This window comes from Rhinolophus hipposideros, assembly GCF_964194185.1.
Source record: "Rhinolophus hipposideros genome assembly, chromosome: 4".
NCBI lineage: Eukaryota > Metazoa > Chordata > Mammalia > Chiroptera > Rhinolophidae > Rhinolophus > Rhinolophus hipposideros.
The window spans coordinates 42,542,897-42,614,985 of NC_138050.1; the positions used below are offsets into that span (position 1 = coordinate 42,542,897).

Sequence of the window (72,089 nt, forward strand, 5' to 3'; positions counted from 1 at the left end):
CAGAGTAAAAATGGCCAGAGATATAAGGAGAACCAGGAAAGTGTTGTGCCTTGGATGTCAAAAAAATGATATGAAGAGTAGAGTAGAAGCTTATGTTTCAGTAAGTTTAACATATTAGATATTCTGGGAAGGCAGTTTTTTCAAACTCAAAAAAAAGGAGCTTTTATTTAAAAAGATTTTATTGCATAGTTGGGCTCTCATGAAGTAAAAAGATCTTCAAGGGGCAAGGAAAAAAAAGGATATAATATAAGCTGAAATAAAGTTGGTGAACAATGAGCACATTTGAAGAGATTCTCTGTAGGTCTTTTTCAACAACTTGCAAAACTGTCTTCTGTGACCCTGTTTCTCTGAGGACAGGTGAATACATCTTTACTATTGTGGAAAAAAAGTGCTTTGGGAAGGTGATAAAATGAGGGAGTTTACTCAAGACTGCCAGATTTAACCTGTGATATTGGGAATGAACTGGAGCGATCCCAGATTGGTAGAACCTCTGGCTTCTAGGAGAAGCAAAAACAAATAATCTCTGCAGGAATGTGTTCTTACTTTAGACTCCTAGGTTTCCCAAGTTTCGAATCAACCAATATGAGCTCACAAATCATCCTGAGGGAGAGAAACGATAGCTTTAGTTCCTGAAGGATTTCAGATAATGGAACTATTATGTATGGATACAAGATGAGTGTGTATTGGTATTAGTTTTCTATTGCTGCTGTAACATATAACCACAAATTTAGTGAGTTAAAAAAACCCACAAATTTATTCTCCAGCAGTTCTGGACTTCAGAAATCTAAAATCAAGGTGTTGATTAGAACGTGTGCCTTTTAGAGACTTCAGAGGAGAGCATGTTTCTTTGCCTTTTCCAGCTTCTAGAGGCTGCCTACGTTCCTTGGCTCATAACCCCTTCCTTCATCTTCAAAGTGCATCACTCCAACTTCTGTTTCCATTGCCCCATCTCCTTTATCTGACTTTTGCTCTTACTTTCCTCTTTTAAAGATCCTTGTGATTTCATTGGCTCACCCTGTTAATCCAGGATAATTTCTCCATCTCAAGATCCTTATTCATATCTGGAAAGTCCTTTTTGCCATGTAAGTCACAGTTTTGGGAGATTAGAATGAGGCCACATTATGCATAAATGTTTAAGATTTTATTTTATTTTATTTTATTTTTTTAAGGAGGGCACAGCTCACAGTGACCCATGCGGGGATTGAACCGGCAACGTTGGTGTTATCAGCACCACGCTGTAACCAACTGAGTTAACTGGCCAGCCCTGTTTAAGGAATTTTTAAGGAATGGAATCAAGTAAAAGACAAGCATCATGGCAATAGATGAGAATAACCATGTAGATTTGAAAAGAAAAATATTGAAAAGAAAAAAAAAAGCAGATTATATAACAAAAGAAAAAGCGAGAGAGAGAGAGAGAGAGAGAGAGAGAGAGAGAGAGAGAGAGAGAGGGAGAGAGAGGAGGGGGGTGAGGTAAACAGAGAAGTCAGATAAGGTGAAAACCAAATATAATCTCTGAATTTTGTGAAGTAACCACCGATACATTTAAGGAGGACTGCTGAGGGGAAATGATAGGAGCAGATTCCAGATTAGAATGGGTTTACAAGGGAGTAGAAGGTAAGAATGGAGACCTACTGCATGGGCTGGTGTTCTGGGCCCAGATAGCACTGCAATAGTAGATTTCAGATCTTTAGCAGCTATATTTTGACGTGGCTGGGGCAGACATGAATTGACATGATCTAAATATCATGAGGCTTAAGTGTAGATTAGAGTTTAATTTAGGGCTTTATCTAGAGTTGGCTCCATAAACCATATATTGGTATTGCAGGGCTGAAATATTTGGCTTGATTGATTCACCCTAGCTTCTTTAATGTTAAACCTCATAGCCCAACAAAATTATCCTTGGTGATCTACACCACCTGAGTATTTTCCATTCAGTTCCGGTTTTCTATTAATACAGAGATTTAATCTTACACCACAGCAGATGTTTATGCCTCTAAGGGAGTCTAACTTTATTTAATACTTAATTAACAGTGAATAGAATCTGGTTATAGAATTAGATGGCCCAGCCCGTTAAAACAGGCTTTGAGCCTAAGCTCCTGGCTCTAGCTGCTTGTGTTTGGGATCTGAGATTTGACATGAAGGAAAGTTCTGCTCCTACAGGCTGTTTCTGGGAAGTGGCTTTCACCTCAAAGACATTCACAGCACTTCTCCTTGGTGTCATCATATCTTGTGTTGTGTTGAAAGATCTTTGTTTTACAGAACAGCTACAGAGCTACAAGAATGTTTCAGATGAGATTGCAAAGATCATGGCAGGGAGTCTGTTAATGAGGTAACCTCCAAAATTTAGCCAAGGAAAACCTCTCCTCCTGGGGCTAGTATTAAAAATTTTATGAATAATGTATACACATCCTTCAAAATGAAGGTGTTTAGGTTCAGTTAATTAAGTTTAATTCTTTGGATGAAATTTGAGTAAATTATTAGACAATGGAACTTCCCCTGGTACTTAGTGAACAGCCAAGAAGGGAGAGAGGCAAAGCAATTCATGCACATCTCTTGAGGAATACCCTGGGCAGCGAGCCATCCAGGAAGAAGCCTACTTGCTCCTCCACGAGCTCCCCCCATATAGCACTGGATTCCTTGATTCTCTCCGGATTTCTTAGTTTCCTCTTTTCTGGAAAACTGGAGCCTCATTAGCCTGTTTTTCTTAACCTCACGGGTTCTGTTTCTCAATAACAACTTGTTTTACACTCTAGGGTAAGGACACTGGATAAAGATGAGAAGCTGGAACAAGACACCTGCGAATCTCATACCAATCTAAACAAAATCACAATAGTTGGCACAGGGTAACAGGGAGAACATATGAACAGGAAATGTTGTCTCACAGGGAAAATGAATCCACCCTGAAGTGTCTTCTTCACATTCCTCTTGCTCATTCTCTTTCTCATTTTCTTACACAGCAGGAACTATGTGTATCTTGTGTTAAAAAAGGTATCAATTGCTTTTAATAACCCCAGAGTGTATTTCATTTGTTAAGCCTGTCTTCAAGGTCAAGTATGCTCTACAGAACACACAATAAAAAGATTTTTAGAACACATAACAAAAAGGTTTTTGGATTGCCTGTATTCAGACACCTCATCCTTTATATGAAGGGACAATATCCAGTATCTTTGGGCAACTATATGATACTGGCTCATGTGGTAGATTGTTAAGAGTAATGATTTCCAATGAGTCATGACTTCCAGTATCCAAACACTAATATATTCCTCTCCCACATGGACTCTGAACTTGGCCACTGGCTTGCTTTGGCCAATGGGACATCACAGCTGTGACCCAAGTATGCAAGTTGTCAAGCACTTGCATATTGGGTTTTCTTCTTGGAATATTGCCCTGAGCTGTTGCCATGTCAAAGCCCAGAACTAAAGGCCACGGAGAGAGAGAGGCCGAGCCCAGTCACTAGCGGTCCTGCCAGCCAGATGTAGCCATAGGAGTAGTCCCTGGAGAGAGCACTAGAAGAACCACCCAGTCAGTTTAGAGGGTCATGAAAAATAAGGTCACTTTTATTATAAAAGCAGTACATTTTGGAGTGTTTTGTTGCACAACAATAGATAACTAAAACAGGCCAGGGTCTTATATTTTTTTATATTATATTCATTTTCTTGTGTATGTTTGAGGGTAATTATACTTATGGTATTTCACAACAAATTACTATGTATAGACCTACAAATATCCCTGGACATATACATTAAAATATGACTCTATAGGATAGACTAGAATGGTGGTTGCCAGGGGCTAGGGTTGGGGGAAATAGGGAAGATGTTGGTCAAAGGGGACAAACTTCCAGTTTTAAAATGAATAAGTGTTGGGGACCTAATGTACAGCAGGGTGACTATAGGTAACAATACTGCGTTATGTACTTGGAAGTTTCTAAGAGAGGAGTTCTGAAATGTGTTCAACACACACACACATACACACGCACACGAAATTATGTGAAGTGATGAAGGTGTTAACTAACCTTATTGTGGTAATCATTTTGTAATATACATGTGTATTAAATCATCACATTGTACCTTAAATTAACACGGTGTTATGTCAATTACATCTTAGTAAATCTGGAAAATTTTTTTTAAATGACTGTATGGAAATGGGACTGCTTTGTATAATGCATACTCAAAATCTGTCCCATCTTTCAGGACTCTGTGTGCATATATTGTATAATTAAGGTGGTAGGAGATCATAAAGATTGGGTGGAAGAATATGTGCAATTGGGAAACTGGAGAAGACAAATAGGAGTTCACACATGTGAACATTGTATATGTGCATATTCAGAGAGAATGGCAGGGAATAGATGTCAAGGAAATGGTTAGAGGAAGTTAGTTAAATAGAAATGGTTGTTGGTGAGTGGTGATGTACTAAATAGCCCAGGTGGTAGAAACATGTTCACTTTTGAGTTCAAGACCTAATGATTAAAGCAATATGCATGTGGCATCTAAGCATTGGCTCGCAATTAAGTCAGATTAATAAAAAACATTGGTATTCCAGGGATTCATTCCTAGGATTCTTTTTATTTAGTCTTTATATTGCTTGAATTTCTTGGCAAATTAAATGTGTTATGTTGGAGCCACAAAGAAAAAGAGACATTGAAAAAGCAAATAATCTTATTCTGACACCAAATAGCCTACATATACTGTCTTACGGTATTCTGGATTTTTTGGTTTTTAACTACACAGAACACAGAAAGAATAGACTTTTCCCAATGAGTAGGAAAGGACAATATATTGAAAGATATTCACAATTAGAATTATGTTTGTAAAGCAATGCTTAGCTTTATTTAAAACATTTTCTGTACAGTGTGTGTGCACACATATGTGTAGTATGTTTTGCAAAACACATTTTCAGTGGCTGAGAAGTTCTCCAAATCATTGTAGCTTTAGGACTAGTGCAGTCTATGGGCTAGCCTTCTCCTTGTATGAGCAGGTTCTTTCCATGGGTGTACGTAATGCCCATTTGCAATGAAACGAAATGAATCCTCTTGCAATTATGACTTCCCACAGATCTGCAAAGTAGTGAGGAAACTGCATAAATATACACCCAATTACTTTTGATTTATAAAAAAAAACAATTAAAATGTACACACACACACACACACACACACACACAACACATATTAAAAGACCACCACTGCTGTACCCATTTGGGATCTAAATCTCTTGACTGTTCTAACATAGAAACCCATACTCTTGTTAGATAGGAAAAATTGGAAGCAATATTAATCAAATCCTTCTCACTGCTTCCCTAATTGTCTTGCTTTTATAACAGTGATGATTTCTTAGGAAGAAGTCACTTGATGTAAAGCAAAATGTTATTTGACAAATACCCCATCCAGAATCACCAGGTTACAGCTTTCTTCCTCCCCAGAAAGTGATGAAAATACAAATGGAAAGGAAACAGGTGTGGCTGCTGGGCATGCTGTGCCAGATGCTCCTTGGGGGGTAATGATACTTGGCATTGCAGAGGGGGTATGAAGGAGAACTTCAATGGTTTGATTTCTAAACAATTAGATAAGGACTGTTCTTTGTGCTCATAAATAATTTTTAAATTACAATCTTGCTTCTTCCCTCTTCTTGTCACTTACACCACCCACCTCCATCACAGGATTCCACCACTCACAACACATTCTCTGTGAAAATTAAGGAATCAGTAAGCCAGTGTTAATGGTGAGATTGTTCACGTTGACTTTTCAATGAGATTGGGTTAAACGACTATACTGTACTTTGGTTTATAACGCAAAGTTTCTTAAAGTGTGGTCTGGAGACCAGTGCTTCAGCAGAAGGCAATGGCACTCCAGGGGCAATGTAATGTGTTTGCACTTGTTCTCCCAAAGCTGTGCTAGAGTTTTCCTGGAATATAAATAAACATATAGCAAAAAAGGTTTGTACATTCGTAGGAAGACAAATCTAAAGATCAATGAATCTAATTCTCCTACTGGCATCTTCATAGTACCTTAGGATACATGCTACCCACCCATCTCATTCCCTTTATGCTGGAGAACAACTGCTTCAGAATTACTTGTTAAAGTTATATGTGTAAATACAGATCCCTGGTACCCCCTGGAAAGTTCTGGTTTAGTAAGTCTGGGGTTGGAGCAAGGAATCTGTTTGTTGTATAAGCACCTAGAAGTTTTTTATGAATACCAATTTTTGAGGACTCCTGTCAAAGATGAGTGAAAGCTCAGTGATTACTCACACCTTGATACACGGGATTGCTCTTGGATCAAGGTTTTTAATTCACTGAGAATGAGTACTATTTTACAATTGTGAGCTAATGTGTATTATCAAAGTGATGTTTACTTATATTTATATATAAGACATTGGTCTTCAAAATCAGTAGGGAAAGGAAGTTAACATATATCAAGCATCTACTGCCAGTCAGGTACTTTGGCTCCAGTTTTGCTGTTGTGACATCATGTTATATACATGCTGGACAGTATCGCCATCTTAATTTTATAGAGGGGATTAAGAGGCACAGGTGTTAATCATAAACTTTGGGCCCACAATCTTTCATATGTGGTGATAGTGGAGGCTGACAGCTGTCCCCAGTATTGACGTTCCCTTTCTTTCTGTGTGATAAAAATAAAGCTATTTGTAACTGGGCATATGCACCCCAAAACTACAATAATAACTGCATTATCTGGCCTCCCTTGCAGCTACATGTGAGTATGTGATAAAGTGTAGCTCTTGGTATGTAAAGAGAAGCCATGTGCAGCTCCCAGGGAAGGGTATCCTTTGATAGTTTTCATTTTATTTTATTAACTTTTATCTTTTTTTATTGTGGAAAATTTCAAATGCTTACAAAAGTAGAGAGAATAATATGATGGATCTCTATGTACCTATTACCAAGTTTTAAGTTTTAACAGTCATCAACATTTGTTGAAACTTATTCCCCCTTGTCTATCCACCCTCTACACTCGCCGCCCTCCACTGGCCATGAAATGCCACTACAGGAGGAGGCATGCACCTATCTTCATTGCTTATTATTTCCTGCCAGCTGGGATATGTATGTGACGGTGAAACTTGAGTAAATAGCTTGTGCCATAGGTGGAAGCCACAGGAGAAGCCATAGGTGAAGACAGCGGAGAAAAAGAAAGAAGGCTGCGTGGGATCCTGATGTCTTTATGAAATCATCCTTGCATCCTGGACTACATATTGCTAGTTTTTTATGTGTGAGAGCAACAAATTTCTACAAAGTTTAAGCCACTATTCTTTACCTTGTAGCCTAAATTATCTCTAATGTTTACAGTGAGTTAAATAAAAAGACCCTATTGAACTATTCTTACCCAAACAAAGCAACACCAAACCGTTCTTGTCTATATTCCTGCCTCAGTAAATTCAATGTCACACAGAGATTGAATCTTTGATAACTGAAGATGTTCACAGGTTTGGAATCACCAATCTGATCATCAATGAATACTTTACTGTAGACTCGGTGTCCATAGGCTGTCAAGGAAACTGTGTACCAATTATAACATAATCTTGAAAGTTGGGTTTTGGATGAATAATTAACATTAGTTAATAAAAGCTGAGGCAGAGACTACCTATTTATTGTTCCCTTTTATGTTTTCTTTTTTTCCCCTTATATTGGGCCCCAAGTTTGCAACTGAGCACATGACCTTATGGGATAAAGTGTTCATTTCTAGTTTTATTTATACCATGTTTCCCCGAAAATAAGACCTAGCTGGACCATCAACTCTAATGCGTCTTTTGGAGCAAAAATTAATATAAGAACTGGTATTATATTTATATTATATTATATTATATTATATTATATTATATTATATATTATAGATCCAGTCTTATATTAAAATAAGACTGGGTCTTCTATTAATTTTTGCTCCAAAAGATGCATTAAAGCTGATGATCCAGCTAGGTCTTATTTTTGGGGAAACCCGGTAGCTAAAAATCATCAGGTTACTAAGTGCTGAACAATGGAATCTGAGTAGAAAAGAAATACACAGCTTAAAGGAAGTGTCCATAGGGGGCACTATGCTTTTCCTTTATTCCAGCCTCCCCTTCCTACTGCCTGGAGTGCAGATGTAATGACTAGAAATTATAGGCATCTGGGACTATGGTGTAGAAGCCACATGTTTAGAATGGTGAAGCAACCAGTTAGAATGGGCCTAGGTGGAATGGCTGGCCCTGCCCTGAACTGCCTACCTCCAGACTTCATTTATGTGAGACAGAAATAAATTTCTATTGTTTTTAAGTCATGCTATGTTAGATTTTCTATTGCTTGCAGTCACACCTAATCCTAACTGATGAATATTCTCACACTTTTTTTTCTTTTTAAACACTAAGTGTGACTGCTGTTCTGTTTTTTGAATTTTGTTTAGGTTAGCTGGATTTTTGTTTAATTGAGACCTGACATAATATTTTAAACAGATCCTACCTTGGGTGTATAATTTATAATTTATTGATATAAATATGTGTTGAGAAGGCAGTACAAGATATTAATCCTTGGCCTGGGTCTATAAAGAAAGTGGTACCAGTATGAATATACGTACTTGGAATAAATTCCTTCCCATCCATTTCCTATCACTATTAACTAAACACTCTGTTCTCAAATCTTGTTTTGTGATTCTTTTTGGAGTCTCCAATGTAACTGAAGACATTTGGCAAAAATCTCCAGATATTCTTTGAATTGACAGATAGATGAGTGGGTATGTTCTATTTTGCCCTTCCAGGTCCACTCTCTAACTGTTTTCATCCTGCTCTGTGCACTGGAAGACTGTCCTATATGAAATGCATGAATGGGTTCTCTCAGTCTCCAGTTAGATGAAGAGGAGGCACTCACGGTGATCTGAAGGACAGGAAGAGTAAGGTCAGAACACTTATGACTTCCTACCTTGTCACTACACGTTGGCTGCTTTTCTTGACTGAAAAGTTATATCAGTTGCTGCATTAACAAGTTTTCCCCAACTTAGAGACTTAAAAATCATTTATTTAGCTCATGATTCTGTGGGGTGGGAAATTATGTTGGGCTCAGTTGGCTAATTCTGGTCTGAGCCTGACTTGGTCAAGTCATTTTTGAATCTGTAGTCAGTTTTTAGGTTGGCTGGGTAGTAACTGGCCTAGGATAACCTAACTTCAAAATTTGGCAGTTGACTGGCTGTCAGTTGGGACAACACAGGAGATAGCAAGCGAGGTCAAGGTTATTCTCAGGAAAGCTGGGCAGGGTTTCAAGAGAGCAAGTTGAAACACACCACGTGTCTTGAGACCTCATCTTCACTTGAGATGGTCACATCTTCACTTCTGCTACATTCTATTGGCCAATAAACCAGAAAATTAGCCCATTTTCAAGAGGTAGGGGAAATAGACTTTGGCTTTTGGGAAAAAGAACTACAAAACTACAAATGGCATCTCCTGTCCAATAGCTCTCTCCTTGCAGCTTTTTTTCTGGTTTCTAGTAACTTCTGTCTCTTTTTGTTCATTATTCTTAGGGAGTAGTAATGACTCCATGCTGTTAATAGCAGAGTACTAAGCCTCCCTCGTCTGTACCTGACAAGTAGATGCTTCATTAAACTCTCCTCAGTTACCCAGCTTGAATTTGTCTTCTGTTCCCTGCCAAAATCTGCACTGAAATATTGAAGTCTTTCTATTAAATAAGGCAAACCAACCATCTGTTGATACCTCTGGAAATCCCAGTTTTAGGGAGAAAAAAAGGCTTTAAACCCATGTGGATAAAACTAATGTAAGAGATGACATAATTAATCAAACAATATTTTTCAAAGATGGGACACTTTCCATCTTTATAGATGGAAACACAGAAATCTGAATAGATCAGAAAAATCTGAAATTTTAAGTTTGCAGAGAGGTAAGCCTACAAGAAACAGTGCAATTTCTGCTGTAGGACTGCATAGAAAGCTACAGGAAATCTAGGTACCAAGTAGCTAAAAGGTGAAAACAGAAAGACTGACTAAAAGTCTGCATAGGGGCCGTTAGATCCTCACAATGCCTTTTAAACTCTTGTTGAAGACAGAAGTTTTTTTCTAGAGAAAATGAACCTAAGAAGACCTGGGTTTGGAGACAACAGGCATGATAATGAGGAGGAGCAATTTGCCTTAATGGTAACAGAGGGAATGAAAGGGAAGTCCATGTGACTAAACTATCAGAGCCCACAGCTCTTCCTGTCCATCTCCCAACCTTCACAGTTCAAAGAATTCTGTAGCCAGGTATAATACATGCTACCTCTTCCTTTGCAGGGTAGAAGATAGGGGCATTCTTTTCTGCAGAAGTTGGCCAATACTAGAATAAAGATCTGTAGATACTGACATTTGCATATCCCCCAATGTAAACGTCAGGCCCTGACATATGATAGTGGAGCTCACTTATTGACAATTCACCTTCACACACAGAAGTTTCATTTAGCTTCTCTGTGCCTCAATCCTAAATATTCCTTTAAGCCAAGCATCACTGTACATTTGAGAAAAACCCTAAACATGAAAGACAGTGACAAAAATCAACCAAAGGGAATAAAAATAAATTTGAGAATACAGAAACAATGCAGAGAATAAAACAAAAATTACAAATAAAACAAAATACACAAAACAACAAGTATAGCTACAGTCCATACTCTCAGATACATAAAAGCAGATATTTTATCCATAAAACAAAAATAGGATAGCCTTACCAAAAGCAACAACAACAAACCAGATAAAACAACATAAGAGAACTAGGCAGAACTTTTGTAATGTAGGAATATAACAACAGAAATGGAAAACACAAAAAAGAGCTAGAAGATAAAGTTGAAGAAATCTCCCAGAATGTATGAATAGACAAAATGATGGAAAATTGGAAGGTGAATTTGAGACCTTGGACTTCAAATACAGGAGTTTTAGAATGACAGAAAAGAGAAAATGTGGAATGTAGATCAAGGAAATAATTTAATAAAATTTCTCAGAACTGAAAAGTACGATTTTTCATATATGAAGGGCCTACTAAGTACACGTGATTAATGAAAAAAATCTTGCACCAAGGCATTTATTGTGGGTTGAAGAATCATAAAGAGAAGATCCTGCAAGTTCTCCAAGAGATAAAAAACCAGGTCACATGCAGAAGATCAGGAATCAGGCTGGCCCTGGGCTTCCCTAGAGCGGCACAGCAAGGTAAGAAGACAATGTGAAGATGGAGCAGCGGGATAGAGAGAAGGAGATTTGAAGATGTTGGCTGCTGGCTTTGAAGATAGAGAGAGGAAGGGACACACAAGCCAGAGGAAGTATGCGGTTTCTGGCAGCTGGAATGGACAAGGAAACAGATTCTCCACTGGAACTGTTCAAAGGACAGCGGTTCTATAATATTGTACACTTGAAACTGACATAATCTTATTAACCCCCCCCAATGTCACCTCAATAAATTTAATTAAAAAATTTAAAAGAAGAAAGTGGTTCTATTTTGGACTTCTGACCTCCAGAACTCTAAGATAATAAGTTTGTGTTTTAAACCACTATGTTTGTGGTAATTTGTTACAGCAGCAAGAGGAAACCAATATACTCGTCAACTTATTACCAAGTGTTCAGATAAAGTAAAGACATTTTACTGTACCTCAAAATTTTTACCTCCCTTTTCCTTTTGTCAGGAATTTACTAAAGGATGTTAGTGTTCTACCAGCATGAGAAAGTGTAACATGAAGTCCAGGAAACGAGACCAACCAATAGGAGAGGCATTCCTGTGATGAGGGTGAAAGGAAGTCCCAGGAAGACAACTGTGATTAATTTTGAAAAGCAACTGCTCCACAATAGAGCAATGTCAAGCAGGGGTAAGCAAGGTTTGATGGTTGGTTTTTCATTTGCCTGCATCGTGTGAGGGTTAAGAACTCTCTGTCTCATGGGAGCCTTAAGTCAGAGTGCCTGTTTCAACTCAGTTTCATCACTTAGTAACCATGCAGCCAAATTATTTGATTCTGTTTTCTTTTTTACAGAATGGAAATAATAATAGTATTAACACATAGGATTGAGATGAGGATTACATTAATACATGTGGAGTGCTTAAAAAGTTTCTGGTATATAAGTGCTCAGTCATCATTACCTTTTTATAATTGAAAGTACTTTGGAGTTTTGTTGGAACTTTGGGGGAGGAATTACTTTTAGGCACATGGAATATTGAACAAACATGCCTCTCCATGAGACAATTACTAACAGCATTGTGGTACAGATTTCAGTTGCCAAGACTATTTACCGTCATAAATATATAAGCATTAACTATTGAGTTAACCAGCTATTAACTATTGATTAGACCAACATTGTGGTCTAAGGGTTTTTGGGGGGTTGGTAAGAGGTTGTGTTGTGTGTGTGTGCGCATGTGTGTGGTGGGGATGGATGAGTTGGGTGGATGGAACATCAAATGTAAAGTAACAAATTGTAAAATCAAGATATAGCAGTATAAGCATATTATTTAGATACAGCTAAAAGAGTTAATATTGATTGTCTCAAGGGATTGTGATATTGGAGTGGGGCAAAGTAAGACAGGGAACTGTTGATTTTCATTTTAAGCCTTATGGAACTATTTGATTTTTTAAAGTATGTATGTGTATACTTGGTAACGTTATTTAAATGAAAAATTATCATGTTATAGAATACATAAGGCAAGGTAGACACGCCACACAAGGTTCATTACCAATAGAGTTATAATTAAAATTCTTTGACTTTCTGGTTCAAAAATGTGAGCTATAGAACAAAAATAAGCTTCAGAGTTCTGGAAACTGCAAATATTCAGCAACCTGTAGGTCTTGTTTCCAGTGATGTTTCAGAGCCAGTGGTGCTCAACCTGGGCTGCAAATAAAAATCACCTGGGTTAAAACAGAAACAACAAAGAGGGAAAGAAAATCATCAGGGTTATACATTGTAGTCACCGAGGGAGCTTTTAAAGCTCCTAATACCCTAGCTTTACCCCAGACCAATTAAATCAGACTCTCTGAGGGTGGATCCAAGTATCAGTATTTTAAAGCTCCCCAAGTGACTACAATGTGTGATCAAGACTGAAGACAGCTGTGCAAAAACATTTTGAGTGGTGTTTGATAGGATGTTTTTACTCATTGGCTTTGTAGTAAGCAATACTCCACATTCATCAGCTTGGTAGGAACAGATGTGGAACTGGTGGTAGTTTAGAGAAATAAATAAATATGAACTATACATATATATACTTATATATTTTTATGGGTGGGTGTGGGTATGTATTTTTTAAATATTGTGATTAGGATTACGATCATGTTTGAGCACTTCTCTGGTTAATTTTGTCAAACCATATATAGCTTTACACTATCTTTTTGAGTTATTTAATGCAAAAGTCAGATTCCCAAGTCTTAGAGGTTTAAATATGATTGCTATAATTGCAACACACTAATCTGTGTGAATGCAGAGTTTACTAACAAATTAATGAATAATAACTAAATTACACCAAGAAGACCTCATATTAATTACTGTGTAATTCATACTGCAGTTTATAAATTAGATACAAAGTCCAATAATTATAGGACAATTGCTATGTAATTACCTTGAATCCACATAGTAATTACAGGGTGATTTTTTCAACAGTTTACATCATACCCCCATAAAGAGGACTGTTATTGCTTTGCACTCTGAAGTAGAAAATAACTGGCTAGATTATTCCAGCATTGGTTTAGGGAAGAAACAATATATAGTCTTCACTCTAGTTTAGGATACAGAAGTTATCTCAGATTTAGTTTGTAACTTACTCAGTATTTAACATTGTGTTAATTGATATCAGAGATGTTTAACATGTAATGCAATTGGTACAGGAAGGATTTAAGCATTGTTATTTTATAATATCCAACATTTAAATTAAATCCTAAAACTAAGCAGATGAAAGCAGGTATCTTCACTGAAGAATGGACTTTGATTAAGAACAATTAGAACATGATAGAAAGTGCTGCTCTTCTTTTGAAGATATAACCTAGTTTTATTCCAGCTGAATTTGAATTGGCCAAAGGCTTCTTTAGCAAGTGGGTAGACTATTGCTTAGCTCTCTATGGGGAGGTTTTTTTCTCAGATGTTTCAGATTCTTTGGAAGCATGATATGCTTGGGAGCTAAGGAAGACTGATTTAGGAGGAAGAGGAGTGGATAGAATTGCCATGAAATGGGAAAAACACCTAATGCCCTCCTCTATGTGACAAAGGGGATTATAGTCTAAGACCAGTTCTAAAGAAGGACAATTCTACTTTGCCCATGTTCAAGTAGAGCTGAGACTGATGGGAGGTTGAATCTGGAAGAATGATAGGTGGGTGAATTTCCTGTGGTTTAATATGGAGATCATGCATGTGTCAGTAACTGAGGTGAGCCATTTCAGGGATTTCATCAGAGTGACCAAGAAACTGTAACAAAACATAGATGTACTTGCCAGACCTCTACTACCCACACTAAGGATTACTCCTTGACTGTAGCTCCCTGGAGAACAGATAAAGCCCAAATGGGATGGGATCCAGGAAAATGTTCAGAAAAGCCAATCTCTCCATTAGGATCATAGAAGTCCTCGGGCATTGATTTGAAAGGACAGTTCTTTATGAGACTCTAGACTGAAGTTCTAGATATCCTGGATTTGGTACATTTTATTGCAATTGTTTAAAATGGTGAAAGTGACAGCCACAACAATATTGGAATGTTATACAAAGGAAGCTCAATTAAATGATGAAACCCAATCTATTAACTCCCAAAGCTTTTTGGCCAAGTAAGGATGGTCAAATCTCCTTGTTAGCTAAGCTCCTGGATATTTATAATAGGAAACCACAGAAGTGTTTGGATCAACTTTTAACTATACCAAAATAGAATGCAGATTCCTTGATTCCTGTCTACCCAAACATAATGAGGTAATTGTTAGCTAATCGATAAAACAATGAAACTACAAACAGGATGTAAACTCCACTGGGGTAAGACTTTATAAATGAAACGAATAGTTCTATAAATGTAAACTAACCTCCCTGAAGCCTGAAATGCCCATCTAATTAAGAAAAAACAAAACAAAAGAACTCCAAAGTTTGACATTTATTACCCTCCACAAAGTGTTTTAATATTAACTGGAGTCTTTTCTCCCACTGTACATGTTTATGTGTCATACAACTCAGTCATCTAGAAAACTCATTCTTAGGTAAGCAAACCCTGTAATTTCCTGTTACCAAGCTCTTCCCTTTATCTGAAATGACCCATCCATCAGTGTGCCTCCTTCGAACTCTGTCTTTGATAGGTTGTTTGCCTCTATTTTGTTTAATGATTTTTCTGGACTTTTCTCCTGTTTTTTCATTTGGGACACATTTCGTTGTTTCCTCATTTTGGCAAAATGTGTTTATTTCTATGTATTAGATAGATCTACTATGTCTCCCAGTCTTGGCCAGGTGGCCTTATGTAGTAGGTGTCCTGTGGGGCCCAGTGGCACCATGTCCCTGGTCACCTGAACTGGATGCTCCAGGAGTGTCTCTTCTGTGGAATGTGTGTGCTGTCCTGTTATAGTTGAGTCTTGATTGCTGTTGGCACATCAGTGCATAGGATTGATATTTAGGTTGATTTGCTGTGGGGTTTGGCTATGTCCACAGGATATGGGCTGCTGTGTGTGGGGTTTACCACACAAAGCAGGATTCACCCTAGTGGGCTCTGGTGCCTGTTGAAAACATCCATTCTGTTTGCCATGTGTGGGGGTAACTGGGCAGTGCTCTCCTGTGGCATGAAGCCAACTTCCAAGTATGTTGGCTCTGGGACATCTTGGGAGGGGCTCCAGTGCAGGCTCAGATCACCCACTACCTAGGATCAGGCGGGGTCTGCCTGCTAGGAGCTATAAAGCAATCAGCCCATTGTTTGCTGCCTGTGCTAAACCTGGAAGGGTCACACTGTGAACCGCGGTTGGTTGCTATGGTTGCTATGTACCACACCTGGGATAACTCTGCAAAAAGCCAGGACACCTGGAGGCCTGCTGCCATCTGTTGGCTCCCTAACAGATAAAGCCTGCGGCCATATGCGAGTTAGGTGAGTCAGGGTCTAAGGGAGTCACTAGAGTGGGAAGAGTTGTGGTCACCAGGTTAATTAATGTAGATTCTGATTTGGTGCCAGTGCTGAGCCGGGAGCTACTGAGCAAAAGTCAGAGCATATCGAGGCCAGTCACTGCCTGCCTTGGGCCTGTTGGACTCCAGTAGTTTTCCAAGAAAGAATGCAGTGTGGTCGGGGCTGGCTGTTCTTGGAGAAAGTGTGAGTTTGGTGGGGCTGGGTTCCATCTGAGTCATCAGGGTGGAGCAGAGGAGCTCATTGGGCCAATCAGATTCATATTTGGCCTGTGGGGAAGGGCTCAACACAGGCAAGATGGCACTCACCTGCTGACTACACAAAAGGAGGACAGTTCACAGGGAAAATGCTGACTATTCTCGAGTCCTCCTTCTGAGGACACACAGCTTAGTCTGCCCTCCCGTATGTCTCTGAGGCCCCTCCAGTCACCATCCCTCCACTGGAACCCAAGGTGAGTGCCTGCGAGTGAGTGAGTCTGTGTGCTGACCATTTAAGAGGATGTCTGGGTTTCCTGAAGCCTTTTGTCCCAGCCAAATTGTGAGAATCCCCACTGTTTTTCACAGACAGATGTTGTGGGAGCTCCTCTTCCTGGCACTAGTACTCCAGGCTGGGGAGCCAGGTGTAGGGGTTTGGGGTCCCTCGCTCCTCCAGGGGGAGCCTTCATGGCTAAGATATTCCTCCTGATTCTCAGCCTCCACATGGAGGTTTGGGGCCTGTTCCTTGTCTCTGCCCCTTCTGCCATTCTCGATTTGGCTTCTTCTTTAAATTTTTAGTTGTAGAACTTCTGTTCAGATAGACTTCACATGGTTGTCCAGGTTGATTGTTTAATTTAGTTGTAATTTTAATGTATTCATGGAAGGATGCAGACACAATGTTTATCTACTCTGCTATCTTGTGTCTCTTCTCCTCTCCATATTTTTATACACATCTTCTCTATTGGCTTATAAATTTGTGGGAGCAGGTACTGTGATTTACACATCATTGGATTATTCCAAGATATGTATTAAATTTCTCAATGCAATTAAAACTAAAATGAATGTACCCTAGTTATTTCTTTTTTTAAAGTTTAAGCATTTTTAGCCTATGTAAATGACTGGACCCCAGTAGTTCTGATCCAGAAAGTAAATAAATATTTTTAGTTTGAGTGGTTGACCAAAAAAAGACCCATTTTATCTGAAAAATATTTTCTTGTTATTATATTGATGACTATTAACAACTTGCTTTCTGATTACAATTGAAGATTCAGAGTGGGAATTTGAAGATAACCTCTCTGAGTGATGATAACAGGGGATTTGATCTTATGTATTTAGGCATAGGTAACACTTTTTTGGAGGAGTTAAGATATAATTTCATTAAGTCTTTACAAGTAACATCAGGTTTGAAAGTGGGAATAGTGAAAAAGACGTCATGTGTTATGTTGGAAGAGAAGACGTGGGGGTTCAGGAGACTGAGGTCTGCCCATTTTTCTCAATAACTTGTTGTGTTCATCAGGCAGACCAGGGACACCTCTGTAAAATGAGGGATTTAGGTTATGTGAGTTCCAAGACACCTTTTAGCTCTAAGACTTCATGGGTCTTAAGACAAACATGCTGTGAATAAATATCTTAGAAATAAATATTGTAATGGAAAGGAAACAGAAAGCTGTGATGAAACCTCAAACTATTGGAAAAGCTAATTGTGAAGCAATAATGTTTTTTCCCCTTCAGACTTGGTCCTTAGAAAATTATGGCTAGGCACCCCTCTCTTTTTCCCCCCACTTCCCCAATCTGTTATCCTATTTCAATCCCAAGAGTATCACTTTCGGATTTCTCAGCTGATCCCAATGAATATAGAACTGAGGCTTAAGGTATTTCTTCTCCTGCAGAACTCTTTGTAGGAGGCACAAGAGGCCTGGTGGGTTTTCAAGGCCCCAAAAAGAGGTTCTAGTGTTGGAATTTTTAGGTAGTCTCACAGGTGATTAGCCCCTCAAATGTCCCTCATCCCACCCCCATCTCAGGAATGAGTTGAACAATTTGAATAAATCACTAGTTCTAATTATTTGAAAGATATCTATTATGATTCCAGTTATATTGGCACCATCACTTTCAAAATAAACAACTGAAATATTTGAGCTCAAGTTTCCCAGAGCACGTGGAGTTAAAATGTTTCAATAATCAAGTACTGCAGAGCCAGTGATCAGCCAGGGAAGACAGGTACCCAATCTGTTCAGTCCAGTCATCCTTCTATCACAAGCAAGCACAAGGTTCCCTCTGTCACAAAGGGTCAATACCTTAATCTTTCTTGACAATGGAGATTTATTGCAGGGGCATGTATTTTTTCCCACCACCTAACAATGCTTGGCACATAGCTGGATGTTAATATACATTAAGTGAAAAACAATCTTAATTGTTATAGGTAATTAATGAATGTATTGCACAAACATTCTTATCAGCTTACTATGTCCATCTCAGTGTAGTAATTAACAAATAAATCTTGTAAATTATATTAATGAGGATGAATTAGAATCTAATGATTGAGAAAGTTCAGATTTTAAGGAAAATAATTCATGGTCTTATAAGTAATATATTCTTAGAAAATTGTAGGCTAGCAGTTGTACAGGTCATTTCCCTGAAGTGACCCAGTTTTCCTGTATGAGCTAAGTATAAATTCACTTTTTACTTACTATTTCTGACTTTCAACATTGTTGAAAATTCAACTGACTTTCTCTTCTCTTGACCAATACTTACTTGAAACAAAACTAGAGGTGATTTGCAAAACTATGTCTGAATTTAATAAGGTACTGGAATATGGGAATGAAATATATGTTTTACAAAATAAAGAATAGATCTTTTGTGTAGAATGAAATTCTGATTTTAGTTTTTATTTGTAACTTCAGGGAAATTGTAGTGGGTGGTGCTTCTTCATTGGCTTTCAGAAATATTGGATTTAAATAGATCAAGAAAGTGCAGACAATATTTATTTGTCTACTTTAGAGGAAATTAGTTGGTCACTGATTTAAAGCCCTGCCCCAAAGTGAAAGACCACTGAGATGCATGACTCAAAACCCTTTATAAATATGCTAAGCAGTAAAACAAGATTGGATAGTGTCATGATTGATTGTTGTAGAGACACTCGTAATAGAACACTACCATTTTTCTAGGGAGGGTCCTTATCTACAAGCTAAAGTCACTTCTCTTCAAACTACCTAGTAAAGGTACCCAGCAGTAGTGTAGGTGATACCCATAAATAATCCAAAAGTAAACTTTGATGCTCAGATGATTTACCTTCCCAGTTAAGTTTTACATCACTAGATACCCAATAAAATGTTAGCATATTTTTATAGTGTTTAAGGTTGACTTAATAATCTTTTAATTAAAAAAATGAATATTTATAATCCATGAAGTAATTAAGAAAGAAATCTGTCAGATCTTGAAAAAAAAGACCACTGAAACACAGCCCAAGTCTCACAGCTGCTGTAAATGAATTATATAATCTTCTGAAGAGCAATTTGGTAATATGAATTAAAAATCTAGATGGGAGGGGGTTTGGGGGATGGGTGAGAAAGGTGAAGGGATTAGGAGGTACAAATTGGTAGTAAGAAAATAGTCACAGGGGAGTGAAATACAGTATGGGGAATATAGTCAATAATATTGTAAATGCTATGTAGGGTGTCAGATGGGTACTGGACTTATGGAGGGGGGAAATCACTTCATAGATTATATAAATGCCTAACCACTGCACTGTACACCATAAAATAATACTGATTATTAACTATAATTAAACATGTATATAACCGGGGTGCCAAAAAATGTATACACATGACTTGTATTCATCTTTCATTATCAGTATACATTGAATATTACAATTTTAGTACAGTTATTTCCCTTCTTAAAATGTGTATACATTTTTTTGGCACACTCTGTATATAGTCATGGCATGTAAAGTACAGCATAAGATAGTCAGTGGTATTTTAACAGCTATGTATGGTGTCAGAAGGGTAGTAGACTTGTTGGGGTTATCATTTTGTGAGGGGTGTAAATGTCTAATCATGCTGTTTTGTATACCTGAAACTAATAACAAAATCATTAAATGAACATTTTTTAAATACAGTATTTCTAGGAATTTACAATGAAGAAATACTATGTGCATAAAGATGTGTTGAATATACCAAGGATAGTCCCCATAATTTGGCTTATGCTGCCAAAAATTGGCGTCAAATTAAATGTTCAACAACAAAGACTTGGTAGTATAAATGAGCAGTCATTAAAAGTGATGATGCAGATTTATATTTTTTCAGAATATATTGCTAAGTAAAAAAGTAATTTCAAAATAAAATGTATTAGGTATGAAACTATTTTCTAATTAAAAAATATTTTTTTCATCTATAGCAAAAAATCTGGTAGTCTATGAATTAGATCTCAGCTGTGGTTATGTTTAAATGGTGGAATTATGGGTGATTGTTTTTCCCTTTATTTATATGCATTTTTTTCTGTAAGGAAAATGAATTGCTTATGTCATGATTTACCTAGTTATTATCTTTGTAAGAACTTAGAAAATAAGAATTCTACCAATATTTTTTTAGACAATAGAGTTATTATATGGAACATGTCAAAGGCAGAAAGTTTAATTTTTGTATTTAACAAACATTTCTATAGCTACTCTATTACTATATGCCATACACACTTTTCTCACTCAGTCTCCCTATCTATCTGTCTCCTGTCTTTTATATATATTTTTGTCAAGCGAAAATTTACTATTTTTGGTGTACAGGTCTATGAGTTTTGTTAAACATAAGGTAGTGCAACCATCACCATAAAATACAGAACAGTTTCATCATGCTCTCTCTGCACAGATGTCCTTGTTCACCTTTGTAGTAAATCCCTCCACACCTCCAGTCCCTGGAAGCCACTGATCTGTTCTGTGCTCCTGTAGTTTTGCCTTTTCCATAATTTCATAGAGTTGCGCTAATGCAGTATGTAATCTTTAAGTCTGGCTTCTTAGCATAATGCACTTGTGATTCCTGTTGTGGCATGGACCTGTAGCGTGTTCATTTTATTGCTATAGTGTGTTTATTCAATTACAGGGATGTGCTATAGTGTGTTTATCCACTCCGATGAAGAACCTTTGAGTTGTTTACAGTTTTTAGCAATTTTGAATAAAGCAGCTACAAACATTTGCATACTGATTTTTATGTGAACGTAAGTGCTCATTTCTCTTGTGTAAATACCTAGGAATGAGATTGCTCGGTCATATTGCTAATATTAACTCTATAAGAAGCTGCCAAAGTATTTTCCAAAGTTGCTGTACTATTTTGCGTTCCCAAGTATGAGAGTTTCAATCACTCTGCCTCCTGGTCAGCATGGTATTGTCAGTTTTGTTTTAAATTTTAGCAGCTGCTATTTGAAATGTTTATAAATACTAACTCATTTAACTCTATGAAATCAATGCTATCATTTATCTCATGATAAATAATAGTAATACAATTTAATAACAATAATAGTAATAATAATAATTTAACAGTTATTTAATAATAAATAAACATCTCATCAGTTTTACTATACCTGAAAGAGACATCAAGTTACCTTCTCAAGCTTGCACAACCAGTAAGTGGCAGAGCTGCATTGGAACCCAGGCAGTCTAACTCCAGAACACATGCTCTTTATATTATGCTCTGCAATGATTTTCTTTCAATCAATACAGGAAAGAAAGCCTTTTAATACTTCTACTGCTAGTTTTAAAAGTTCATCTATTTCTTATCTTGGAAAGTTGGCTAAAATTTATTGAATTGCAATTTAATTTTCCAAAAATATAGTGTAGTTTAGCATAAGACGTTACTGTCAACTAATTGAAAGATGTCAGTAGGCTGGCTCGTGAAAAGTCTTTCAGAACGCTGTGCACTTGCTGGATTCCTTATGGTCCAGCGTCCTGCTCTCAGCCCTGCAAACCTAGCAATTTGATCTTTTTGGTGTCCTAGAAATGACTGAACTCAGCTGTGCTGGAAGACTCAGGATACAAGTTCATAAGACACTGATATGTTACAAATAATGGCTATTTATTAATTTCCAATGAAAAATACAATGACCAAAGGGAAAACTATTCATTTCCATTTGATAGCATATCTTCTCCTTCTAGAAGAACTGCATGGAGCCAAATTATAATCATAGGTTCCCAGGTGTGCCTACAAACATAAGTAGGAGAGTTCCTGGTTTTTAATAGTGTGAAGCTTTTAAACACCCAATCACAAAACTAAATCCTGGCAGATTGTGTCTAGAATATCCTTGTTTGTTCATTTGCGCAGTTTGCATCAATCTTCCCGAGGGCCGCAGAGAAGGATCAAATACTCTGGATGGGCACGGTCAATTCTTAATCTGTCTTTTCATTGCTCCACTTCTCACCAATCCAAACTTCTCAGTGACAGCTTCTTTCTGTAGACGTGGCTTTTCAATCCAATTATAATCAATTCTTCAACAAGCTAATATTTGTTTATCATCTATTATGTACCAAGACTGTTCTAGAAATAGGGGATATATCTCATGTTAGGAGTCATTCTATACTTTTAAGATTTTGAGATATCTCTTCTTGGATCTATTCTGTGTCACTATAATATACAACCTCTAAGGACAGCTGTATTTATCAGATCTTTGGGTCACCTCACTGTAGTTCCCATGTACTGATTTAGAACAGGTATTCTTTCACTTTGTGTTTTTACTCATTCTTTTTTGTCTTTCTCCACAACTTTTGATTTTTACCACAACCAATGTGTGAATGCTCTTTAAATCTAAATCTGTTGTGCAATACACACATTTTTCTCTTGAATTAAATTCGTGAATTTCCATTGGCAGATGTCACCTCTTGGACATTGTGGTAGCTTCTCAAACTCAATGTGAATCAGGCCAAACTTGTCATTTCCCTCTTACAAACTAGCTCTTATTTTTGACCTGCTTATTGTTTTAATCAATGCACTCAGCATCATCTCAGCCAATCCAGAGTGTCGTCTCCCTGCTCCCATTTTTCCTATACCCAATGAATTGACCAATTGCATGAACAGCCCTTTTTTGCACTTGGTTTAAGTTTTCATCTCTTCTCTTCTGGATACTAAGGGAGCTGGTGAATTGAGATCACTAAATTTACTCTCCTTTTGTTATTTTTTCTCTTGTTTTTTCAATCTGTCCAATGAATGATTGCAATGTCATCAGATACTTTAACTGGAATCTATTATACCATGGTGAAGGCAACAGGCCCTCAGTCACCAGACCCTTCCTTCCTCTTATTGTTGTCTCAGAGTACTTCCCTTGGCCCTTCTGTTTGCCATTTTGAGTCCCGACTATTTTATCCTGCCTACTTGCCACCTTAGAACTTTGGTTTCTTATGCCATTTCTGTCTTTGGCTATTTCCTTTGGATGTAAATGTTTTGGAGCGTCCCATGATTTTTGCGCCTGCCTTTGTCTGAGACACCATTCATCTATGCTTTTATGCATCTTCCTGTTATCCCAAGTTAGCCGTACATCATTATTGTTTTTCCCACCGCTCTCTCCTCTTTTATGTTTTCCTCCTTTTTTCATCATGAATCCAACCCTACCCAACCTCCTTCTCCCCTTATCTCCTTCTCCTTTACTATTTCCTTCCCTTCTGTCTTTCTCCTTCCTTTCTCTTCTGCTTGTGGGAAATTCAGACAATGCCATCACTTTTTTAATCAACATCTTTCAGTATCTCCCAGTGAAATCAAATCCTTTACATTCAGATACATGAGGCACTTCACCATTTTGGTCAGGCCTCTATTTTCAGACTGAACTTATGATTCTCCACAGAAAACCTTGTCCAGGTACAGGAAGGCCCTCCTTCTCTCCTGGTATTCCATGGCCCTGTGATTATCTTTGGAGTTACTAAATTTAGAAAGTCCTGTTATTCCCCTAATCTATAGAAATTCCACTCCCTAAGCAGATTCACTTTTTCTTTTTATGTCTTTCCTATTACCCCAATCAGAAAAATATCCTCTGCTGCCTTTAAATTAAAAAAGGACTTTGTTTTTAGGTTATATTTTACTGTGCGGAAAAATTATTTATATATCTTTCCTCCTCTGCCAGAGTATACATTTACTGAAGGTAGAAACTAAGGCATATTAGCTTTTAGCTTCTCACCCACTTCCTAGACAGTACTTTGCCGCTTATGGACCTTATGACATAAATCTATTAAATGAAGGAATGACAAAAGGAAGAGTCACTACAGCCTTCAACACAATTCCGTTTATTCTTCATTCATTCCATCACCCTACTGTATAATTTTCTTCTCCTTTAACCCCATAATGTAGATGGGCCAACATTTTCAGGCAAAACCCACACTTGGTTCTCTTCCGCCACCTTCCATGCTTCGTTGTTGGACGGCAGCTCTCCGAGTGCCCTCTTTTCTTCAGATTCCTTTTTTTTTTTCGGAATCTAGTTACAAATGTGCAGGCTGCAGCCTTTCCTCCTTCCACGGGCTGTGTGGGAAATTCCTGATATAATGGTCTGACCTGACACGTCACCAAGGCACGTTTGTGCTGGCTCCCGGCCCAATGCAAACGGCAGGGGGAAACGGTAGCGTTCTGCTCAGCACGTCACCCGTGAAGCTGTCATTAGCAGGGAAACACCTGCTACCCAGAGAGTCTTTATATTTCACTTTGCCGCAGACATCTACTCTGGACCTCTCAACTGATTGCTTTGGGGCTAAGTTGGGAAAACCCACATTATCTCCCCATGTAACTATCAAGCAAGGAAGGTAGTTTCCTCCGTATGACTGGATGAGCGCACAAAATAGGCTCATGGAAGGTATAGAAACACATGCAACACTTTAGAAAATGAGAAATACACTATGTCCAGCTGTTCTATGGAAGAATAGAACAGGGGCAGACCATATCATTGAGCACTTAGAATACTGCAACCAGTGGGAATCTCCGCTCCACCACAGCCTTCTGCTACTCCAAAGTTCCTTGTTACAGATTAAAAGATAGCAGCGGAAAACCCTAGGACCGCAATCTTCTGAATTAGTAGTTTAGGAGGTCGGGGGCACAAGGGTTCAAGTCCCAACTCTCCAGCTTCCTGTTTGTTTCACTTTGGGCAGAATAGTTGACTTCTCTGAGACAACTTCTTCAGCAGTATCATGTGCAGGTTAGTGTGAGTGAGCAGAGTTTGCTTATTGAATTCTAATCGTCTAAAACTCCGGGACAAGTTAACGTTTCCCAACTCCTGTTCTTACACTACCTACAGCATCAGTCAGGAGCAACTTACAAGGCACACAATTTTCTCAGGATATATAGTGAAATCTCCCTGGCTGGTACTCACAGAGGGGGCAGTGCAGAGTTTGAATTATGGAATGTTTTTTCAGAAATGCCCTTTTTATTACTTTCAAATGGGCTCTGTAAATATGCTAGGCTACCAAAATGTTGCCAAGACGTTTTGCCAAATATAGATCTTTGTGTGAATGTATCAGAATGCTATGTAATTAACTTTTATTGTTTATACATCAGTGTGAGCTTTTTGAGTGTTTAAAACGTTTGTTCCCTGAAGTGGTTTCACAAGGACCTTTTCACCAGACTTTTATTTCCATGATACCCTATGTGAAGTTCGTTGGTGCAAAGGTAAAACTTAACTCATATTTTTCTCTACTCTCAACACTTAAAAGCAAGTGATACTGATGATGTTTTGAATGATGATGAGTTGGTACTGACAAAATTTTCCTGGATGCATATTTCTCCTCTGTAAGCATCATTACTCAGCCCTGGCAACCTGGAGTCTCTGCAGGATTTGTCTTCATGTTCATGTCATTGATTCAGAGGTTTTGCTTCCTTGTCTGTTTGGAGTATAAGCTTATGTTGAAAACTCAGATTTTGTTTTGGAATTGCATCTCTTTTTCTCAGTGAATCACTGGCCATCCCTCCTGCTCCTGCACCTTTACCCCCCAGGCCCTACGTATCTTAGTATCCACTAGATTCTTAGGCTCTTTATCATCTTGTTGTCCCATACAACTTCTCAAGTCCAGAGCTCCTCAGGACAATTCAGGAACCACCAATCTTCATGGGGCAAAGTATTGCAGCTCAGGAAATAACTGATGGTCCCTGACAACCAGGCCTTTGAACTCCTCATTAAGTCATTAACTATTTACAAAATACTTGCCATGAATAAACTACAGGGGACTGAACAAAGATGAATAAGACATTGCCCTACTCTCAAGAGCTTGCTTGCAACCTGGTAGAGGAGACTAATTCCTTTATAATTACATTTCTATTGTCTAGGGGAATGGATTTTTCCTTTGTCCTCAGGCTTCAATAACCACTGTATTCTGCAGAAGCTATCACCTTCTCAGCACTGGTGACAGCAAAAAGTATGAACTTTTCATTAGGCTTAAACTATGACAAGGGAGAAATGACCTCAAGACAATATTACTTGGCTTAATCGAAGCTTCCACAAAACAAACAATTTACAAAGTTATTAGAAAGCATAAAACAGCCAAATGATATACCGAAAATCCCACAAGTAAATAGGGAGAACAAATAATGGGATGTTTTTTAAAACAAAGATTACACTGAGTTGTTAGGACTGGGTTGGAGAGGGGGGTATATCTAGCTCAGGGTAGCATCAAATGATGGAAGAAAGGAAGGAAGAAAAACTAATGAACTAGGGTGTCTTGACCACATTCCATGAAGATGGAGTCTGTGTTGATCTCTCCATATCAACTCTTCATTTCTTCCACTGGTGTTACAAAGAGGTAGCACACGAGGTTATGATCTGTTGCTTTACCTGTTGACAGAAAAGCAAAGCCACACCTGCTGCCTGTATGGTGTGACCCAAGGTACACAAGGCTAACATGACTTCTAATATTTCTTCCCCTGGCCTACAGCAATCAAAATCCCACCATTTGAGTTTATAGGTAGGTGTTTTCTGGAGACATTTACTCTGTAGATGGATTAAGACCTTATTACCTGGAAGGTTAATAATGTCTTAGATAGCTTCTATATAGCAGGCCTTTGCTTATGTGGAGAGCCCATTAAGGTTCAATTTCACCGAAGAGAGAGAAGTGACCAAGGGAAAAGGAACGGAAAATTGATAAGGTTTAATGAGAGTGGATGAGAGAGAGGATAAAAAGATGAACTAGGACTGCTCTAAAGTCTCAGTGGCTTTAGAAAAATGTTTTGAAGACTTTGTTTTTCTAGGAGCTGGAGGAGCCTTGGTTTCTGTCTTCTCTCCTGATGAAGAGGGATGGGTGAGGTCACTCAGGATCAAATGGTAATATGTGTGTGTATGCTTGCTTGTGGGATGGGGGTTGATATTTTTGTTATGAACCAAACCAAGCACTAAGAGACTTCTCTTCAGTGGGCCAGGAGATTGTTTCCATGGGGTGGAGAGAGCACTGGACTGGACTCCAGGTTAGCTAGGCCTTCAGCCTGCCTCTGCCAGGAATTACTCTGTGGCCTTAGGCAAATCCATTCCTCTTTCTGGAGACCCAGTTTAATGATCCATGCCAGGGATGTTGAAAAAAGGGGCTGTATCGAAGTAGCTGCATTGTTCCTAGTTAGAACTTATACCTGTATTTTATAAAAGCAGAGGAGGCTGTAGTATTTGAGAACTGAATCTTACCCATCGTTATTTCAAAAATAAATAAACTTCAATTTCAGAGCTAGATCTGGTTCTGAACTCTCACCTGTTACCTGGGGAGAATCTAATGCATGCAAAGGTTGAGTATGAGGCTGCATACTCAAAGCACTTCCGAGGCTCTTCACCTGCTGAGTCGTCTTCCCAAGTCTTCCAAAGGCTTCTAGGATATGCTCAGCCACGCCCTGAGCTAGGCAGCCAACATGTACTATGGGCAGAAGCTTGGATTTTAATATAACAACTGGAGCCAATTTACAGAAGTAATATGATTTTCTAAATCATTGGAATTAGCTAGTCAAGCCTGAGAGTTATAATTACTCAGAGGCTCACAAGCCCTAATAACATCTGGCAAACTCCAACTGGGGCAGAAGGAAAAAAAAACACACACACACAAAACACCGAAAAAAACACACACCCAAACCAAAACAAAAACCCAATACACCATACGCAACAGCAAGCAAATGAACTAAAAACAAACCCAAGGCACCATCATCCATTTTTATTATGACATCCTTAAGGTCACCATGTCAAGGGATAGAAGGAAATTAAAAGGAAGCTTCTTGGAGGATACAGCTTACGAGAATTCCTGTACTTACAGCTTGTTAATTTTCACAGCATAGTTGCCCTGGGTTGTGAATTAAAGAAACAGATGAAAAAAATATTGTGCCTTTAACTGTACTGAAGGCCCCTTGCATACTCCCGTGCCTTTTGATGAGAAACATTAAACATTTTTAATTTAGCACATCAATTTGAAAATCTAATTTTTTTTTAATGCTTTGTAGCAGCAGACACGTTCACGGTGCTGTCACGACCATAGAAGAATTATGAGAAACTTGAACCGCAAAAAGTAAATTAGAAAAATCTCATTTCAGTTACTCTAAAAAGAGGGGAAATTAGATTTTGATTAAAATCACTCACACATACAATTTTAGGTAAACTAATTTAGCAAGACTGACTATATAATTTTTTTTCCTGCCAGTATGTCCTTTTAATACTGGCTGTGAGGTATTTGTACCCATAACCTTTTCTATAACAAACTGATGAAAAAAAGAATCTCTAATAAAGTGGCCTCTTGACCACTGTGTATGAGGTCTGGTAGGGAGAGATTAAAGTAGTGTATTTGTCAATATAATAGGCAGAAGCTGGGTATGAATTAAAACTCCTTGTATAGTCTTTTTTAGCAGGCCCTAAGCTTTGCCTTTTCAACTTATTTTTAAGGTTTCAACTTGGAAATTTTTACTTTAAGGAATGATGTGTCAGCTAATGTAGGAATTAATTGCATCATTAGTGCTGCATAATATATAGTCTGTGGCCAGAGGCCCCAGATTGGGTTAGACTGATGCTGCCACCTCCAAGGTGAGAGGGAGAACAGCAACCCACAGTTCTCATTAGTCACAGGCAGACCCAGGTCCTCTCTAAAGGTGTTGCCAGAAGAAGTGAAATGAAGCATATGGATGTGTTTTGTAAACTGTAAAGTGCTGCCTAAGTCTGTGGTGTCAGTATTATTCTAATGTCTGAGCTGAAATTACTACCCAGCGGTGTCTAAGCTTGGCTCCCTGAAATCGCAGTGAAGAATCTAGGTTCAAAGCAGGGAAAGATTGATAAAGGCATTTTAGTTATTAAGCACCTCATACTAAACCTCATTTTGAAAATTGCATTTGTTAATGAATTAGAAACTTTTAAATTAAGTCTGAGGGGTGAATTATTAACTCACTGTAAGAACAGGAATGGCTGGTCTATAGAGGATCATGGCCACAACTCGTGTCCTTCCCTATTGAGGACAAGACATGAAGAAACAGGCTTCCTGATCTGGTCTCTGAGGTATTAATATTATGAGACCTGTATGACATAATGGGCGTGAGAGCCTTTGAAAATGGCAACATAATGTCTAGGCAAGATACTATTTAAAAAGAAATGAAAAACTACAAAAACAACAGTTTGATAGAGTGTATGTAATTAGCAGAAGGACAAGGAGGGGAGAGAGAGCCAGTCTTGACTGTGTTTCCCCGAAAATAAGACCTCACTAGAAAATAAGCCCTAGCGTGATTTTTTCAGGATGACATCCCCTAAACATAAGCCCTAATGTGTCTCTTGGAGGAAACCTTAATATAACACCCGGTCTTATTTTCAGGGAAACACGGTATACACTGCTCCTTTTACCACCACTGTCTCAATTTTGGTGTTCTACAGGAAAGTAGATAAAAGGAATAAGGCTGAATCGGGAAATTGAAAAATAGAGAAAACAAGGGAATTAGAAAAGCTAATGTAAACAATGTATTTTGGGTGATAAGGACTTGCCAGTGTAGGTTCATCAGTTTAACAAACATACCAGTCTGGGGCAAGATGCTAACAGTGGGGGAGGCTGTGCGCATGTGAGGACAGAGGTATATGGGAAATCTCTGCACCTATCACTCAATTTTTCTGTGCACCTAAAACTGCTCTAAACAATAAAGCATATTTAAAAAAAGAACTTAAAATACATAGATAAATGCCAATTACTAAATAAATTTTAGGTTATTTGAGGGGTTTATAATGGATATGGAATTTGAAATTAAATTTGATTTATTTGTTAGCTTCTCTTTATCTGTGCTTAGAGTAATAGAAAGAGCATGAACTTGTTTTCACACACTCATTTACATCCCAACTCTGTCATTTACAAACTGTGACCTTGGGCAAATTACTTAAACTCTCTAAATCTCAGTAATCCCATCTATAGAATGTACACTATATGAAGTCAGACGATTAAGTTCGTGAACTCATCCTAGAAAAAGTGCTGCATACCTCATTGCTGAATATCACTACAGTCACCTTCATAGTACTCCCCTTGAGAAGCTGTGCACCAACGCCAGTGCCTAGTCCACTCTTTAAAGCAATTTTGGAACTTTTTTTCTGGAATGGTCATCAGAGCTTTTATACCCTTGATGTCCTTTCAGTATTTCCTTTATCTTCGGAATGTCATCAAAATGTCTTCCTTTCAGTATTTCCTTTATCTTCGGGTAAAGAAATAAGTCATTGGGGGCCAGATCAGGTGAGAAGGGAGGGTGTTCCAATACAGTTATTTGTTTACTGGCTAAAAACTCACAGACAGTGCCATGTGAGTTGGTGCATTGTCATGATGCAAGAGCCATAAATTGTTGGTGAAAAATAAATTGTTCATGCAGCCTTTTCAGCACTTCCAAATCGTAAACTTGGTTAACTCTTTGTCCAGTTGGTACAAATTTATAATGAATAATCCCTTTGATATCAAAAGTTAGAAACATTGTTGCAACAAGTTTGCAAACTAATTGTCAGATCTCATATATGTTCCAATACTGATTTCATCCTATTATTGGTAAGATGACCCAATCTATGTGATAAATATGGTATGTAGCGCGTTATATGTTCTCACTAAATGGTGGCTAGTCGTGGTTGTAGTTGTAACTGTTACAGTGGTTAGGAACAAATGTCCTGCTAAGTGGTGTTATGTGCCATTTATGGATAATAATTATGCTTGTAAAGTAATTTATAGGTTAAAAAGTATTTTTTAAACATCATTCTTTTTTTTTGATATTCATAACAAATCTGTGAATTAGGCAGAGAAATAGGGAGCTATTACTCTAATTTGTTATGGAGATGAGAAAACTGTTTTTTTTTATGCATTGGCTTGCTTAGGATTATATACCTAGTATTTATTCTAGAGACAAAATAAAAAGAATATTCTGAATTTTGATAAAAACACAACTGAAATAAAAATATGTAAAACTTCAAAGATAACATAAAAAAGCGTAAGAAGTGGATGGTAGAGTTCAGGACAGGAACTGAAAATAGCCATAAATATTTTAACAGAATGGAGGGGCGTGTTAGAAGCCATAGTATGTAGAGTAGATGGATTCAGTGATATGGAGAAGATGCTCAAGAAAACCAAATGAAGAACCAAGAGATAATGATGACTCCAAGGAGGAAAATAGATATGTAAAAGAGAAAATAATTTATTATGTTCACAATCAGTTTTTAACAAGAGAAAAAATACAAAAATTTAATAAAACTTTCAAGACTCCATTGTCCTAAAAAGCATATTGTTTCAAGAGAACAAAAAGAATATAGAATAATAGATATCGAGATGTAGCCCAACTAATTTGGTAAATTTCAAAGGAAGGAGAAATCCTACAGAAAGCCAAGCAGAAAAAGCAAGGGGAAGATGTAAGTCTGAGTTCAGCTTACTCTGATCTATCGTTTAATTTTAAAGTGGGCTGGATAAATGTCTGTACATTTCTGTATGGGTGAAAAGGAGACCTAACAATATTATTCCATACCAACTTGTCTTCCCAATGAAAAGAAAGGCATTCTTAAACATGCAAGTTACTCTTAAACATGCCAGTAATACTCATAAACTCTCTTGAAACAATTACTTCACGATGGAATCCAGCAGCCAACTAAAAGAAATGAAATAAAAGGTTCAGGGATGGGAAGCAGCAGTATGAAAGATCTGAGGTTAGCAATGAATCGATTTAAATACATAAAGACGTTTTTTTGTTTTTCTTTTAAAGCTATGGAGGTTTTGGTAATATAAAAGGATGTGAATGATATAAATCTTGACAATGTAAAATGATAATAACATAACTAGAAGTAGGAGAGGGTACTAATTTCCTCATCTCTCATAGCTGGAAGTCAAAAGACACTGTACAAGTTGATAAGTCAATAAATAGAGGTTGAAACACGTAATTTAAAGTTAAAAAGAACTTGAAAAAGAGACTGACAACAAATCCTTTAAATTATCAGAATAAAGCAAAAATTTAACACTAAGAAAATTTCGACTCCAAGAAACAGATAGTAAATAGAAGTACAAAAACAGAAAGCAGTAATATAAAATAAGATGAAAAGTTGACCCATGTTTCTTATAAAAATGAGTGTAAATGGAATAAATTAACTTAAAACAAAATGTCTCAGGTTATATAACAGAGACATTTAAAATAACATAACTCCAATAGATCAAATATAAATCAATAGGAAAAGCTTTATCAGGCAGATGGATACATGCATGTAAAAAACAGACAATAAACCCCCAAACCAAAAACAACAATGACAAAAAACAGCTGTCATAACTATTAATATTAGAAAAGACTGATTTAAAAAAAGTATAACATGAAAACAAAATAAATATTTTCTATTAGTAAAAAGTGTACATCACATTGGCAATAAACCTCATTAATTTTTTCATATCAACTAACATAGTATCAAAATATTTAAGGCTAAAATTGCAGTACATAGGTGAGAAATTGACAGATATTCTAACAGTAGGAATCTCTGAGACACTGCTGCTATCCCATGATAAGTGACACAAATAAAAATATAGCTAAAATTACGTCGGGCTTTTACAATATAAATAATAAGAGGGTTTACACGCACACTTACAGAAGCACAAATCTATTCAAGTCTACAGAGTATTTTTAAAAATTGATCATATATATTCACTTAAATTTATTGTATGGAAAAAAATCAGCAATTTCCAGAAGCATCTGCTCTATAATTTTGGCAAGTTTCTCTGAAACCATGGAGTTTCATGAACTAGAGTTTGAAAACTTCTGGATTAAGAAATTAGAACTGTATTATAAGACTGAATCATGAATGAGCTTCCTTTCAATATCAAACTATTTTTTCCATAGTTTTTTCAAAGGAAACATTGTTCTGATTACAATTGTCTGGACAGCTGTTAGTTATAACCAATTCTACTGTTTTCTAGCAAAGGAATCTGGAATCACAAATCTTCTCTCAAAGATGATTTAAGTAATAATACTTAAGGTTGCAATGCACTTGAGCTCTTAAGGGACTAGTTGGTACACTCATCAAGGTTCTCTGATTTTCCCTTGTAACACACTCATACTCACAAAAATTCAATTTAATAGCTGAGAACATATTTCTGTTGGTTAGTAACAGAACTATAGCTCGTGAATTCCAGTCCTTCATTTCTTTAAGCCATATTGCTTTTCCTCAGCACACATAAGGATTGTGGATGTAGAGTAGCTTTTCCTTTGACTTAACATTATAAGAGATTTTACATTTAACTGGTTTTCTGACCAGCACTCCTCTGGCTGTAGCAATTTTCTATAATCTTCATACTCAGCCTTATGAGTGTTCATCGTGTAAAATGTATTCAATTGGTCTACTCTGTGTTGTATCTTGCTCACATGGGATTATTGTTACAAAGGAGAACTGAAAATACAAATTTCCTCCTAAGAAAGCCTCTGCTCGGCTTTTTGCTCATAATAAACTGGTCTGTTCCAGCTTTGTGCTGATGTCTCCCGGGCACTGTTCTAGTAGCTCTGGTCCCATGACCCCTCAGGAGGTATCTCAGTGCATCTGCGTGTCACCTAACACACCGAATGTGGTTGCTTGCATTATGGGGACTGTTTCTTTGCCAGTCCTGTCTGCATACTCCTGTCAGTCGTGTGCTTGACCAGGTGTTTAATAGGCACTGAGTGTTTATCTTTGCAAACACATTTCATTTGTAGTAATAAACTAAAAGGTTTTTTACTTAAAGATTATTCCAAAAGGTCTTATAATTTAATTGGGAAATATTGCTTTGTTTACTGTCTTTCTAGGCAGCTACTCTGAGCTTTTTGGCTCCTGCTGAAGGGATAAAGCTTTGCTAAGCCACTGGAAAGCTAGTCCTACTAAAAGAAGGAGTGGATATTAATAACTGCTTCTAGAAGAAATGTAACTTTGACATAAACAGTATCTTCATTTGTACCATCAGTACTGTCTCTAAGCTGAGATATCACACATTTGGGCCCTCCTGGACAAGTATGGGAAATGTAGTGTTTATAATGCTGAGAATCTAGCTATTTTAAAACCAGATGGGAAAACTTCCCAGAATGATGAATTTGTTAGTGCAATATGCTATCAATCATTCATTCCTCATCTTTCTTTTTTAAATTTATAAAAACAAAAAACTTAAAGCTGGGCTAATTAAGCCCTATGTTTTAGGGGAAATCTATGTTGAGATGATAATTTACCTCTGGCCCCATGAGACAATCTGTAGAAGTTCAAAAGAATCATTACTTAGTATCTGAGCTACTTAATAGAATCAGCAGGAAATGACTACAGAATACATTTTCATTCATCCCGTTATTCTATAAATATCTATTGAACAGCTCCTGCACTGATATATTGTGCAAAATGCAATAGGGCATGTGGGTAAAAAGAAGCAACCATCTCCTCAGCTAGCTCACTGACTGCCAGCTCATTGAGGCCAGGATATAATGTGTATGTAAGTAATTTTAATACAAGATAGGAAATAATAAGTGTAATGACACATAGAGGTGAAGGACCAGGGGTGGGAGAGACTACTTCTGGCTGGGGAATCTGGGAAGAGACAATATTTGAGGTGGATGTGGGGAAATAGCTAGGATTTTGATGCAGAAATAGGCAGCAGTACAGTTAAGAAAAGGCAGCGTCGTGATCAAAGTTGTGTCATCGGCTAATTGAATTATTTTTCTTAGGGTCTTTCTAGAGAACCAGGCCCATTTCCAATTAGACACCCAATTTCTGGCCAGTAATAACTCTGATCTCTGCATGTATGGCTCAACAGTTGCAAGCCCCAGGCCAGATGATTGCAGCAACCTCTTCAAGGCTCCTAAAGCCTGTGGACCACTGAGCATGTGGCCGAGTGACTCAGGGCATTGTGACCCATCTGTCCTTCAAAGCCCCTGGCTGGAACATTTCTCTCCCAGCCATCTGCTCCTGCCAGCTGTCCATCACCTTGGAAAAGACCTTCCTTTGTTGAATGTGTATAACACAGGTATTGCTGTGCGTTGGATTCTGATTTTTCTTTAAATGTAACAGAATTCATGACAATACACTGGAACAATAAGGAAATTGGAGTTTTGTGGTCGTTCCACTATTTGCTGTGATTTTAGCAAAGTCCATTGACATCTCTGGGTTTCAGTTTTTCTACTTGGAAAATGGTATTATTATCATTGGATTTGTTCTACTGCCATCCATAGGAGTAGAGAGAGAAAATGAGTTGCAAGGTACTGCTTTGATTTTGGCTTTTAAAATGAAAACAGATCTATTTCATTTTCTGGATAGGATCTAGTTCTATTAATTTAGCTATGGAATATTTTCAGCAAATTAAAAAAATTTTCCTATCAATTTTCTTTTTTTTTTCTTTTTTTTTTTTTTTTCTAATTGTTCCTTTTATTAAACAATTTATAAAGTCAAACCACTGCATTGGTCTGACCATTTTTTCACATTGTCCCACAGTATCCCCAATAAAGGAGGAGGGATGGAATTATGTCAGGTGTCAAAATGCTCCCTTTTCAATTTATGCACAACAGTGTGGAATGCAAGTGGAAGGGACCAGCCGTGCGAGCCGGGAAGTTGTGCTAACGTGTAACACGTCCTGGTTTAAGTGCAGCACCAGGTACTGTTCCCCATGCCACTCAAGGCCTCACCTGACTCCCCACCAGCTCCTGTCTGCCTTTCCCACCAATCAGCTCTTAGGACGTGTCAAGCCCAAATGGTTCCCATTCAACCATGTACAAAGGGGTAATACGGGAGACACCAAGCCCTGTCACCCCAACTCTCACCCTTGGGATTATCTATAGTTTGGAAAAGGGCAGATGAATTACGATCAAAATCAGGTGAGGATTTTTAAGGGAGCTTTGACAGAAACATTAAGAGAAACATCTGAATTCAACTCCAGAAAGTAGTACTACCAAGGGCAAATAAAGTCTTATCCGATGTTTGGAAACTGGCCCTAAGAAAGGCTGGAGAATGCACCCCTAGGCACAAGCGCTAAGAGCTCTGGACGATGGGAGTTCGGCTGACCCAGGCTGGCCTACTGAGCCAGCTAACCTGAGGGCCGCCGGGCAGGCCGCCGCAGTCCCTTGGCTCCATCACAGAGTGCTCTCCAGGGTGTTATAGTTGTCCTTGAAGCTCTTCAACTCGAGGAAGTGCTTGGCACGTTTACTCTTCTGACTGGAGGGGAGGTATGTCACCTGGATGGTTGTGGGGGAGACTTCAGGAGACTGGGTTAGGTCTTTGGCTGCTGACTGGTGCTGTCGCTGGGAACTCCCACTTCGTGCTTTCACCTCTGGCCGAAGACCCTGTCCCATAGCGGGCTGTCTCATAGCCATCCAGCAGGGTATCAATGAGCGCCTTGCGCACACCCTTGAAAGGTGTACTGGTGTTTCGAAGATCTAGCAGGTAGGAGCGGAAATTCTTGCCCATTAAGGAACGAGGATGCCGGCCTTCAGCATGAAATGGGATCTCAGAGGCGCGGATGGCATCCAAAGCTTTCATCCTGTACAGATAGTTGTAGCAGTTCTGACTTCCCTGCGCTTCGAGCTGTAGCAGTCTTGCATCACCATCCGCAAGGAGCTGAGGTTCATACTTGATATCCTGGACCCTGGATAGTCGAATGTCAATCTCCTCTTTTAAGTCCTGCACACATTTTCAAGTTCCCAGATTCGGGCTCTCGGGGACGCTTCCGGGCGTAACGCGGGGCGCACCTCAATTTTCTTTATAACAGCAAAATGTGTTTATGGAGGGACAAAGTCAAGGCATAAAATCACGTCATAACCAAGGCACTTTCAGAATCTCACATATCTTAGATCCCATTTTTTGATAATCACTAGTATCAATATTTAAAATAAGCCACCCACTAAAATAGTGTACCTAAAACCAAATTCCTCTGGAATTAAACCCATGTGAGAAAAAGATAGGCTGTATGGGTTGATTGCTTTTAAAAATAATGCATTTCCTCTCTAATAAGTTGTTAGGGGTCCTTGAGCCATACCAAGCATTTATTAAAATTCTTCGTTGCTTTGCTACATGACTGGTGGGCTTGTAAACTTGAGCAAGCTTTTCAGAGAGTTATTTGGAAATATGTACCAACGGCTTTAAACACACTGATGGCGTTTGACCCAGTAATTCCATGTCTGGGAATTTATCTTAAGGCAATAATCAGAGATATGCCCAAAGATTTATGTATGTTGATATTTATCACATTCTTTTTTTTATGATAGGAAACAATCTAAATGTCAAACAGCAGGGGGTTGGTTAAATAAATTAGAGTACATCTATATCCAGAATACTGTGTGATCATTAAAAATAATGATCTCAAAGAATCTTTTAATGCTATGGGAAAATGCTTATAACATTTTAAAGAGAAAAAGAAAAAAGTCAATATAGCAGATCAAATGTGTTTTTTATAAAATGTGTGTGTGTGTGTGTGTGTGTGTGTGTGTGTGTATCTACATAACAAAAAGACTATGGAAATACAGCAAGGTGTTAATAGTAATTATTTATGGGTGAAACAAATAGTTATTTTTTCTTCTTTATACTATTTCTCAATATTTAGATTTTGTATATGGTACAATTATCTTCAAAAATGCTTATATATACTATAGGTTATATGTCTTAGTCTGGGCTGCTATAACAGAATATCACCGACTGGGTAGCTTGTAAACGACAGAAATTTGTTTTCACAGTTCTGGAGGCAGGGGGGTTGAAGATCAAGGTGCCCTCACAGGCCAGTGGTGAAAGCCCTCTTCCTGGTTCATAGCTGGCTCCTTCTTGCTGTGTCCTTATGTGATGGAAGGGTCTAGGGACTGCTCTGGAGACTCTGTTATACGGGCACCAATCCCATTCATGAAGACTCCACTCTCATGACGTAAGCACCTTCCAAAAGCTGACCTTCTAAAACTATTATTTTGGGGGTTAGGGAGTATATGGGGAATCTCTGTACCTTCCTCTGAATTTTGCTGTGAACCTAAAACTGCTCTTAAAAAAAAATAAAGTCTTAAAAATTCTTTTAAAAAGTAGGGTGCTAAGGTAGAGGGTTAAGTTTACACTGTCAACAAGCAAGTAATAAAATTGCTAAATAGCTCTTTTAAAAATTTCAACATGAATTTTGAGGGGACATAAACATTAAGACCACAGCATTAGTATGTATATAGACATATATATATATATATATATATACACACACATATATATATATCGCATAATATATGTAACTTATGTTAAACATTTCCTGTATTTCTCTGCTTAATTCAGGAGGTTTTCCAAGGCGTTTAGCTGCCCCATTTGTTTCCTGCTGGTGTTTCTTGTGAACTCCTTCAGCTTGAGTTTGTCGTGGCTGTTCAGTTCCACCACGAGTTTCAGAAACTTGATTAAATCAGTGCATTCAGGAGGTGAAGCGACTCTGGGAGATGGGTTCTCACTAACCAAACTTTAAAAAGACTGCTTTAAATTAAAATAAAATAATTAAGTAATTTGGAAAATGGACTATAGCTTTTCAGTTATCAGAATCCTATTGACTCTGGGTATCTACCCCCAAAATCTGAAAACACTTATCTGTAAAGACATATGTGCTCAGATGTTCATTGCAGCTTTATTTATGGTGGCCAAGACATGGAAACAACTAAAGTATTCTTCAATAGATGATTGGATAAAGAAGGTGTGGTATATGTATGCAGTGGAATACTATTCTGCCATAAGAAAAGATGAAATAGTGCTATTTGTGACAATATGGATGGATCTTGAGATTATTATGTTAAGCGAAATAAATTAGACAAAGTCAAGAACTATTTGATTTCACTGATATGTGGGATATAAAACTGAAAACATCAAAGGAACACAACAAACAAATAAAGAAACAAAAGCTCATAGACACAGACAATAGCTTAGTGATTACCAGAGTGTAAGTGGGGAAAGGGGTGGTATATGAGGGTAAAAGTGGTCAAATATACGGTGATGGAAAGAGAACTGACAATGGGATTTATAGATGATGTATTACAGAATTGTACACCTGAAATCTATGTAACTTCACTAACCATTATCACCCCAATAAACAACAACAAAAAAAGAATCCTTTTGACTCATTGAAAATATGAGCTGAAAGAGCCCTTAACAATGACAAACTTCAGAATGGTTAGAGTAATTTTCCAAGGTCACATGGCTAGGACCTTGGAAAAATGGCAAAATGACATTATAACTTAGGTTCTGAACATTCAGACTTCCCTCCTTTCAGCTGTTTTTAACTGAGATCTGAGGTTTGCACTCTAGGATGCTCCCTTCTTCCTATCAAGATACTGGGCAATTTCAGTTAACACCCTACCCTTCAAAAGAAATTTTAAGACTCTACTTTTCAAAGAGCAGTTTTAGGTTGAGAGCAAAATTCAGAGGAAAGTACAGAGATTCCCATACATTCCCGGCCCCCACACATGCATAGCCTCTACCACTATCAACATCACTTACCAGAGTGGTATTAAATTTGTTACAGTTGATGAACTTGTATTGAGACACCATACACACCCAAAGTCCATAGTTTACCTTAGGGTTCACTCTTGGTATTGTACATTCCATGGATCTGGACAAATGTATAATGACACGTATCTATAATTATGATATTATACAGAGTATTTTCGCTGCCCTAAAAATCCTCTGTGCCCCACCTATTTATTCCTTCTCCCATTCCCAATCCCTGGCAACCAATGATCTTTTTACTGTCTCAATGTTTTGCCTTTTCCAAAATGTCATACTCTTGGAATTATACAGTATGTAACCTTTCCAGATTAGCTTTTTTCACTTAGTAATATGCATTTAAGGTTCTTTTATGTCTTGCATGGCTTGTCTGGATGGACCACAGTTTTTTTTTTTCATTCATTCACCTACTGAAGGACATCTTGGTTGTTTCCAAGCTTTGTCAATTATATATAAAGCTGAATAAGTTACCATTTGATAACTACTTTATTATGAGCAAAAACAGTTGACAGTCTTCTGGGGATGATACAGATTACTATGGATCCTTGAGTGTGGTAATTCTTATTCAATAAAATACCTGCTGAGTGGACTGAAATATATAAGGCAAATATATGGGTCCTTTCCAGTCCATGGAGAGACCTGGAAAAATGCTGATAAATTCTTATTCTCTTTCCTTTATTCAAGATTTTAAATATTACTAGGGTCTTCTGTCATTCATCTGGTTACAGTTTTCTTAGAGGATGTTTGCTCTTTATATTTATATGGTTACTTATTTCTGACGACACATAGGAAAATGTTGCTGTTTATTGTATGTGGTCTCGAATTATTTTCAGGTATAGGAAGAGAATTATCGGTGGATCTTGTTCCTCAGTTGAGAAGTAGTTTCTCTTTTGTGGGGGACAGTTGTCCTTTATTCACATCCTACATTATCTTCTAAACCATTATGATATTTTAAATATCATATGATCATTTAAATATCATTATGATATTTTAAAATATTGATATTTTAAATATCATAACCTAATTAGTATTAGTAGTTTTGAGGGTTTGCTCAAAGTCATCAAATAGGTTAGCATATCTGTTTACGCTGACTAAAATCCTACATTTAATTTTTTTTCTACCAGGGAACTTTCTTTTCAAACGTTATCAGGCCATGATAAGAGATTCAGTCTTCTAGTTTATTTCTCTTATTTTTTTCTTTCTGATTTTTGTATTATGTGTTTCCTTTAAATAGTATTTTTCTGTATTTTGATTATATCATTATTGCAACTGGTTTTTAGATAACTTTGTGGGAAAACTGGCAAGAGAATGATATGAATGCTGTAAAATAAGAAAATTAAGTAAACATTTTATGACTTTTTCACTATATATACAATCATTTTACCTTTAGGTATGGGGTACAGTGGTGTTGGTTTGGGGGGAAGTGGGTATTGGGAATTCAGCATAGATCATATCAATGCAACTGCAATACATTTTCCTATTAGATTCCAAATACCACCTGAAGATAATTTGAAAGGTGTAATAGCAGAAAATTAAACCCTGTAAATGCTCTCTGGCAAATTAAAAGACATAATTGATTATATTAGCTTATTTAAGTGCTTCTAATTGTCAGAGATAGGGTATGTGTGGTATAACTTTTTAACTTGCCAAGCGAAGTTTACACTGTCGACAAGCAAGTAATAGAAGTTGCCAAATAGCCCTTTAAAAAATTTCAACTCTCAGGTGCTTAATTTTATTTGATAGTTTGCTTTTGGTGCCAGACTCTCTTCTGTAGTCTGTGGTAAGTGGGAAAAATAATAAAATCGTCATGTTGGATTTGGAAGAGGTCCCCAATGCCCACCTATTCTTCCACACTGTGCCAGCAGTTCTAAACCGATCTCCAGAGATTCTATTGCCTTCTGAATTACTCATTGTGACAGTTACATCTTGTACTCAGAGATGCCTGGAGCTTTTTTTTTTTTGTAAGCACTTCAAGGATACCCTTTTCTCTCTTCTTAGCCAAGGTGATGGTTTCTCTGAGGTGCAGAGAAATCACTGTCTATGAGTCTGACGTAAGTGCACCAGTCCTGGGAGACTCTAATGCCATGCCGACTAGACATTCTTTGGCACTGCAATATTTTCTAGTACAGTTGGGCTAGGCATTGGAAAAGCACCCCAATTACTGCTGCTTACTCCCATAAAGTTCTTAATTATACATCCAAACTACTTGGAGCTCTTGGGAATGGGTAAACAAAAAGTTCATAGAATCCCTCCACCTCGATGAAGTTGCATATGTTTTCTGAATATTGAGTCCCTCTATTAATGAATCAATATATATTTATTGGGCACTTTTTATGCACACAACACTATTCTAGATGCTCTAGGGAAAGTGAAGAGAGTATAAGTCAAACTTTTTCTTTCTTTAAATTAAAGTTTATTGGAGTAAAAATTGTTAGTAAAGTTACATAGATTTCAGGTGTACAATTCTGTATTACATCATCTATAAATCCCATTGTGTGTTCACCACCCAGAGTCAGTTCTCTTTCCAACACTACATATTAGACAACATTTACCCTCTTTGAGAGCCCTGCTGTCCCCTCCCCCCTTACCTTCTGGTAACCTCTAAATTATTGTCTGTGTCTATGAGTTTTTTTTCCTTCAGTTGTTTGTCTTGTTTTTTTGTTGCTTTCGGTTTATATACCACATATCAGTGAAATCATATGGTTCTTTACTTTTTCTGACTTATTTCACTTAGCATTCTACTCTCAAGATCCATCCGTGTTGTCACAAATGGTCCTATTTCATCTTTCCTTACCGCCGAATAGCATTCCTTTGTGTATATATCCCACAACTTCTTTATCCATTCATCTATCAAAGGACATTTTGGTTGTTTCCATGTCTTGGCCACCGTAAATAAAGCTGTAATGAACGTTGGAGCACACTTGTCTTTATGGCTATATGTTTTCAGATTTTTTTTGGTAGATACCCAGGAGAGGGATTGCTGGGTCATATGATAATTCTATTTGTAGTTTTTTGAGGAACCTCCACACTGCCTTCCATAACGGCTGGACCAGTCTGCATTCCCAAAAACAGTGTATGAGGGTTCCTTTTTCTCCACAGCCTCTCCAACACTTGTTGCTATTTGTCTTGTTGATGATAGCCATTCTGACTGGGGTGAGGTGATATCTCATTGTAGTTCTTATTTGCATTTCTCTGATGATTAGTGAAGTTGAGCATTATTTCATATGTCTATTTGCCATTTGCATGTCCTCTTTGGAGAAATGTCTCTTTTAGGTCCTCTGCCCATTTTTCAATTGGGTTTTTTGTATTGCTGTTGAACTGTATGAGTTCCTTGTATATTTTGGATATTAGCCCCTTAATGGAGGCATTGTTTGCAAAAATATTCTCCCATTCAGTTAGTTGCCTCTTATTTGTTGATGGTTTCGTTTGCTGTGCAGAAGCTTGTAAGTTTGATATAGTCCCATTCATTTATTTTAGCTTTTACTTCCCTTGCCTTTGGAGTCAAATTTATAAAATGCTCTTTGAACCCAAGGTCCATAAGTATAGCACCTATGTTTTCTTCTATGCAGTTTATTGTGGCAGGTCTTATGCTTAAGTCTTTAATCCATTTTGAATTAATTTTGGTATGTGGTGACAGATAGTAGTCCAGTTTCATTCTTTTGCATGTGGCTTTCCAATTTAGCCAGCACGATTTATTGAAGAGGCTTTTTCCCCATTGTATGTTTTTTGCTTCTTTGTCAAAAATTATCTATCCATATTTATGTGGGTTTATTTCAGCGTTCTCAGTTCTCTTCCATTGGTCTATGTGTCTGTTTTTTTTTTTTTTTTTTGTCAGTACCACGCTGTTTTGATTATTGTTGCCCTGTACTACAAGGTAAAGTCAGGGAGTATGATAACTCCAGTATTGTTCTTTTTTCTTAGGATTGCTTTGGCCATTTGGGGTCTTTTGTGGTCCATACACATATGATGATTTTTTGTTCTATTTCTTTAAAATATGCCATTGGGATTTTGATGGGGATTGCATTAAATCTGTGTATTGCTTTGGGTAATACGTCCATTTTAACTATGTTGATACTCCAATATATGAGCACAGAATGTCTTTCCATTTCTTTGTGTCTTCTTCAATTTCTTTAAAAAATGTCTTATAATTTTCAGCATATACGTCTTTCACATCCTTGGTTAAATTTATTCCTAGGTATTTTATTCTTTTTGTTGTAATTGCAAAAGGAATTGTTTTCTTTTTTTTTATATCTTTTTCTGAGATTTCATTGTTAGTATATAGAAATGCAATGGACTTTTGTACGTTGATTTTGTAGCCAGCAACTTTACTGTATTCGTTTATTGTTTCTAAAGCGTTCTGGTGGAGTCTTTAGGGTTTTCTATATAAGCATCATGTCATCTGCAAAGAGTGACCATTTAACTTCTTCATTCTCAATTTGGATGCCTTTTATTTCTTTGTCTTGTCTGATTGCTCTGGTGAGGACTTCCAACACTATGTTGAAAAGCAGAGATGATTGCCCTGTCGTGTTCCTGAAAGTAGAGCAAAGCATTTCAGTTTTTCACCGTTAATTATGATATTAGCTGAGGGTTTGTCATATATGGCATTTATTATGCTAAGGTATTTTCCTTGTATACCTATTTCATTAAGTGTTTTAATCACGTTGACAAAATGTTGTATCTTGTCAAATGCTTTTTCTCCATCAATTGATATAATCATAAGATTTTTGTCTTTTATTTTGTTTCTCTGATGTATCACATTGATGGATTTGCGTATGTTGAACCATCCTTGTGCCACTGGGATGAACCCCACGTGATCATGATGAATAATCTTTTTAATGTATTGTTGCATTCGATTTGCTAGAATTTTGTTTAAGATTTTGGCGTCTATATTCATCAGAGATATTGGTCTGTAGTTTTCTTGTTTTGTGTTATCCTTACCAGGTTTTGATATCAGGGTAATGTTTGCCTGATAAAATGAGTTAAGGAGTATTGCCTCTTCTTCAATTTTTTGGAAGAGTTTGAGAAGGATTGGTATTAGATCCTCTTTGAAGGTTTGGTAGGATTCAGTAGTGAAGCCATCTGGTCCCGGACTTTTGCTTTTGGTAAAGTTTTGGATGACTGATTCAATTTCCTTACTGGTGATCGGTCTACTTAGATTTTCCAATTCTTCATGATTCAGCCTAGGAAAGCTATATGTTTCTAAGAACTTGTCCATTTCTTCTAGGTTATTGAATTTGGTGGCATACAGTCCTTCATAGTATTCTTGGATGATCCTTTGTATTTCTGTGGCATCTGTGATAACTTCCTTCATTTCTGATTTTGTTTATTAGTGTCTTCTCTCTTTTTATCTTAGTGAGTCTAGTCAAAGGTTTGTCAATTTTATTTATCTTTTCAAAGAAACAGCTCTTTGTCACATTAATTTTTTCTATTGTCTTTTTGTTCTCTGTTTCATTTAGTTCTGCTCTGATTTTTATTATTTCCTTTCTTCTGCTGACCTTGGGTTTCATTTGTTCTTCTTTTTCTAGTTCTTTAAGGTGTAATGTGAGGAGATAAGCCTGTAATAATATAAGTTTCCCTCTTAAAAGTGCTTTCGCTGCATCCCCAAAATTTTGGTAGGATGTATTTTTCATTCTCATTTGTTTCTATGTAACTTTTGATCTCTCCTCTTATTTCTTCTTTGACCTGGTCATTCTTTAAGAGTGTATTGTTTAAACTCCACGTATTAGTGGTTATTCCTGCATTCTTTTTGCAGTTGATATCCAATTTCAAAGCCTCTTGAGCAGAGAATATGTTTGGTATGATTTCAATCTTCTTAAAATTGCTGAGGCTAGTTTTCTGTCCCAATGCATGGTCTAACCTTGAGAATGTTCCATGTACACTAGAAAAAAATGTATAGTCTGATGTTTTAGGATGAAGTGCTCTCTCTAAATGTAAATTATGTCCATTTCATCTAACGTGTCATTTAGGGCTGCTATTTCATTATTTATCTTCTTTTTGCATGATCTATCCATAGCTGTCAATGATGTATTTAGGTCCCCTAGTATAATTGTGTTTTGGTCAATTTCTCCCTGTAGTTCTGTTAGTAGTTGCTTGGTATATTTTGGTGCTCTCTGATTGTGGGTATAAATATTGATGACTGTTATGTCTTCTTGTTGTACAGTCCCCTTTATCATTATGAAATGTCCATCTTTGTCTCTTGTTACCTTTTTTATCCTGAGGTCTGATTCATCTGATATCAATATGGCTTCACCTGATTTCCTTGGATACCATTTGTTTGGAGTGTTAATTTCCATCCTTTTTTTTTGAGTCTGTTTGTCCTGTTACTGAGATGTGTCTCCTGGAGGCAGCATATGTTTGGGTTTAGTTTTTTGATTCAATCTGCTACACTGCATCTTTTTATTGGTGAGTTTTTTTTCTCATTTACGGTGATTATTGATATGTGAGTATTTCCTATCATTTTGTCTTTAGTTTTTCTGGTAAGACTGTGTCTCCATTGTTTCTCTGCCTTTTTGTTCTTGTCTATTATTTCTGTGTGGTGGTATTCTATGATTTTTTCCCTCTGTTTCTTCTTTTATTATGTTATGTATTTCACTTCTGGATCTTTTTTTGAGTGGTTACCATTAAATTTATGTAAAAGAAAGTTTGATATTTAGAGTATTCCATTTTCTTCAGCATGCTTACTTTCTCCATTCTCATATTCCAGTTCAGGCTTTTATTCTCCACCTTTTATCTTTTGGTTGCCACAAATTATCCCTGTTAATGCTGATCGAATATCCTCCGTCAGTATTTCTTGCAGTGCAGGTAGTGTGTTAGATAATTCCCTCAGCTTCTGTATGTCTGAAAAGGTCTTTATTCCTCCTTCATATCTAAAGGATATCTTTGCTGGGTATATTTTCTTGGCTCACAAATTCTCTCTTTCAATCATTTAAATATTTGGTTTACTCTGTCCTGGCTTATAGAGTTTCTGCTGAAAAATCAGATAATATTCTAATTGGCTTTCCATTTTAGGTTACCGTCTTCTTTTCCCTGGCTGCTTTGAGAATTTTTTCTTTGTTGTTGATTTTTGATAGCTTCAATACAATGTGCCTTGGAGAAGGCCTGTTGGGGTTGAGATAATCAGGTGTTGTGTTTGCTTCTTGGATTCGAAGATCCAGTTCATTCCACAAGTTTGGGAAGTTCTCATCGACTATTTGTTGGAATATACTCTCTGTTCCCTTCTTCTTTCTTCTCCTTCTAGTATGCCCATTATTCTTATATTGCTCTTTCTGATGGAGTCAGAAATTTCTATTAGAATTCTTGTATTTCTTTCAAGTCTTAAATTTTTTCTTCCATCTGTGTCATTTCCAGATTTCTATTTCGATGTCATTGATTCTTTCCTCCATCTGATCAACTCTACTACCTAGCTGGCTGTTTCATTCTTCATTTCTTTTATTGAGTTCTTAATCTGCAGAAATTCTATTTGATTCTTTTTAAAAATTTCAATCTGTTTGGTAAAACATTCATTTTGTTTTTTGATTGTGTTTCTGAGTTCATTAAACTGACCGTCTGTGTTTTCTAGAATCTCATTGAGTTTTTAAAGAACTGCAATCTTGAATTCTCTGTCATTTAAGTTACATATTTCCATATTTTTAAGTTCATTTTCTGGAGACTTTTCATTTTCTTTCTCAGCTTTCTTGTTGCGTTGGTTATTCATGGCAATTAATGATTTATTATTTCTCTTCCTAGATATCTACAGGAGTGGGTTCTGCCACAGGTTGATAGAAAGAGGTCTTTCTTTTGTTTTCCAGTAGGTGTTGGTAGAATGTTTTATTTTCTCTCTGACAGCAACCTTTTATTCTCTCTCCCACTGTAGTGTTATGTTTTCAGCGCACTATTCCAGATTCTCACACAAAGGGGTGATTCCCTAGAAGGCAGGCTTGTCCTCGGTGAACAGTTTACCTGGGTCATAGTGTGTCGCCTCTGTGGGGGGATGTGGAGAGTTTCTGAAGTTCCAAAGCTCTTCCTGCACCAGATTCAGAGCCCATGTGTTTTAGCAGCTCTGTTTCCTCCTGCAGGGATCTGCCCTGATAGGTGGGGACAGGGGCGGGGTGAGTTGTGAGAGGTGGCCCAGAACAATGGCGGTGACCACCACCACAGGAGGTCCCGCTTCCACAGCTCCCTCTCCTTTGCCAGAACTAGTTATGCTGGGAGTCCGTGTCTGTGGATCACTGTTCTCAGAACTGCAAATATTGTATTGTTTTGATGTTACACTGCTACTGTTTCGCTTCTAGCACTGTGCAGGTGGGGGTGGGGCGAGCTCTGGAGGGTAGGAAGGAGGCGGCTAGGCTCCTAGCCTAAGCCTTTTGTCCTCTGCTTGGCAGTGAGGGCTTAAACCACCATTTTCAGCCTTCTTCTCTCAGTCTATGCTCCAAAATCTCTGTCGTGAGAGTTGGGTTCAGCTGTGTTATATGCTGTCTCCTCAGCCCTGTGGGCTGTAAGTGGAGCCCTAGTAGTCCGAGTTCTTCCCTCTCCCGCAGTTGCGGTAATTCCCAGATGCAGTGAGCTTGGAGCACTGAGCTAGGTCTGAGTCCTGTGCCCACACCGACCCTGTCTCCGCACCTGTTTCTTTTCTACTCCCCCACTCACGCAATTTGCCAACCTTAAGATGATTTCAGTAGTGCTCCTCTTCGTCTTGCCTGTCTGCTGCTCAGGGAGTACTTTGTGGAGTTATAGTTGTAAATTCAATTTGTTGTAAATTCCAGGGGAGATTTCAAGAGCCTCACCTCATGCTGCCATTTTTTACACGTCAAACTTTTAACCCTCAAGTAGTTTACAATATGTTGGGGAGATAGTTCATATTTACCTTAAAATAACAACAATATAAGTCAGTTTTTATAAGTGTTAACTGGCTCACCTAAAGGACCTGTTCTAAATTCTGCTAAGTTGTAAGTACTGAGAAAGTAAGGTCTCAGAATTTCTGAAGGCCAACTTGGATATTTTCCCTCACCATCAATGCTAAGAGATAATTCAGAACTTGTGGTTATTGTCCTTATTTGTTGAAAAATGTCAAAGTTTAATGAATGATGTCATCACTGTTGTCCTTTTCCACTTTGCCAGAGGAAACAATAAATGGTCTGTTATATGCTCTTTATTGGCCTGCGAGCACTGTTTGGAAATACCACCTATGGAGGAACAGTACAGAAACAGAGCCAAGACAATTTTGATATCTTATTCATGCCCTTATATTTGTATGGTGAGTCTAATACCAGATTTTCCCAATTCAGATAAAACTGTGAATGTAGAAGAGTTTTTAAAAGCATAAATAATAGTAACGGCATTTATGAGCACTGTGTACCAGGCACTTGGCTAAGTATTTTGTATGCATGATTTATTTTAATCCTTACAACAACTTTATGAAGTGAACTTCTATTTTAGTTCCACTAATTTACAGATGGAAAACAGAGTTTTAAGAGTTTGAGTTGCTTGTCTAGTATCACATAACTAATGACTACTGGCAGAACAAGGATTTGAACCTAGGTCTGAGTGACACTGGAACTGAAGTTCTCTACCATTACTTTAAAATACCTCTTATAAAGCATTTTATTATCCCAAGTGATGGTGATGGTTTTGTAGATTATGGTGGTGGTAGCTTATTTTCCATGTGTAGAAAGAGGCTTTTGGCATAACCTGTTGGGATTTCCTATAATCCTATTTTGTCCTAGGTGGTATCAGTAGGACAAATTGGCCACATGTTTCAGTTCACTGCTTTAACCATGGAGTCTACCATGTTTCACTGAAAATAAGACCAGGTCTTATATTACGGTTTCTGCCAAAAGATGCATTAGGGCTATGTTCAAGAGAATGTCATCCTGAAAAATCATGCTAGGGTTTATTTTCTGGTTAGGTCTTATTTTCGGGGAAACGCGGTAGTTCTGTCTTCATGTGGACACAGGCTCCTGTCTTGAGACAAACAATACTTATCAGATTAGGTCAAACCTTTGATTTTGGGTCATACCAATGGCTCACTATTTATGATTCTCTGACATAGTTGTTTGAGGACAACATAAGTCTTCCCTCAATGCTCTGGAATCCTGAGCATCAGGCATGTTGAATAACTATAATGTGTGTCTGCTTTTAGTTATTCACTGGCTCCTTAACTGCAGTTGAAGATATTTGACTTCCAGATCCCTACCTCTCCTCAACAGCACATCATTGCATGTTTCATTATGGGCTCTGGTGCCAGCCTCCAAGTCAGGGCCTCTCTAGCCTTTCCACTTACTGGTAGTATGATAAGTTATTTGAAATTTCTAAGCTTTAGCTTCTTCATATCCAAAATGGTCTAGTAGTACTTATACATTTGGCTGGTTGTTGGGATTAAATAGTGCTTATAAAATGCTTAGCACACTACCTGATGCAAAGAGAACAGCCAGTGAATAGTTAACTAGTATCAATTAATGTCTATCTTTTTACATAGCTTTTTATTTCTCTGAGCAACTGGATTCTTACTACCAGTGTCTTGGGCCACTGGTCTTGCTTAGCCCTTAGACAGTGTCTTAGAGGTGAGAAGAAGTGGGTGGCTGAGATCTTGGGTGTCTAGATCATTTGGATCTGCTCCAGGTGCCTCTAAGTTTCCCCAGAAATTTATGCCCTAGGGGGACTGATAATTTGGAACCATAGACCCCCCAACTTGCTACTCTTGGGAGCTGCTGTAACTGAGCCACCCCAGCAAGCTCAGGAAGCACTGACGTCTCATTATATCCACCTCTTTTCTGTGGCCTTATGGACACCACTTTAGTGATCCCCCAACTAAAATCTCAATGACTTTATTGCTTGCCTTGCTACTTGGCTTCCGATCACCTGCTGATCCCACCTGCCACATTTTGCTTGATCTTTAGAGCTAAACAGTGGCCAGAACCAATGATCTCCAGGTGGCGTTCCTCTTCCTGTCGCCCTGACCCAGACTCAGCACTTGTCAGCTTTCAGGTCCTGGTGCCTCCTCTGCCTTTAGCCTTCTTGCTTGAAAGGACTCACTTATTCCTTGTTTCCCTCAATTTCTAGTTCCTCCATTTTGCTTCTAGCTGAGCCCTTATGTGACAATGCGGCAACCATCTCAGGTAAACTGAGTGGGAGTGGGAGAAAAGCAATTCCTTCTCCAGTGACCAGAGCAAAGCCATCTTCCTTAGCCACACATAGAGAATAGTTCTCATTATGACTATTTTAACACAATAAATCTTAGTGCCTCCACTAGTGATACAGAGTAAAGCCTCATTAATCAAGCCCCTACTACTGATTCAGAATTTAAGATAATTTGTTCACAGGCCAAGTTGAAATTTACATTTGTACTATCTATAAAAAAAAAAGGTTCATTAAGTAAATCAATAAAGTAAGGATGATTTCAGGAAGCCTGTTTAATCTAATTAAAAAAACAAACTGTTTTCAAGTCCTTCGTAATACCATTGACATATAAACAATGTGCTCATTACAAATGACTTTTATGTGTTCATTAAACATATTGAGGAAGATTCCTGTTTGACAAGTTTAAAAAATGATTAGTTCAAGTAAATGTATGAAACTGAAGATAATGAAACTGCTTTTTAAAAAATTCTGCGGTTTTGGCCTTTTCTGTAATGGAGCATATTAGTAAAGTGCTGGTTGAAGAGATAGCAGACCTTGGAATCAGACTTGAGCTCTCATCTTGGCTCTGCCTGTGAACTTGGGCAAAGTCTTTTCTGTCTGTAAACTGTGATTTCCTTTTCTCAAAAGGGTTTTGAGAGGATTCAATGAAATAACATATGTAAAGTGCTTTTCACTGTGCTAGATATATAGTAATAAGCAACAACAAGTAGCTTTTTTGTCTCATTTAACTCATACAACAGAAGCTGAGAAAATTCTTACAATTCTCATTTTACATATGAAGAAACATGGGTTTAAAAATATTGGGTAACTTCTGCTGGTAGTAAGTGGGGGAGTTGAGACGTAAACTCAGGCCACCTGGTGCCACATCTATCCCTTGCGGTTCAGCTCCCCATGTTCTCTTTGGTGGCTGCCAATGGGGTAACCTGTGCCTAGGGCTTCCTGAGACGGCACCTTGCTTTCTTCTGAGTACAGTTGGCTCTATTGTGTTAATGATCAGCCAAAGTTTACAGCTGTTTGTCTCCACTTTAGGGCAGTAAAGAGAATGAAACATTTTCTCTGCTGTATTTCTTTTATTTTTAAATTTTGGAGGAGAATTAACTGGGCAGTAAGAAAAAAACAACATTAAGGTATCTGAAATGGTGATTCTGAGAGAAGTGCAGAGAAATTTTGGAGAAGGAAGGGGATAGAAAACCAACTGTGCTGTAATGAAGGCACCAGGCTGACCTCAGCCATGCAGAAATCGCTCAGAGGAGACCAAGAGACCCTGCTTTTTGTACTGAAACCAGAGCTTCCAAAATGATAGAAATCAATTGTTGACAAGAAGGAAGAAATATGGATTAAGCCTATAACTATGTTCAGAGCATCAGGGGATGAATTAGCCTAATTGGAATATTAGTCTCCGTTACAGAGAGTAATCACTACAGGCTGCCTCTGTTTTCATTAGAAATTTAATTAAGTTTATCAATGTTTGGCTTCTCTAGCCTTCATTTTCCAGACTCTCCCCAAACAGCCCTATTTAACAGGAGTTTGCTTTTGTTTCCCAGAAAGGGGGCTGTGTTGGGGCCGGGCCCAGGGATAGGCTCAGGGATGATCGCAGGACCAGCCCTTCACAGTGAGTCTGGCTGTTACCCACTCCAGGACGGATTGACAGACGCCAGTGCTGAGGCTCTCACAGGTAGCACTGGGGGCTCCCATAGCTGAAGACATCAAAAAAGGGTACACTTATTCAAGTCAGGGAACTGAGCATTTTCTAAATCTACAGGGAAAGCAACACGGTGTTTCTTTAATGACCTCCAATAAGAGCACAGAGATGGCCCTCTATGATTCTGCACCTTAAGTGTTGGCAGGCCAGTCTCCTCCAGGAAAATAGACAATTTTATCTAATCACATGGTGTCTGCGGCCACAATGCATAGGAAGAATTGTGGGCACATTGCACACGCTGACAAGAAGAGTGAGGGCTTTGCAGTTCTGTAGGGAGTGTGCCTGCCTCCCTCCCTGTTTTTCTGCCTACCTTTCTCCTCTTTCTCCCTCTATCTCCCTCTCCCTTCCGCCCCCCTACCAACTTTCACCTTATACTCCTTTTGCATTGAGGTTAGATCTCTAATGAATAAATTCCCTTCTGCTGGTTCTTCTCTTCCTACTCTAACCCTGGCCACTTCTAATGTTTTATTTAAAACAATTTTGAAATCTAGGGATTGTTACGGTTTTGCCATTTTTATTCATTCCTCTTCTTCTCTCTCTCCACACATGTATAGATATGTGCGTAAATATATGTATGTTTGTTTTCGGCAAATCATTTTAAAGTAAATTGAAAACATCATTATGCTGTTCTCGAATGTTTTATTTAGCACACAGAAAGGCTTGTTTTGAAATGAATTTCAAAACAAGAAATAAATGACTCCAAACATGAAGTGTAAGAAACTTCTTTCTATAGGAAAATTACCTTGAATGGTTTTTTTTTTCAGGACTCAGGGAAGAAGAGGCAATCTGAAGAATTAATTGGTGAAGATAGTTTGTACCAAATTGGTCTACCAATTCTCTCCGTCCCTATACCAAAAAGCAAACAAACAAATAAACAAACAAAAAAACCCTTTTCTGCCACCCCAACAAAGAGAACCCAAGCCTTTTTCAATATTTTTTTCTCTTTGTGAAAAATCATTATCCAGGATAATTGATCCATTTAATCCTTTTTCTCTTGTTCCTTGTCTGGTTATAAAAAGCAGTGTGCTGTATATTAAGATTCCACTCTCGGAGATGCTTAAAGGGGCAATGTGACATTTGTTAAGACATTCAATCTCTCTGGTCTTAGCTTCCTCCCCAATGAAAAACGGGGAGGGAAGAAAGCAGTAAGGATCTTCTAGAAATTAAAAAAAAAAAATCAAATTTATTGAGTTTATTTACATACAATAAATTGAACCCATTTAAAGCATACAGTTCAATGAATTTTGACAAATGTATGCATTTATGTAACCACCACTCACATCAATATAGGACATTTTCATTACCTCCGAAATGTTCCTTAGGACTACTTTGCAGTTAATCCCCATGCTAGTCTTGACCTTAGGCAACCCCTGGTTTGCATTCTGCCATTATAAATTAGTTTAGTCTCTTTTAGAATTGTGTACAGTACGTACTTTTTTGTGTTGGTTCATTTTCCTCAGCATAATGCATTTGAAATTTTACGTGTTGTTGCATCTAATAATAGCTCTTCTTTTTTATTTTTAGTATTCCTCTGTATGGAGTTTGTGGAATTTCTATTGATATGGCTTTTGGGCTATCGTTGCAGAAGATATTGTTGTACATTTTTCTTCTACATTGCATACTACACAACATAATATAACTTTTGCTTAAATATTTTTTTCTGTTTTGTTGGTTTATTTTGTTCTTTTTAAAAAGATTTTTATTAAAAATATAGCTAACATAACAACATTATATTAGTTTCAGGTACACACCATAGTTGCTCAACATTTATATATCTAAAGAACTGATCACCATAAGTCCAGGAACCATCTGACACCGTATCAAGCTATATTACAGTATTATTGACTGTATTCCCTATGTAGTACATTACATCCCCATGACTTAATTGTTTTATACCTGGAAATTTGGACCTCTTATTCCTCTTCACATTCCCCCCTCCCCTTTCTAAGTGTTTCAATTACAGTTGACATGCAATATAATTTTATATTAATTTCAGGTGTATAGCATAGTGGTTATACATTTATATAGTTTAAGAAATGATCCCCCTGACTAGTCTAATATCCACCTGGCACTATACATAGTTATTATTATATCACTACTATATTCCCTATGCTTTACTTTACATCCATGACTATTTTGTAACTACCAATTTGTACTTCTTTTTTTATTTTATTTTATTTTATTTTTTATTTTTTTTCAATTTGTACTTCTTAATCCCTTCACCTTTTCACCCTGCTCCCAAACCCTCTCCATCTATCAATCTGACAAATCTAGTGCTCACCTGACACCATACACAGTTATTACAATATAATTGACTATATTCCTTATGCTATACCCTACATCCCCATGACTCCATATACTATAAAATGTGTACTTCTTAATCCCTTCCCCTTTTTTCACCCACACCCCCAACTCCCCTCCCATCTGGCAATCATCAAAATATTTTCTGTATCTATTACTTTGTTTCTATTTTGTTTGCTTATTTTCTTCTTTAGACTCCACATATAAATGAAATCACATTGCATCTGTCTTTCTGTCTTACACTCTACTCAGCAGAGTACCCTCCAGCCCCATCCATGCCACTGTAGATGACAAGAACCCATTCCCTTCCATGGCTGAGCAATATTCCATTGTATATATGTACCACCTACTCTTTATCCATTCATCCATTGACAGGTACCCAGGCTGCCTCCACATCTTGGTCACTGTAAACAATGTTGTAATGAACATATGGACGCACCCATCCCCTCGAAGTAGTGTCTTCAATTTCTCTGGATAAATACCCAGAAGTGGGATCGCTCGGTCCTTCTTTGTCTCTTGTTAGAACATTTGTTGTTAAATCTATTTTATCTGGTATAAGTATTGCTACCACAGTTTTTTGTTTGCTTGTTTTTATTTGCATGAAATATCTTTTTCCATCTTTACTTTCTGTCTGTTGTGTCTTTCGATCTGAAGTGAGTCTCTTGTAGGCTGCATTTGTAAGGGTCTTGTTTTCTTATCTATTCAGCCCTCCTATGTCTTTTGATTGGGACATTTAATCCATTTACATTGAAAGTAATTGTTCATAGATACATAGCTATTGCCATTTTATTATTCGTAATTGTGATCTTTTTTGAAATTTTTTTTTCTGTTTTAAAGAAGTCCCTCTAACATTCTCTGTAATACTGGTTTGGTGGTGATGAACTTCTTTAGCTTTTCCTTGTCTGGGAAGCTCTTTCATCTGTCCTTTGATTTTAAATGACAGCCTTGCTTGGTGGAGTATCCTTGGTTGTAGGTCCTTACTTTTCATCACATTGACTATTTCATGCCAATCCCTTCTGGCCAGCAAAGTTTCTGTTGAGAAATCAGCTGACAATCTTCTGGGAGCTCCCTTATAACTTACTAGTTGCTTTTCTCTTGCTGTTTTAGGATTCTCTCTTAGTCTTTAACCGTTGCCATTTTAATTATAATGTGTCTTGATATGGAGCTGTTTGGATTCATCTTGTTTGGGACTCTGTGGTTCTTGGACTTGTAATTCTGTTTCCTTCTAAAAGTTAGGAAAGTTTTCAGTCATTCTTTTTTCAAATAAATCCTCCATTTTATGCTTTCTCCCTTCTTCTTCTGGTACCCTATGATGTGAATGTTGTTACATTTGATATTGTCCCAGAGGTCTCTTAAACTGTCCTCATTTTTTTGGATTCTTTTTTCTTTTTTCTGTTCTGATTGGGTGTTTTCTGCTCCTTTGTCTTCCAAATCGCTGATTCAATCCTCTACTTCCTCTAGTCTGTTGGTAATTCTATCATTACTGGGCCTGAGGTAGCTCTGCAAAAAGCCAGGACACCCCAAAATAAAAATTCCTTCTTCAATTGCAACAAAAAGAATAAAATACCTAGGAATAAATTTAACCAAGGATGTGAAAGACCTATATGCTGAAAACTATAAGACATTTTTAAAAGAAATTGAAGAAGACACAAAGAAATGGAAAGACATTCCATGCTCATGGATTGGAAGAATCAACATAGTTAAAATGGACATATTACCCAAGGCAATATACAGATTTAATGCAATCCCCATCAAAATCCCAATGGCATGTTTTAAAGAAACATAGAACAAATCATCATCAGATTATTATTATTTCATCAGAAATAGAACAAAAAATCATCAGATTTGTTTGTAACCACAAAAGACCCCGAACAGCCAAAGAAATCTTAAGAAAAAACAGTGCCGGAGGTATCACACTCCCTGACTTTACCTTGTAGTACAAGGCAACAATAATCAAAACAGCATGGTACTGACAAAAAAAACCAGACACATAGACTAATGGAATAGAATTGAGAACCCAGAAATAAAACCATATAAATATGGACAGATAGTTTTTGACAGAGAAGCAAAAAATACACAAGGGAGAAAAGACAGCCTCTTCAATAAATGATGCTGACTAAATTGGAAAGCCACATTCAAAAGAATAATACTGGACTGCTATCTGTCACCATGTACCAAAATTAATTCAAAATGGATCAAAGACTTAAGCATAAGACCTGAAACAATAAACTGCATAGAAGAAAACATAGATAGTAAACTTATGGACCTTGGGTTCAAAGAGCATTTTATGAATTTGACTCCAAAGGCAAGGGAAGTATAAGCTAAAATAAATGAATGGGACTATATCAAACTTAAAAGCTTCTGCACAGCAAAAGAAACCATTGAAAAAATAAAGAGATAACCAACTGAATGGAAGATTTTTGCAGGCAGAGACTCCGATAAGGGGCTAATGTCCAAAATATACAAGGGACTCATACAACTCAACAACTGAAAAACAAACAACCCAATTGAAAAATGGGCAGAGGACCTGAAGAGACATTTCTCCAAAGCGGACATACAAATGGCCAATAGACATATGAAAATTAATTAAATAATTAATTAATCATCAAAAAATGCAAATAAAAATGCAAATAAAAACCGCAGTGAGATATCACCTCACCCCAGTCAGAATGGCTATCATCAACAAGACAAATAGTAACAAGTGTTGGAGAGGCTGTGGAGAAAAAGGAACCTTCACACACTGTTGGTGGGAATACAGATTGGTGAAGCCGTTATGGAAGTCAGTGTGGAGGTTCCTCAAAAAATTACGAATAGAATTACCATATGACCCAGCAATCCCTTTCCTCAGTATCTACCCAAAAAATCTGAAAACATTTATCCATAAAGACACATGTGCTCCAATGTTCTTTCTAGTGCATTCTGTATTTCAGCTAATGTATCTTTCACTTCTGACTGGTTCTTTTTTTGTGGTTTCCATGTCCTTTTTATGCGTGCTGTCTCTTTGTTGAAATTCTCATTAAGTTCCTTGATTATCCTGATAACTGTTGTTTTGAACTTTGTCTCTGGTAGGTTGCTTGCCCCCATTTCATTTAGTTCTTTTTCTGGAGTTTTCTCCTGTTCTTTCATTAGGGACACATTTCTTTGTTTTCTCATTTTGGCTGCCTCTCTGTGTTTTTTTTCTATATATTAGGTAGATTTGCCAGTGTCACTCAGTATTGGCTAGGTGGCTTTATGTAGTAGATGCCCTGTAGGGCTCTGGCACAGTCTCCTGTGTCACCTGTGCCAGTTGTTCCAGGACTGTCCCTTGTGTGGGATTGTATATACCCTCCTGTTATAGTAGAGCCTTGATTGCTATTGGCACATCACTTGGTGAGATTGACCCTCCGGCTGACTGGCTGTGGGATTTGGCCATGACCACAGCTTACAGATTGCTGTGGGAGGGGAAGGGACTTACCCCACTAAATAGGATTCACCCTAGTGGGCTCTGGTGCCTATTGAGATCACCTTTTGTGTCTTCTGCTTGTGGGGCTAATTGGGCAATGCGCTTCTGTAGTCTGAAGCCAACCTCCAAGTATGTTGGTTCTGGGGCCTCTTGGAAGCAACTTAAGTGCAGACTCAGGTTACCCACTGCCCGTGACCCACCAAGGACTACCTGGTAGGAGCTACAAAGTGATCTGTTGTTGTTTACTGCCTGTGCTAAACCTGGACGTGCATCAGAGAGGTCTCACTATGAACTGAGGATGGTTGCCACCAGTACTGGTAATGATTTCAATCTTCTTTAATTTGCTGAGGCTAGTTTTATGTCACAATATATGGTTTATCCTTGAGAATGTTCCAAGTATACTAGAAAAAAATGTATAATCTGATGTTTTAGGGTGAAGTGCTCTATAAATATTATGTCCATTTCATCTAATCTCTCACTTAGGTGTGCTATTTCTTTATTTAATTTCTTTTCGGATGATCTATCCATAGCTGTCAATGATGTATTTAGGTTACCTAAATACTTTAGGTTACCTAAATGTTTTAGGTAACCTAAAGTATAATAGTGTTTTGGTCAATTTCTCCCTTTAGTTCTGTTAGTAGTTGCTTGGTATATTTCGATGCTCCCTGATTGCGGGTATAAATATTGATGACTGTTATGTATTCTTGTTGTATAATCACCTTTATCATTATGAAATGTCCATCTTTGTCTTTTGTTACTGTTTTTACCCTGAAGTCTGATTCATCTGATATCAGTATGGCTACCCCTGATGTTTTCTGGATACCATTTGCTTGGAGTTTCAATTTCCACCCTTTCACTTTGAGTCTATGCTTGTCCTTGTAGCTGAGATGTGTGTCTTGTAGACAGCATATGTTTGGGTTTAGTTTTTTGATCCAATATGCTACTCTGTGCCTTTTAATTGGTGAGTTCAGTCCATTGACATGTATGAAGATTATTGATATATGAGGATTTCCTATCATTCTATCTTTAGTTTTCAGCAAAGACTGTGTCTCCATTGTTTCTTTACCTTTTTGTTGTTGTCTATTATTTCTTTGTGGTCGTATTCTACGATTCTTCCCTCTGTTTCTTGTTTTATTATGGTATATATTTCAGTTCTGAATTTTTTTTAGTGGTTACCATTAAGTTTATGTAAGAGAAAGTTTGACATTTAGAGTATTCCAGTTTCTTCAGCATGCTTAATTTCTCCATTCCCATATTCTGATTCAGGCTTTTATTCTCCCCCTTCTATGTTTTGATTGTCACAAATTGTTCCTGTTGATGGCGGTTGAATAGCCTCCTTTAATATTTCTTGTAGTGCAGGTCGTGTGTTAGAAAATTCCGTCAGCTTCCGTATGTCTGGAAAGGTCTTTATTCCTCCTTCATATCTAAAGGATATCTTTGCTGGATATATTATTCTAGGCTCATAATTTCTCTTTTTCAATAGTTTGAATATTTGGTTCCACTCCATCCTGGCTTGTAGAATTTCTGATGAAAAATCTGATGATATCTAATGGGCTTTCATTTGTAGGTTACCGTCTTCTTTTCCCTGACTGCCTTGAGGATTATTTCTTTGTTGTCATTTTTGACAGCTTCAATACAATGTGCCTTGGAGAAGGCCTGTTGGGGTTGAGGTAATTAGGTGTTCTATTTGCTTCTTGGATTCGAAGATCCAGTTCTTTCCACAAGTTTGGGAAGTTCTCATCGACTATTTGTTGGAATATACTCTGTTCCCTTCTCTCTTTCTTCTCCTTCTAGTATGTCCATTATTCTTATATTGCTCTTTCTGATAGAGTCAGTAATTTCTTCTAGATTTCTTTCATTATATTTAAGTCTCAAGTCTCTTTCTTCTTCCATCCTTGTCATTCCCAGATTTCTATCTTTGATGTCACTGATTCTTTCCTCCATCTTGTGAACTCTACTACCTAAGCTCCATTTCATTCTTTATTTCTTTTATTGAGTTCTTAATGTCCAGAAATTTTATTTGGTTGTTTTTAAAAATTTCAATCTGTTTTGTAAAATGTTCATTTTGTTCTTTGATTGTGTTTCTGGTTCCATTAAACTGCCCATCTGTGTTTTCTAGCATCTCGTTGAGTTTTTTAAGAACTGCAATGTTGAATTTTCTGTCATTTAAGTCACATGTTTCCATATCTTTTTTTTTTTTTTTTTTTAATTAATTTTATTGGGGTGACAATTGTTAGTAAATTTACATAGATTTCAGGTGTACAATTCTGTATTACATCGTCTATAAATCCCATTGTGTGTTCACCACCCAGAGTCAGTTCTCCTTCCATCACCATATATTTGATCCCCTTTACCCTCATCACCCACCCCCCACCCCCTTACCCTCTGGTAACCACTAAATTATTGTCTGTGTCTATGAGTTTTTGTTTCTCATTTGTTTGTCTTGTTCTTTTTGGTTTATATACCACATATCAGTGAAATCATAGGGTTCTCTGCTTTTTCTGTCTGACTTGTTTCACTTAGCATTATTCTCTCGAGATCCATCCATGTTGTCACAAATGTTCCTATATCATCTTTCCTTAACGCCGAATAGTATTCCATTGTGTATATGTACCACAACTTCTTTATCCATTCATCTATCGAAGGACATTTTGGTTGTTTCCATGTCTTGGCCACCGTAAACAAAGCTGCAATGAACATTGGCGTACACGTGTCTCTATAGAGAAATGCTTTTATATTTTTGGGGTAGATACCCAGGAGAGCGATTGCTGGGTCATATGGTAATTCTATTCGTAATTTCTTGAGGAACCTCCACACTGCCTTCCATAGCGGCTGCACCAGTCTGCATTCCCACCAACAGTGTATGAGAGTTCCTTTTTCTCCACAGCCTCTCCAACACTTGTTACTATTTGTTTTGTTGATGAAAGCCATTCTGACTGGGGTGAGGTGATATCTCATTGTGGTTTTCATTTGCATTTCTCTGATGATTAGCGATGTTGAGCATTTTTTCATATGTCTATTTGCCATTTGTATATCCTCTTTGGAGAAATGTCTCTTCAGGTCCTCTGTCCATTTTTCAATTGGGTTGTTTGTTTTTTTGTTGTTGAGTTTCATGAGTTCCTTGTATATTTTGGATATTAGCCCCTTATCAGAGGAACTGTGTGCGAAAATCTTCTCCCATTCAGTTGGTTGCCTCATTATTTTGTCAATAGTTTCTTTTGCTGTGCAGAAGCTTTTCAGTTTCATATAATCCCATTTGTTTATTTTAGTTTTTACTTCCATTGCCTTTGGAGTCAAATTCATAAAATGCTCTTTGAACCCAAGGTCCATAAGTTTAGTACCTATGTTTTCTTCAATGCAGTTTATTGTGTCAGGTCTTATGCTTAAGTCTTTGATCCATTTTGAATTAATTTTGGTACATGGTGACAGATAGCAGTCCAGTTTCATTCTTTTGCACGTAGCTATCCAATTTTGCCAGCACCATTTATTGAAGAGGCTGTCTTTCCTCCATTGTATGTTTTTAGCTTCTTTGTCAAAAATTATCTGTCCATATTTATATGGTTTTATTTCTGGGTTCTCAATTCTATTCCATTGGTCTATGTGTCTGTTTTTCCGCCAATACCAAGCTGTTTTGATTATTGTAGCCCTGTAGTACAAGGAAAAATCAGGGAGTGTGAGACCTCCAGTACTGTTCTTTTTTTTTAATATTGCTTTCGCTATTCGGGGTCTTTTGTGGTTCCAAACAAATCTGATGATTTTTTGTTCTATTTCTTTAAAAAATGCCATTGGGATTTTAATGGGGATTGCATTAAATCTGTATATGGCTTTGGGTAATATGGCCATTTTAACTATGTTGATTCTTCCAATCCATGAGCACGGAATGTCTTTCCATTTCTTTGTGTCTTCTTCAATTTCTTTCAAAAATGTCTTATAGTTTTCAGCATATAAATCTTTCACTTCCTTGGTTAAGTTTATTCCTAGGTATTTTATTCTTTTTGCTGCAATTGCAAAAGGAATTGTTTTTTCTATCTCTTTTTCTGAGATTTCATTGTTGGTATATAGGAAAGCAATGGACTTTTGTACGTTGATTTTGTAGCCAGCAACTTTACTATATTCATTGATTGTTTCTAATAGTTTTTTGGTGGAGTCTTTAGGGTTTTCTATGTATAGCATCATGTCATCTGCAAAGAGTGACAATTTAACTTCTTCATTCCCAATTTGGATGCCTTTTATTTCTTTCTCTTGCCTGATAGCTCTGGCGAGGACTTCCAACACTATGTTGAAAAGCAGAGGTGATAGGGGACAACCTTGTCGTGTTCCTGAACGTAGAACAAAGGGCTTCAGCTTTTCACCATTAATTATGAGGTTAGCTGAGGGCTTGTCGTATATGGCCTTTATTATGTTGAGGTATTTTCCTTCTATACCAATTTTAGTAAGTGTTTTAATCATAAATGGATGTTGTATCTTATCAAATGCTTTTTCTGCATCAATTGATAGAATCATATGATTTTTGTCCTTTATTTTGTTTATGTGATGTATCACATTGATGGATTTGCGAATGTTGAACCATCCTTGTGCCCCGGGGATGAACCCCACTTGGTCGTGATGAATAATCTTTTTAATGCATTGTTGTATTCGATTTGCTAGAATTTTGTTTAGGATTTTAGCATCTGTATTCATCAGAGATATAGGTCTGTAGTTTTCTTTTTTTGTGTTGTCCTTACCAGGTTTTGGTATCAGGGTAATGTTGGCCTCATAAAATGAGTTAGGGAGTACTGACTCTTCTTCAATTTTTTGGAAGAGTTTGAGCAGGATTGGTATTAGATCCTCTTTGAAGGTTTGGTAGAATTCACTGGTGAAGCCATCTGGTCCAGGACTTTTGATTTTGGGAAGGTTTTTGATGACTGATTCAATTTCGTTACTGGTGATCGGCCTGTTAAGATTTTCCAGTTCTTCATGATTCAGCCTTGGAAGGCTATATGTTTCTAGGAACTTGTCCATTTCTTCTAAGTTATTAAATTTGGTGGCATATAGTCCTTCATAGTATTCTTGGATAATCCTTTTTATTTCTGTGGTATCCGTGATAACTTCCCCTTTTTCATTTCTGATTTTGTTAATTAGTGTCTTCTCTCTTTTTATCTTAGTGAGTCTAGCCAAGGGTTTGTCGATTTTGTTAATCTTTTCAAAGAAGCAGCTTTTTGTCACATTAATTTTTTCTATTGTCTTTTTGTTCTCTATTTCATTTAGTTCTGCTCTGATTTTTGTTATTTCCTTTCTTCTGCTGACCTTGGGTTTCGCTTGTTCTTCTTTTTCTAGTTTTTTAAGGTGTAACATGAGGTTATTTATTTGGGATTTTTCTTGTTTCTTGAGATAGGCCTGTAATGATATAAATTTCCCTCTTAAAACTGCTTTCGCGGCATCCCAAAAATTTTGGTAGGATGTATTTTCATTGTCATTTGTTTCTATGTATCTTTTGAGCTCTCCTCTAATTTCTTCTTTGACCCAGTCGTTCTTTAAAAGTATGTTGTTTAATCTCCATGTATTTGTGTTTTTTCCTGCTTTCTTTTTGCAGTTGATATCCAATTTCAAAGCTTTGTGATCAGAGAATATGCTTGGTATGATTTCAATCTTCTTAAATTTGCTGAGGCTGATTTTGTGTCCCAATATATGGTCTATCCTTGAGAATGTTCCATGTACACTAGAAAAGAATGTATAGTCTGATGTTTTAGGATGAAGTGCTCTATATATGTCAATTATGTCTAATTCATCTAATGTGTCATTTAGGGCTGCGATTTCGTTATTTATCTTCTGTTTGGATGATCTATCCAAAGCTGTCAATGATGTATTTAAGTCCCCTAGTATAATTGTGTTTTGGTCAATTTCTCCCTTTAGTTCTGTTAGTAGTTGCTTGGTATATTTCGGTGCTCCCTGATTGGGGGCATAAATATTGATGACTGTTATGTCTTCTTGTTGTATAGTCCCCTTTACCATTATGAAATGTCCATCTTTGTCTCTTGTTATCTTTTTCACCCTGAAGTCTGTTTCATCGGAAATCATTATGGCTACACCTGATTTTTTCTGGGTACCATTTGCTTGGAGTGTCAATTTCCACCCTTTCACTTTGAGTCTATGCTTGTCCTTGTAGCTGAGATGTGTCTCTTGTAGGCAGCATATGGTTGGGTTTAGTTTTTTGATCCAATCTGCTACTCTGTGTCTCTTTATTGGTGAGTTCAGTCCATTTACATTTAGGGTGATTATTGATATGTGAGGATTTCCTGTCATTCTGTCTTTAGTTTTCTGGTAAGGCTGTGTCTCCATTGTTCCTTTGCCTTTTTGTTGTTGTCTGTTATTTCTGTGTGGTAGTATTCTATGATGTTTCCCTCTGTTTCTTCTTTTATTACAGTATATATTTCAGATTTGGATGTTTTTTGAGTGGTTACCCTTGAGTTTATGTAAAAGAAAGTTTGATATTTAGAGTATTCCAGTTTCTTCAGTCCGCTTACTTTCTCTATTCCCATATTCCAGTTCAGGCCTTTACGCTCCCTTTTTTTATGTTTTGGTTGCCACAAGTTGTCCCTGTTGATGGTGGTCTAATAGCCTCCTTTAGTATTTCTTGTAGTGCAGGTCGTGTATTAGAAAATTCCCTCAGCTTCTGGATGTCTGGAAAGGTCTTTATTCCTCCTTCATATCTAAAGGAGATCTTTGCTGGATATATTATTCTTGGCTCATGATTTCTCTCTTTCAATAGTTTGAATATTTGGTTCCATTCCCTCCTAGCTTGTAGAGTTTCTGCTGAAAAATCTGATGATAATCTAATGGGCTTTCCTTTGTAAGTTACCGTCTTCTTTTCCCTGGCTGCCTTGAGGATTCTTTCTTTATCATTGATTTTAGACAGCTTCAATACAATGTGCCTTGGTGAAGGCCTGTTGGGATTGAGGTAATTAGGTGTTCTATTTGCTTCTTGGATTCGAGGATCCAGTTCTGTCCACAAGTTTGGGAAGTTCTCATCGACGATTTGTTTGAATATATTCTCTGTTCCCTTCCCTCTTTCTTCTCCTTCTGGTATGCCCATTATTCTTATATTGCTCTTTCTGATGGAGTCAGAAAGTTCTTGTAGAGTTCTTTCATTTCTTTTAAGTCTCAAGTCTCTTTCTTCTTCCCTCTGTGTAAATTCCAGGTTCCTATCTTCGATGTCACTGATTCTTTCCTCCATCTGGTCAACTCTACTACCTAAGCTGGATATTTTATTGTTAATTTCTTCTATAGAGTTCTTAATCTCCAGAAATTCTATTTGGTTCTTTTTCAAGATTTCAATCTCTTTTGTAAAATGCTCATGGTGTTCTTTGATTGTGTTTCTGAGTTCATTAAACTGCCTTTCTGTGTTTTCTTGCATCTCGTTCAGTTTTTTCAGAATTACGATCTTGAATTCTCTGTCATTTAAATCACAAAGGTCCATATCTCTAAGTTCCTTTTCTGGAGACTTTTCACTTTCTTTCTGAGCTATCTTGTTGCCTTGGTTATTCATGGCAATCACTGATTTACTATTTCTCTTCCTAGACATCTACAGGAGTGTCTTCTGCAACAGGTTGATAGGTATACGAAGAGCTTTTGGAGTTCCAAAGCTCTTTCTGCACCAGATTCAGAGCCCGTTTGTTTCAGCAGTTCTGTTTACTCCTGCAGGGATCCGCCCAGATAGGTGGGGCCAGGGGCGGGGTGAGTTGTGAGAGGTGGCCCAGAGCAATGGCGGCGACCACCACCACAGCCAGTCCTGCTTCCACAGCTCCCTCCCCTTTGCCGGAACTAGTTGAGCTGCGAATCTGTGTCTGCGGTCCACAGTTCTCAGAGCAGCAAATATTCTGTCCTTTGATCCGACACTGCTACTTTATCGCTTCTAGCACCGGGCAGGTGGGGGCGGGGCGAGCTCTGGGAGGGTAGGGAGGGGGCGGCTAGTCTCCGTGCCTAAGGCTTCCGTTCTCCGCTCGGCAGTGAGGGCTTAAACCACCGATTTCAGCCCTCTTCCCTCAGTCTTTGCTCCGAGGTCTGCCGTGAGCGAGCGTTGGGTTCAGCGGTTTTGTATGCTGCCCCCTCAGCCCTGTGGGCCGTAAGCGGAGCCCTAGCAGTCAGAGTCCTTCCCTCTCCCGCAGCGGCGGTAGTTCCGGGAGCACGGTCTCCCAGCACTGAGCTAGGTCTGTGTCCTGCGCCCCGGGCGGCTCCGTCTCCGCACTTCTCCTCTCCCTCCTCCCCCCGCTCGCGCGATTCACCCACCTGGAGGTGAATTCAGTAGTCGGCCTCTTCGTCTTGCCTGTCTGCTGTGCAAGGAGTCCTTTGTGGAGTTATTGTTGTCCGATTCGTTGTAAATTCCAGGGGAGCGTTACAGAGGTTCACCTCACGCCGCCATTTTTTTTTGTTTCCATATCTTTAAGTTCATTTTCTGGAGACTTTTTATTTTCTTTGTGAGCTGTCTTGTTGCCTTGGTTATTCATGGCAATTAATGATTTATTATTTGTCTTTCTAGATAGCTACAGAAGTGGGTTCTGCAACACTGGATAGAAAGAGGTCTATCTTTTGTTTTCCAGTACGTGTTGGTACAGTTTTATTTTCTATTTGACTGCAGCCTTTTATTCTTTGTCATATTGTAGTATTATATTTTCTCTGCACTATTCCAGCTTCTCACACAACGGGAGATTGCCTGGAACTTGGGCTTCTCCTCTGTGAACAGTTGGCCTTGGTCATATGGCACCACCTCCATGGGAGGATGTGGAGAACTCCTGAGGTTCCAAAACTCTTCCTGCCCCAGATTCAGAGCCTGTGTGCTTCAGCAGCTCTGTTTACTCCTGTAGTGATCTGCCCAGGTAGGTGGAGAGAGGGCCAAGGTTGGTTGTGAGAGGTTGTCAGAAAAATAGCGGTGACCATCACCACAGCCCCACCACTTTGCTGGAACTAGTTGGGCTGTGAGTCCGTGTCTGTGGACCACAGTTCTCAGAACTGCAAATATTCTGTTTTTTTGATCTGATACTGCTACTGTTCTGCTTCTAGCACTGGGCATTTGTGGGGGAGGGGATTGAGCTCTGGGATGGAAGGGATGGGGCGGCTAGTCTCAGTGCCTAAGGCTTCCATTCTCTGCTCAGCAGTGAGGGCTTAAACCACCGTTTTCAGGCTTCTTCCCTCAGTCTTTTCTCTGCGGTCTCTGCCATGAGCTTTCGGTTCAGCCATGCTGTATGCTGTCCCCTCAGCCCCATGGGCCATAAACAGAGCCCTAGCAGTCCGATTTCTTCCCTCTCCCACAGTTGCGGTAGTTCTGGGATACAGCGAGCTCAGAGCACTGAGCTAGGTCTGCGTCCTGTGCCTGTGCTGCATGTCTCCGCACTTCTCCCTTCCCTCCTTCCCTGCTCCAGCAATTTAGCCACCTTTAGGTGATTTCAGTAGTGAGCCTCCCAGTCTTGCCTGTCTTCTGCACAGGGAGTTCTTTGTGGCATTATAGTTGTTGAGTTTGTTGTAAATTCCAGGGGAGATTTCCAGAGGATCACCTCACGTTGCCATTTTTTTGACATCTCTATAGTAATATTTGATTGGATGTGGGAAATTTTTATGTTGTTGTCTGGATTTTTTTTGGTCTTATTATAAATAACTTAAGATTGTGTTGATAGGCAAGCAATTTATTCAAAAATCTACTTAGTACTTTTTATACTTGTTTATAAGTGTTGTTAAGGGCTGAAGTGTAGTATTTACTCTATGGCTAGTGTAACCATACTACTGAGACCTGACTGAAATCTATCTTGTTGATCTGTTGTTTAGTGAAACCTCTATCCTGTCTGATGAGAACTTTATTGGTAGTTCTTTGCTGTGCCTCATGGAGTTTCACCCTACACATGTACTGCTTAGTTTTCAGCAACAGATATCCAGGGGTCCCATATAGTTTCCTTGATCTCTTTCTTTTCATAGCTTCCTTCTTATCAGTATTGTGTCCCACAAATTTTAGCTTCCTCAGTGTCCATGGACTCCCATCTCCATTTTCTCAATTTAATGAGACTGCTGTGGTCTTCTGGGGCTTCCTTTCCCTGAGTTACAGACTGGGAAATGCCTCTGAGGAAAGCTGATGTGATTGATTGTAGGACTTACTTTGTTTTTATTCTCTCAGGGATCACGGTTCTGTGCTGCCTGTTGTCCAATGTCTGAAAAGACTTTTTCATATATTCAATTTCCTAGTTGTTCTAAGCAAGAGAGAAAGTCTGATAATGCTGACGTGCACGTATATGTATTTTTTTCTCTGGTGTTCCATTGAGATCTATGTCTATATTTCCATATTTATATCATTTTCTGTGTTTGTATTTTTATAACTAAATTTTATTCCTATCTATGTGTATATCTATTTAAACCTGTAGTTGTACCTATCTCTCTTTCTATCCATATTAATATGGATATTGAACGACAGTATATTCTAGTACTTAAGAATACAGGCTTGGGAGCCAAACTCCTTATATTTGAAACTCATTCCACCAAGCATTGTGTGTCTTTGGGCAAATTATCTAATCTTTACATACCTGACTTTATTCACTTGTATAATGGGATAACATCAATGTCTACCTTTTAAGTTTGTGGTGAAGAGTAAATGAGTTTAATATTAATATATATAAAGCATGAAGAATAGTGTCTGATACATTGTATGTACTGTTTAAATTCCAAGAGTTAGTAGCTATATCTGATTTCAGAGGAAGGTCTTACTAAGTCCCTGGGACTAAGCATTGTTGTGTTGGAGCCTCTAGCACCTGGACTTGCTTTCAGAAACATTTGTAAGTAAATCTGCTATTTCCTGGGGTGAATAGAAATAAATGTGACTTAGGAAAAAAAAAGGAAGAAAATTTCTGTTCATATCAAGTCATATTCTGTCCAGTAAGCATTCTGGCTTCTAAGAAGACTCTTGCCAAAGGGGATCATACAATACCTGATAGCTATTTCATAGGGCTTCATGTTCCTGTAGCGCTTTTATTTACAACTCTAGGTGGTGGTGTTCATGGTGTAACCCAGCTACCAGCTGCTTTTTTGTGAAGTACGTATCTTTTCTCTTTCACTAACCTTAACACTCAGCTGCTGAAGTTGCAGGGTGTGCTTTACTCAATCTTCCCAAGGCCTCTCCATCTATTACAACTTTCTTATGCAGAGCAATTTTTCGCTTTTCTTGCTTGTATTTCCTCATTTGCATGTCATCCCCTGCCACATGCCTCACCAAACATGGCTTCTTTAGTACAAGAACTATCCTCCTTAAAGCTCACTGAGATTGGGCTGTTTTGGTTTTATTACATTAATATAAGCATTTCAGAAATGATGAAATCATTAGGAATAATTATTACTTAAAGAATAGAGAGCACAATCAGGGTCATATACAAGCTATGTTGCAGAGTAGGGCTCCAATTTCAGCCTGCTTGTCCCGAGATCTAAGTTGTTTATATTCTCCACATCAAACAGTTCAGATGGTTTCATTAGGCCTAGAGGAATCCAATAGTCTGGGGGAATCCAAAAGCACAAGCTGAAACCTACGCTTAACCTTTTTTTCTTTTTTTCTTTTTGGTGTGTGTGATAGCTTTTTTTTCACCACCTGCCTCATGTAGAAGTTACATTTTCTTTCTTTCTTCCAGTTATTATTAAGAGAGTGACCTAGAATTGTTATATTTCTCTCTGTCCTTGAGTCATCAGAATGGATGCCTGAGGCAGTAGAAATTCTACCTCTCCTTATTAAGGCTGCTGGACGCCAAGTAAGTAGTTATTTTCTTCTAGTTTATTAATTCTGTTGCTGGTACTCCCAAGATACTTTTCTCTTAGAGGAAAATAAAGGGTTGGGGAAATAATGTTAAAATATTTGAATCCATTACCTGTAGACTTGTAGAGTGCCAAATGTTTTTTTTACCACATGGCATTGAGGATCCAAGACAGCCCATTTTTCTCTATCTGATGTGTGTTGAGCATACTTGTGTATCCCAATAACATTGTATTGAAATCATGCTATTTTAAATACAGAATTCAACTCCCTCTGTGCTCTCTCTAAATGCAGGTTACAGGATTTAGCTTTATGTAGTCACAATGTGGTAAGCAACTGGAAACTGGACTTGTTCCAAACTGTAGAGAAGTGACTGCTGGGCCCTGACAGATTCACTGCTGCTTTCAAATCTTATAAATGGCATCGTATATTGTGTGGGGTATGTAAATGTAGACAATTAAATAATAGCTAGCATTCTTCTATTTGAAAACCAGAGCTTGTGATTGATTGTCTTGTGTCTGACTTGGGCCTTGCTGAGGACCAGAGAAGGAATTAACCTAGATTGTTTGTAGTGTTTGTCAGATACAGTAAGCTGGTCTTAGTTGGAAAAGTAGAAGAATGTCTATTTTTCAGTAAATGCTTTACTGTAAGCAGATATTAAAAGATGACATTGTTGATAGATCTTCCTTGTTCTCTATCAGTAGGAGGTCTGCTTCTTTGGGATTCATTTTGTTAATGTAGAGATCTGAGGGTGACACCTTACTTTATCATCACACTTTAAAAATGTAGTACATATGCACAAGTATGCAGCATTGCTTAGCATTTGTCATTAGAGCAAAGAGGTCTGGCAGTGGCTATATACCCCGGTGCACTGTCTAAATTAATCCATTGAGGGATATTGAATCACTTAATCACAACACAGACTTGCTGCCTTCGTAGGCACGCTCTCCCTTCATTAGATTTAATATATTTCTCATTATACAAATCTGCTGCTGTGACAATAAGTCTTGTTCATAAATCAGTTTGCCCTTTTGCTTTGCAGATGCGGAAACTTTCATCAAACAAGACATAGATGGAGCCTGTTAGACAGGGGGTCAGAGCAATCACTACCAGATAGTAATATCAATTCATTAAGATGATTTTTAATAGCATATTGTGATTGGCAGAGGTAAAACAATTGTGATTTTTAACTTTCTATTTGCATTATAAACAAGGAAAAGGAAATGTAGTAACAAGGAATACTCAGAACTCTTCTAATAAGTCCCCAAACTTCTTCCCCTCATTCCTTCTGAGAGCAAATCAAATGCTTGGGGACTCAGAGTTGGCACATGTTCTCTCAGGTTATTATGGTGGCATAAAGGCTGATTTAAAAACCAAGGCATAAATAATGATACTCATATAAAGATACGCAAAGTGTTTGTAAATCACTTTAAAAAATCGCTATCACACCATGGAACTAGAATTAGGATTTTTGACTCCAGAAAAATATCTACTTTTTTTTTTTTTTTTTTTTGCTTTCTCTACCATAGTGTTCAGTAGATCAGAAAGTTTGAATAATATTTTTGTAAGACAAATTCTGATTTATTGCATAGTTAGTATATGTCCTGGCACATTATTACCCTCTTTCTTATTTTCTTGATCATATTCTCCAAAGGATTGTCTCTGTTATCGATCTTTTCAAAGAACAAGATTTTCTTTCCCATTGATCATTTCTGTTTTCATTTTGTATTATTTTATTTCATTAATGTCTATTTTTATCTTTATTAATTTCACTTCTCCTTTCTTTGGATATTGTTCTTTTCTTAGCTTTCATAGATTGAAGTTTATTTTTTATCTGTTTGTTTTCCTCAGATCTCAGATGCATAAAAGTGGA

At 37.7% G+C, this 72,089-nt stretch overlaps 1 pseudogene across 1 annotated transcript; it reads right to left on the minus strand.

Annotated features, from left to right (window-relative positions):
• Positions 1–35,823: 35,823 nt before the first annotated feature.
• On the minus strand, positions 35,824–37,075 carry LOC308496621 (protein C1orf43 homolog; annotated as a pseudogene). The gene has a single exon. The product of its transcript is annotated as a protein C1orf43 homolog (transcript).
• Between the last annotated feature and the right edge of the window lie 35,014 nt (positions 37,076–72,089).